Source organism: Amblyomma mixtum, chromosome 3, assembly GCF_055824585.1.
Source record: "Amblyomma mixtum isolate Tamu chromosome 3, ASM5582458v1, whole genome shotgun sequence".
In the NCBI taxonomy this organism is placed as follows: domain Eukaryota; kingdom Metazoa; phylum Arthropoda; class Arachnida; order Ixodida; family Ixodidae; genus Amblyomma; species Amblyomma mixtum.
The window spans coordinates 270,824,074-270,895,627 of record NC_143014.1 but is presented as its reverse complement, the minus strand read 5'-3'; the positions used below and the strand labels follow the sequence as shown (position 1 = coordinate 270,895,627).

The following is a 71,554-nucleotide window of genomic DNA, read 5'->3' as shown; positions in this document are numbered from 1 at the left end:
CGTAAAAGCCTCCGTCTCGCCGGGGCTATAATTCTTGGGCGCACTTATTACGATCATCGTTCCATCGACGCACCCGACTACGCCGGGGAGGCGACCACGGTCCAAAAACTCTACCTTGGCGCGGGACTCCTCCTCGGGAGTCAAAGGAAGTGACACCCAGTTTTTATTGCGAAAGCAATACTGCTCACAGTTTTTCTCCGTGCCGACACCAACGATTGCCTGAGCGACGGCCTAAATCGGCCGGATCGCAGACGACTGCGGGAGCCGTAGATTCGCCTCGCTGCCCACTGGCGCCTGGAAGCCTCCGGTAGCGAAGAACCGTAACGCGCAGAGTACTTTGCGCTCTGTTCTGTTGCGCTCTATGGAAGGCGTCCGTCAGGCAGGCGTCAAAGTCGGGCCACTTAGTCCCGACATTCGTGTAATTCTGTGCCAACCGTTTGGCGCAGAATGTTCCGAATGGCGTCATACGATTGAGTGCTCTTTGAAGCACAAACTTACTAGCTAAGTTAGAGCCTAACTCGCGGTATAGATTCGAACCGGCGACCTGTGTACCCCAATTCTACGTCTTTACAAATATTCATATATGAGCATTGCAGCTCAACCGTTTGTCGCATAGTTTTCGGGGTGGTGGCGTACGATTTCGCATTTCGTGCTGCATAAACTTACTGTTACTGTTTAGCTCCCGGCAGGGATTCGAACCGGCGACCTGTTCGGTGTGTTAATACTCGATATTCGATCGCTGCCCAGCGTAGACTCATATTTTGCCCCTAGCACCGGTGCCGTCGAACGCGATCGACGCACCTGTTAAGAACAGCTAAAGGGCAGACATTGCAGTCGACTGACTGATTGATATTGGGGCTCTTTGTCTTTTGACCACCGCGGAGGCTCAGTGGTTATGGCGCTTGGCTACTGACCTGAAAGACGCGGGTTCGATCGCGGCCGCGGCGGTTGAATTTCGATGGAGGTGAAATTCTAGAGGCCCATGTGCTGTGCGATGTCAGTGCATGTTAAAGGACCCCAGGTGTCCGAAATTTCCGGAGCCCTTCACTACGGCGCCCCTCATGGTCTAGGGCGCTTTGGAGCGTTAAACCCCCATAAACCTTTGTCTTTTGCTCTGTACACGTGCGTCCGCAGTTCCGATCTGACTGGTCGCCGAATGGTCTACTGCCTGAGTGTTCTTCAATAGGTATGAAGACCAAACTTTTGGACGCGTGGTTTCTTCTTTCAAATGGTTTCTTCTTTAAAATACATGGACCAGCACGTGGTGTTCCCCTACGGCGCTAAATAATTTATATTCTAATTTCTTTTTGACGCTGTTTCGGTTTCATCAACCGAATGATGGCTCTGACGGGCAGTTGAAACTAAGGTTCCGTTAGGCACAAAGAAAAAAAAAACCAATACAACCGCTGTTGCGTCGTTTATTGCCATTCGAACTCATGACGGAGGCTGGTTTAAGTGTTTAATGAATTAAAACTACGTAGCAGCGTTTGTAATGCAGGTTTGTTTCGTGCCTCTAAGGATATCATCATCATGCATTATCGAATGCTTGTGCGCATCGTTTGAAAGAAGAAAACACGCGACTCAAATTAGATGTCTGTATTCCGTTAACATGACACTAACTTGACTGAGAAATCCGTTTTGATGGCTATGTCTCTCACTTGCGCTGTTTAAAAATAATGTAGTTGGCCGGCGTGCGTAGGTGCCAACCGGAAATGCTTCGGACCATGGCAGCACATCGCAAAACGGCATACGTGATGTCATGTGTGTACTTTAAGCTGGCGCTAGCCTGCTTTCCTTCGGTGCTAACGACGTGTTCCGCCGTTTTCGTGTGAGGCTGAAGCAGGCATGCCATTTCCGATCGGTCAGGCGCTTCTTTGCTACGGTATCAAATCTACATTGCGTTTGAAACAGACGTTCTGGCTTTGGAAACCTGTGTTGCTTCCTGATAACCGGGTTGTTGGCTCTCGAATCACCTGGAGAATTATAAGGAAGGTAGTGGCTCTTCGTGAGTGTGGGTTCTAATCGAGCGTTGGAATATTTTCTTTTAGGCCCCAGCTTAAGGAGCTCATCGGCTCGCCAAGTTGACGTTGCCGTAGCTTGGCCTGGCAACACGGACAGCTGCGCGAGTTCCGCCGCTAAATTTAGCGGGCGCGCTGGCGCTCTGAAGGCATTGCGGGTGCTCCGCAAATTAGCGGTGCGCGCGCCAAGTTCAGACGAGGAAACATTAAGCATACGGATAATCAGTATCGATTCGTGTGTGGAACATATGTGGCCGTGCTAGGTCGTGCTTTTTGAGAGCGCCAAGACCTCTGCGCTATGGCCAAACCAGGCTGGCAATTGCCTAGTCATTCGTCAATTTTTTCCCGTAATGACAACCTTTTTGGTCCGACACTAACGTTCTGATCTTTGTTAGTTCCTACTCTGCTTTCAGCGTCAACATCATCAGGATTTTGGGAACAAACTTCTGAGAAAAAGACCGATGAGCGTTTCATGTTTGAAATGCCCAGGGAGGGCTGTCAGTCGCTTCCAATTTGTTCAGGAATTATTGTGGCCTCGCCAAGCTTCTGAACGCGTGCCAGAATGCGCGTCTTCAGGGGCTACAGAGGCGCGAGCAGCGTTCGTCCAGCCTGCGCCCATACGTCGCGCTCATAGTGCAGTGGTAGACCCATGAGACCGCTTCTACTTTCGCCCGCGCGAGCTTATACTTGGCCTTCTCTGAGCCCACCGGCGCGGGCTCTCTCTGCAGCCTCGTGCCCTTGCCCTTGCACCCGTGTCCGCCGGGGGCTTCTCCCAAATTCGCTGAGTGGTCTTCAGAAGCGCCATTAAGGCGTCCAGATTTCTGGGGACGAGGAAGCCAGTTCAGTAGCAATACTGTGGGAGCTTCTGATTCTTATGTCACAAAAGTGTGGGAAGTCTCTCCGAACGCTAACTTGGCAGAATATGTGCAACTGTACGACTTCCCACAGAAAAACTGTGGGAAGTCTTGCAGTTGCACACATCCTGCCGAGTTAACGTTTGCAGAGGCATTGTCAAAAGCGCACTGGACGTTACAGTGGAACCAACGGCTGTCGGGCGCTGCGGCACTCAGTCCCGGATGGGCCGACCCCGTTTTCATGCAGGCGAAACGCAAAAGGCAGCCGTGCGCTGTGCAGAGTCAGTGCGTGGTAAATAGCCGAAAGTAGTGTAAATTAATCCGGTGCCCTCCACAGCAGCTTCCCTCGTATCCCATCCCATCCCAACACGAGATACATACCCGACAATTCTGAACAAGAGCATTTTTGAGCGGGAAACCGTTTATGAACGCAATTTTTTCATATAATGTAAGATTTCACTTTAACAATCTTTATACCCGCAGATCACCCAACGGCAGTCTTGTATATTTTTTTATTAACGTTTTTGCTATCGTTAAAAGCGTTCTCCGTTGGCTTTCTATGGCAGTCTTAACTTTTCGATGCTATCGTTTGAAACACTTTAAAAGAAAGGTTTTACTACATATCAGAAAAATTGATCATTACCTTCAATATTTCCATAACAGTGTCTTACAGCTGTCCAATTTTCAAATTTTTTTCCCAAGAATGTTGGACATGAAATATTTTGTCGTTTCGTCGCAACAAATTACTTTCCAGTTGTGCTGTAGTTTTATGTGTAGTATTCTCCTGTTGTTCTATCGGTACAAGGCTAAGCACGATACTCCAGAAAGTGTTATGTTATTAATAGAAGCATATCTTTTGTTACTACAAAATCTGTTGTAACGAGAGGAAATTTTCTTTTGTGTTTTTTGATTCGAAGATATGTCACTTCGGTACGTTAAACCCCAATTTGTATCATGTGTTTCGGAAATTTGTAAATAAACCTTATTTCTGGTGATGATAGTAAGATCCAAGGGCTTCCTGCTGGCGGACTTCCGGTGCTGTCGGCGCTGCTTTTGAATGCGTGCCATTGCAGATGCGATCGCACTCGACGCGATTCTCTTTCCTGCGTTAATCATCTGCTGGAAATGTCGAGCAAATATTTTAAGCAGCTTCGTCGCCAAGACAGAGACGCTGCCCCCGGGTCCATGAGTGCGTCTGGAAGCTCCCACATCGCTATAACACTGCACTAAAACTTGATATAGAACAGTGCCTGTGTGAAGATTGCCGCCTGCGATGCGGAGAGTTTTATTGTTGTGGGTTTTGCGTGATTGCGTGAATAGCGGAATAACGGTTCGCAAGTGCACATGCGCTGAACTCCAAAGTAGAAATAGCGTTAGCGTACGCAGGCAAATTTCAGAAGTTGGCGTTGCGTCATTTGCGCACTTAGCGTTAAAGCATGGCGGTGTCTTTCCAAGCGATAGCCGCCCGCTTCATGCGAATAAGCAGTCGCTGCGGTTTTGGTCGCCACTCTTAACGACAATTGCTGTTGCTACTTCTCGCTCTGACTGACCGTGCTTCGACGGCAAAGTGCGAGGTGTAATTCAGCCCAGTTGTCGAGATACACTCCATTCTGGTGCTGCTCGGCCTAATGGGGCCTCAAGCTGAGCTGCAACCGTCTGTAACTGCCCGGTACCACCGCTTTTAGATAGGGGCAGTTTGAAAACAGCGCCGGCGCGCCAGGCAGCGGAGCGGACCCACGCGATCGCCGCCCAGGCAGTGGCGCTGCGGTCGCTTTAGGATGTGCGCGTCGTCTGCTACTCCCGCAACTTGAGGAGCGTCTGCAGTCGGTGGCTGGCGTGCCTACAAAAACGTACTTAAGGAACGCAAACACAGTTTTCGCTCGATATTTTTTGTTTTAATGAAACAAGACGGCTTATAACCCCAACTTTAGCCGGGCACATAAAAGACGCGTTGGCAAACAGCTGCTCGTCTCGTTGTGACTTCCTAGCTGTGCAAGCTTTCGGGGAACCGATATAGCGAGGGAATGCTACGTTCCGTAATGGAAGCTTAAAAGCTCGTTGTTCAGGATTCTTTATCCGTATCTGCATATATGCGGGGCGTGCTAGTTTCTTTAGCCTAAATTATTGTTTAACTTCGTGTTTAACGAGGCGATTTTACGAAGAAAATGAGAGTTTACACCCAGGCCGAGGCTGCGAGATACGGTAGGTGTTTCAGTCACGTCTGAGCGTTTCATTCGGTAAATCTCTTATTCGTTAACATAACTGGCAAAAAACAAGCCAAGGGAAAATCTCCTAATATGGTGCCATTCTGCTAAAGTCGTTGCTGCATGAAGGGGCCCGCACTTCGGGAAATTTAGTGCTGCTACTGCAACTTCGGCCGCAGTTTTAGAGGTGTTCTAAACGATCTGTAAGAGTTGTTACGCTTCATATCGGCAGAGTGGCGGATCGGGCTAGTCGGTGCATGTGTGACACTTTTCAAAGCGCTAAAACAACCAGAACGAAGAAGTCACACAGACGAGCGCTCGTATTTATTTGTTTTTTCTTTGTCCGTGCTGTTCTAGCGCTATGAAAAAAGTCACATCGCCAATAAGACAAGGAAAGTAAGCATTAATGGTCAGCAGTGATGCGACCTGCACACGGCTGACGAAACAGCCTTGCAAACTAGACTGTTCCGCCATTAAACGCGCACCGTATAGAATGTTTCTCTCGGCTAAACTGGTGAGTTTTTCGGGCTCAAATTTCGCACAGAAATAGCATTAGGTTGGCAGAATTGTTTTATGCTAGATTTCTTTTGAATACTTGTCTGAGTAAAAAAAAAGGGGGGGGGGGGGATATTCGCATCGTCTGCAGCGACGACGAAACGAAACTAGCCGTTGTCTCAGCGATTGCACCGGCGGCACCATCTCGTTTGTCAGCCGTGGAGATTCGGCAAAGGATGGTAGTGCGGGTGTTTTGCAGGAGGCTTGAAGACGCTTTTTCGCGAAAGACTTGAAATTTAGTAGAGTTTTGGCCAGACCACGCTTTTTTCTGATCACTGACAAAGCGTTCGAAAAATGCATTACTAGCAAGCTGTGTTATTCAATGCAACAGTAATTTGCCTAAAAGAAAGCAAACTCAGCAGCCACAATGAAGCGGATGGAGCCTGCACTCGTTCTAACCGTTGCACCAAGTCCGGCTCCTGCGTGCAAGAGTTGCGGCTTTCCCTCATCATTTGGATGCTTGAGGGGAGCAATATGGTGGACCTACGTACTTACACAGTGACTCTTGGTGGTGTCTTCGACTAGTTGCCTAGATCATCTGATCGAGAGCGCGCAGATCGGTTACAAACTGAGTGTGGGTCGGAGATGTACCTCCCAGCCGAATAGGCCAGGCGCTTTCGGAGCGGTCAGGTGAATGAAGTATAGAACCCGGGAGCCTTTTGGCTGGGACCGACTGATAGCAACGTTCGGCATTTTATTTACTCCTCATCATACCTTTTTGTCAATGCACATCCATATTCCATCCTCACTGCACTCGCTCCCAGCGAGGTGTCTGGTCAGTATACCAGTGCGACATTCGAGCTTGACTATTGTGGTCACCACCATCGCCCAAAATGCAGGCGCAAAAATACACCGCACAAGGCACCTCGTGATATGCCTTTTTTGTACTTGTAAACGATACTGGTGGCCTCATCGATGTTACCACTTCATACCCGTGCCACACGCTCACAAGAAATGGCATTAAATGCTTAAGGCCTTAAGTTCGTTAATGCCATTATTTTCGGACTTGGTGCTACACGTCCACATTTAATGCCATTATCGAAAGTGACGATGACGATAACGCTTGCAAGGTAGTCAAAAGTTTCATGTGAATATAAACATTGCTAATGAGCACAATATATGGGAAATGTTGTTCAAATGTAATATAAAAACGATTTTCCAGAAAATACGGCTGTTCCTGCTTTACAAGTCGAAAAAGTAGCCATAAACTCGCATGTCAGCACCCAAGTCGAGAGTACCTGTCAATGAGGCTGGTTAAAATGGCGCTATTCGCATCGAAAATGCGGTATAGTTGCCTCAGCTGACTGAAAGTTAAGAATTAACTATTTCCTACTGGTTAGGAAGTAGTTACTAACAAAGCTGCATGCTTTTCTGCGTGTCGAATGGGAACGAGAGTACGCATTGCACGGGCGAATGAGTTGTGGTGAACTCAGTAGGTCCTGAATGGCAGTAAGGCTAATGCCATTAAATTTATACATGTGTCACCGCACGAGTACCATCAATACTTAAGGCAGTAAGCACTTAATGGCATTAAATCTGTCCGTGTGGCATGGGTATTAGTCGCTGCCGCCATACACCGCGGAGAAAGCCTTCGAGACTGGACGTACTGATCATATTTGTTGGAATGAATTTAGTGCGATATTCTTGCGGGTTCGTTGGTTCATCGTCCTGGAAAGATTAAAACTACGCAAAAAGACGCGGACATAGGCGACGAGGAACACTCAAATCACCACGGGCGCAGACTGGCAACTGTTTATTCATGAAAAATACAACGCAGTATGTCAAGTAAAACCCAAGCACGTGACCGCCTCTTCACTCGCGCATGTACAAATGTGTTTTTCGTCGCCTATGCCCACGTCTTTTTGCGCAGTTCTAACCTTTCTGGTTGTATTGAAGCTAGAACAGAACATCAAAACACTGTCACGTAGCCTCTTCGGCGCCCAAAACAGCTCGAGCGGCGACTGCGCCGTCGTGGTGCGCCGGCGACGCGAGATTGGTAAGAAGCACTCACGTGACCCAGAGTGCCCGGCCGCTCTCACTTCTTTTGCGGAGCGTGTGTGACGCTCTGCGCTGGAGGGCGGCGCTCCGAAAGAACCAGCCGAATACAAAAAGAGCGCCTGTTATCGATCAGCCGAATAGGAGGACTCGTGTCAGAGCGCTCTAGAGCGCTCTAAAGCGACCAGTTGAAGACACCATCGGATTAAAGCGGCGACAGAACTGGCCGCTTCCCCGGAGCAAGTTTTCCAACTGTCCTTATCTATAAAGTTGCAAAAAACGGAGCTCAAATGGCCGGAGCGAAGCAAAAATAGATTTCGAGCTTTGTCACGGCCTTTTATGTGCTTAAATGAATGAATCCAAAAATTTATATTACATTTTAAAAGTTTGTTTCACCATTTAACGTCACGTGATGGAAGATATCCATGCTAACACGTATTGTAATTAGCATTGCCTTTACTAGAAGCCGCCACTGTTTTACGTTTCTTAATTCACTTTGTTTTGATTTCTGGGCCATTTTCCTGTCGAAAATTAGCTCTGCTGTATAAACTGGCTTAAAAGACACTGAAATATGATATTTAGAAAAATTAACGGCAGTGGGGACGATTTGAAAAGGTGTTTGGACTCACTGTGAAGCAGGTCGCGTTGAAAGTTTTCAGGCTCGCTATACTAAAACTGCCTCTATGGGTAAGGGGCTCGGGGCACGCTAAAGTACGTAATTGCCCTTAGGTGGGCCATCACGCTAACGCTATACTAAAACTCTCTATTGCCTGCTGGCTTTTATCGGTAACCGGTGGTCGTGCCGTGCTCGCTTAGTTCTATCTTCTTTGGTTCTGGAGCACATATGTAAATAAATGGGCGCCATTTCGTGCTTTGGTAATAAACACAAGAAAGGCACCCAGGTGGTCATAGCAGCGAATTAATGCGCGTTTGGTGCACTTTTCATGGCTGCTTGCCAGGAACGCTGCTTCGCTGCGCGCTTGCGTTCTAGCTTCGCCGCCTAGATGGACACAGAAGGTATATAGGCATGTACAGCAAGAGCATTCCATCTGCAGCCGTGGTTTAATGGGAAAGGACTACTTGGTTATGTTCGCGGAATCGTGTCAGATGAAAGTGGACGCAAAACATGTCCGCAGGTATTGCGTCGTTCGATAGAGTTAGGTGTAAAAGTATAGTTGATTTTTTTGGGGTTTATAGTCCCAAAGTGACTCAAGGGTATGAGGGATGCCGTAGTGAAGGGCTCCGGAAATTTTGAACACGCGGGGTTCTTTACCGTGCACTGACATCGCACAGCACACGGGCCTCCAGAATTTCGCCTCCATAGAAAATCGACCGCCGCGCCGGGATCGAGCCAGCGTCTTTCGGGCCAGCAGCCGAGCGCCATAACTACTGAGCCACCGCGGCGCCGTTCTGTAAAAAGCAAAATGTTTTTTACTTTATGTGCCACAACTCATTCTGTACAGAAACCTGACCTTCTTATTTGCTTTGGACTTATTTTTTTTTCGACTTTTCCAGAACATCATTGTCAGCTTTACAGTTGCACTTCTGCTCCACATCTTCATATTCATCTTGAACAGTATATAGAGGGTTTCTTTTTCTTGTTCTTCTGATGCGCTTCTTCAGCATCCTGTCTTACTCTTCTCGTCCTGTGTTCCCAGTGCCCATTGCCACCGCTTCTTCTTCTTCTTAGGGGATTCTTCACCGTTTTAACAGGAAAGCACAGCTCCAGACGAACCAACCTCGTGCAAGAATCTTGTCTTGTGTGATCGGAGTAACTCGGGTAAGCTTGGGCTAGTTTGGAGTGCCATCGCGCAAGTTGCAGCGAATGGGAAGAAGCTCGGGTAAGTTCGTAGGAGCGTCGCCTGAGCTGTAGCAAATGGGAGGAGAGCGTCGCGTCAGCTGCCGCCGAGTGGAGAAAGGAGGATGAGGAGCGAGAAGCACGGTTGCGTGTACATGCACACTCTGGAAATAAGAGGCGAGGAATTAAAACATGTTCTCGCATGTCTACTCTGTTTAATTACGGTAAAACCCTACCACTTTTCCTGCTCTTCTGCCTCTACTTTAGTGTCTTCTTTTTTTCCTATTTCTTATGCTTGCGCAAGGCAGCGGCTGCAGCTTGTGCCTCAGCCAGCGTATCAGTCAACACATCGACATTCTTGCTGCCTATGTCACCGGTCTCGTAAAACTTGAGCCTACCTTCTACCTCCTCTTTGACCTTTAGGGCAAATATATTGGTCCGCATGTGTTCCACGAGTTCCTTGCGGTATTCCACGAGGGAGATGACCTGGGAGGCAAACAGCTCACTGTCGATTATGTCCACTGTTATCTAGCCATGCGCTTGGATGCCTTGCTGCATCAGTGGTGGCCTAAGCCTTGACACTATCCATGGCCTCTTCCTCAAGCGCTTCGAAACTATTTTCAGGAAGATACTTTCAGTTTTTTGATCAGCATGAGTGTCTTGGCATAGGTGTAGTTGTCAGGAACAATCTTGACATGTTCTGGATAGTGATAGGTGTACCAACCCCTAACCTCATGGCAAAAGTGTCGATGTCTTGGTCAAGCTGATCCAAGAGATCTATGTTCTGATTAACATGTTGTCGAAGCGATTGACATTTAAGTTCACCTTTTAACGCGAGTAGCTGCGGCCCAATCTAAGCTGAGCCTTAGAAGAGGTCACGTCTGTCAGCCCTTTGACAAGCTGGAAAAAATGCCGTCGCAAACCTCTGATAACTTGAGCCGCAGCTCCAACGTGTTGGCAAGAGATTCCCATATATCTCTGGATAGTCAAGTCCAGTTTGCAGTCACCTAAGCCCAGTGGCGGTCCCAGAGCGTGGTTTTAGGGGGGGGGGGGGGGGGCGGAGGGGAGGGGGGACAGATTTCCGTGTATCAGAAAAGAAAAAATAGAAACAATGATTTTTTATTTATTTTATTTACACAAAAAATTTTGTGCGCTTTATTGTTGAAAAATAAATAGCGAACGGTATAGATATGTCATACCATTACTCAATCCTTGAATGTTAACGTTTACGCGAGCAATATTCATTCCGATACCAGAGGAAACAAGCCCACGGCTGAGATACCCCGCCATGGCATGTCCACGAAGGTCAAAACACCTGCCCGGACATTTCAATAGCGGCCTTCATTACTCAGTTCTAGGAAGTGGCTTTGTTCCGCCCTCAGTCCCCTCCTTCAAGGCGGGCCGCCGCAGTGGCTCAGTGGCTATGGTGCTCGGCTGCTGTCCTGAAAGACGCGGGTTCGATCCCGGCCGCGGCGGCTGAATTTCTTTGGAGGAGAAATTCGAGGCCCGTGTACTGTGCTATGTCAGTGCACGTTAAAGAACCCCAGGTGGTCGAAATTTCCGGAGCCCTCCACTACGGCGTCTCTCATAGCCTTAGTCGCTTTGGGACGTTAAACCCCATAAACCAAACCAAACCAAACCAAACCTTCAAGGCGGCTGGTCGGCGCTCCTTGTCAAGCCAAAAAGGGGTGATCCCCTCGCTGGCGTCGCTGTGTCCTATGGTGGGATACAGACATGAATGGGTGGCTGTCGCCCAGACGAGGTTGCTGGCCACCGCAACCGCAGGTGAATGGCACCGCCGTCGTCATCGCGCCGGCGGCATGGCAAGACAACGGTGGGGGCACGGCAGAACCGCGATACCTCGACAATCACTACGAATTATGCTCGTATAACTACCAACGTGTAGAACGTGAAATTGTGCGAAATAAAGCGGTCGCTAACACGGCGAACGTACAAAGTAGGGGGCTACTTGACGCATCACAGACGAAAAAGCTTTCCAGTTCTTGGTCAAAAATTACATCTCGCCCTGTGAGAGGCTGAAAAAGGACGTTCGGGAAAATGTGCAAAGGCTTTTTTTTTTTTTTTGGGGGGGGGGGGGGGGGGTGACCGCCCCCTCCGCAGCCCCCTTAGGACCACCACTGCCTCAGCCAAGAATCACCTGAATGTTCTTTGTCGAACCTAGCTGGGAGACTGCTTTCCAAGAAGGTTTGGAGATCATCACAAACTACAGCTTTGGTGACACATTTCTTGTTTCCAGGGCGTTCAGTGCCTGGCGGAAGGGAAAGAACGTTATCAGGTGCACGAGCGACTTGAACTTATTGCATTTTGTTTATTTATTTTTACAAGTATCTAAGGGGCTCCACTGAAAACCTTGGGGGGGGGGGGGGGGCGAGCAAATGAAGGAAGAAATAGGTAGAAGCATGGCAGCGAATATATGACACCGGTAAAAGCGGTACAGTAGTAGTCACTGGGGAAAAAAAATACAGTACAAAACTTGTCGCCGCAGAGCAAGAAAAGTGGTCTTGTAGGCGCTGGGTAGCTAAAAAAAGTCTAAAATTGCGAAGCGTCTCCAGTATACGCTCATTCTTTTCGCCGCTGTGCGCTTGACGTCCCATTTGTGAAGCGAGAAAAGGCAAATTTATTTTTCCGGAGCTGAACTTTGAGAACAGAATTATGGTGCTGAAACATATTCAAGGCATATAGTAATTCAGTATATGACGTGCAATAAATTAGGAGGTCGAAAATTTACAAAGCTATCGAGAAACCTTTACAGACAAATCGAGCGTTTTTCATACAACATATGCTGCAAACACACAAGCAGTTAGTGTAATAACAAAAAAGCGCAGCAACCCAATAGGATATAACGTTGCAAATAAGAAAAATGCGCATAATATTGTAAGTGCTTCAAATGGTAAAAAAAAAAAAATTCATGATGACCTGGAAACTAGGCACATATATATACACTACAACATTTAAAAACTTGTTAGCTCATGGTTACACGTCAAGCAGCGGCAAAATAGCGACGCTGCTCCTTGCTTAGCGCGATTTATTCCAGTTTGCATATTGTTGCTGTGGTTGTTGTAGCCTTTGACAGAATGGCACATACCCACACTGGGGGATCGCCATAGATAACACAATGCTGAATTGAAAAAAAAGCAATGAGCATCGACCAGGCATGTAATCAAAAGAAGAAACAGCCGACGTTGGTTAAGGGTAATGCAATGGATTTCAGGAGGAGTTAAATGGAGCAAGGAACGGCAGCGAGTCCGGTGTATAGAAGGCATCAGCCGTCGCTGGCGCAGGGCAGGGTTAAGTGCAGGTCAGTGGGATTGGCCTTTGTGGTGCAGTAGACATCACTGCGGTCTGATGATGATAACGATAGATGGTGGCAGTGCCACCTGGAGTCATTTCTAGGCGCTTAAGGAAGCGGTAAGGGTTGGTTAGTTTATGGGGCTCAACGGCCCGAAGTGGCGCATGTGCTATAATAGGCGCCGTAATGGAGGCCTACGAGATTATCTTGGTCACCTGAGGTTAGGACAGAGCTGCAGTGCGAATGGTAGGTATTAATTGTCAGCCAATGCAAAGCCAGCTGGTGCGAAGCATTCGCCAGCAGTACAATGGAAGCCTAGTCTTCCCAGTTCTGGCAACAACCTCTTTACCGCCACGCTTTAGTCCCATACACATATAGAACGTAGGAGAAAAACTCCAGGAGAAAAACTGATAATAAATACACTGTAATATCGAGAAAGAAAACGTCATAATTTAATGCCATACACTCTCATGCATTGCTCGAAAGGCTCGAGCTGAACGTGTTACTTTGAAAGAGGATGAAGATCTTCCGAAGGCCTTGGGTGGCTAAGGAGGCCGGGTAAGCATTGGGTGGTCCGCTGCCTTGTCGTTATGTATCCCTATAGTTAAGGTGCTCTTACTTGATCAGCGCACGCGGTTCAGTTCGTCAAGCCGGGGTCATGTCCACGAAGTGTGGCGGACTCGGTCGTCGTCCAGGCTGCCGCATAGCCGGCTGTCGCTAGTTTTTTCTTTTCCTCACCGTGGCGCCGGAAGCCTCCCTTTTGCATCCGTGCACACTAATATAAGTTCGGCCTAGAGGAGAGATTCCGATACCCTAGAAGCCAGGCTTTAGCTGACTGCTATTCACAGCCAGAGCGTGCTTGATGTGCTTTATTTTGGTCGCAGTGGTTTACTCTTCCGACCCGGTCTGTGTTAGGAAGGTGCTTCGCTTCACCTCTTCTCCGTCCCTTCTCGTGCATGCTTTTGCTCCACAGCATCTCGGCCGCACTAAATCGGCTTCGTTGACTCCCGGGTGAGCACCTACGAGACGCTCAAACAGCGAATTTCTCCCCGTCATGTCATCGCAGTCTATGGTTCCGACGGCATCGCCCGCTGCTGGCGACGAGCTTATTCACTCGCTGATTCCATTAGCGCACATGCGACTCCGGTGTTCCGGGTACTTAGCTGAGCAGTAAAAGCACCTTTCCCTGTTTCTAGGCATAGTAGTTCTACGCTATGGATGGATACATTTCTTGCACCGCCGTCATTTACATTTCCAGCGCTAAGGAGGGTGCAGTCCACGGCAGAGGTGGAAACATGTCCTGTCGAGAAGGTCTCGCAAGTGAAATGCTTGCGTCGTCACCAATTTTTTTTATGTGCGGATCACAGAGGCTACGCTATACCGCTATTCACTTCAAAGCGGTCGCAACCCTTCCTCTTCCGTAAGGACGCCACGAGTTGGAATCGGCTGGTGGGATCGACTGGCGGGTATATTTTTAAATCCAGTTTTGTCGGCGTTAAATGCGCCATTTGCTTCCGCACAAACGTCCACATAACCAGAAAGAGCCAAAGAATCAATTGTATTTTGTGCGCATATGAACGCCCACAGTGCGCAAACACTGTATGAGACTACTTTCCGGAGGAAACTAAAGCATCATCTTGCATTCTCTGGGCAAAAAGTCTTGTTTATTTTCAGTGAGAGACGCGTGCAAGATACTTAGCTCGCCTTATCGACACGAGCTTTTCAGTGTCATGATGTGCGCATCATGGCGCCAGGAATAAACTTAGTCCCTTAATCACCCTTCAACAGGCCTCGCGTTGAGCAGAGGTTGGGAGAAAATGCTGAGACTTAACGGTATTAAAAGGTGCTGATGTTACGGTTTTGGAGGTCTTATTGTGTCTTCATGTCTTTTCTTCCATTTCGCTTGCAGACAGACTAGGCTGTAATAGAGTAAACTAACTGAAGATCTGTTCGTGGACAGCATGCCGCCAACAAGTCGAAAACAGCTCCGCGAAAAAAGACGGCTGCTAGACGTTGCAGTAAAGGAAGAAGAGTTTGAAGAGACTGAGAATTTCCATCCGGTTACTGAGCTATATGAGTGAAAACAGCGCGAAAGAAGCCCGAAGGCGAAACAAAGAAGTGACAGGAAAGAGCGCTCAGCGCTCTTTCCTGTCCCTTCCTGTCCCTTCTTCGTTTCGCCTTCGGGCTTCTTTCGCGCTGTTTTCACTCATATCGCAATGAACCAACTAGCCCAGCAAAAAGTTCTGCTTGGTTACTGAGCCGTTGGCGCATAACGAGCGTGGAAGCTCGGTAAGTCTCAACACCCAACCGCCAAGACCGTGTTCGGATGTAATCTATCGAAAAAGCGCACTTGAAAGCCTTTCAGCGGCAGCTTCTCTTCAGAGTTCAGCGCCGCCACGCCGTCCAGCGGAAGAACCCGTAGAAGACCAGCCGCCGGGCCACCCGACATCTCTGAAGCGAAAAAGACTCGTTCGGCGTTCATCCTCCACTGAGTCGTTTAGCAGTACAGAGGAGAACGTGGCATTCTGCTCTAGGGCGCCACCTGTTTCCTCCCTGGCGACTGCGGTGAAGGAAGAAGATTCATTCACCGACTGGAAGAACTCTGGCCAGCGGTCATTTTCATGGGAGCAGTTCGCGGGCAGCGCGATGAAACGATCCCGCTCTGAATCGCGCGTCGGAAATGGGCGGGGAGCTTCAGTACTGCCCAAGCCGTTGGACAATCTCACTGGGGCGTAACCCGCGGATGCAAGAATCGGTACGTGAAGAATCCCGTAGATATTGAGAGACGCGCTTTCTGCCGTATTCTTTTATTAAGTGAGCAGTTTTGTAATTTTAAAGGTCTTCAAGTCAGATTCGGCACTGGATTACCGATTACCGACAACTTTTAATTCGCTGATAAATGTGTAGGTATGCAGTGTTTCAAATGTTACTATCGCCTAATTTATTGCTTGCATGATTTTCCAAAATTGAGATGAGTAATGCTAAATTGTGTTTTTTGTGTGTGAATAATTGAAATAATAGGCGGGGTTCTTTCTGCTATTGCGCGAGTGATGTAAATCCTGCGCCCAAGTGATAACAAAATCATGATTAAACGTGAAGCTTTCAAAGCGCGGGCCAGAGAAATATGCTGAAACGAACACGCTCAGATCTCGTCTGCACTCTGCAGTTTAGCAGATATTTTGTAGTTTATGCTCGACGCTGTACACGTCGCCACTAGAGTCGTTATATAGCCGCCTTAGTTTCGCGTTGTTGTCTTTCGAAACCGCCCTTAAAAATGTTCAGCACGTATAAATGGCCGCATGGTTTTAGCCCATAACATCTGCTAAACAGCTACATTTCAGTTTCCCATGTCTGCCCATGTCACAGATGCTGAGGTTAGTCTACCCATGCTGTGCTCCTCTGGCTATCGTGGGCACCTGTTCAAACGCTGGAACTGTTTGCACAGAGCAGCAAAAGAAAGAAAGAAAGAAAGAAAGAAAGGAAGGAAGAAAGTAACAAAAAAAGAAAGAGAAGGATAGAAAGAAGGAAAGAAACAAGGAAAGAAATAAAGAAAGAAGGAAAGGAAGAAAGAGCGAAGGAAAGAAAGAAATAAAGTAACAAAAAAAGGAACAGAGAAGGATAGAAAGAAGGAAAGAAATAAAGAAAGAAGGAAAGGAAGAAAGAGCGAAGGAAAGAAAGAAAGAAAGAAAGAAAGAAAGGAAGAGAAAGAAAGGAAGGAAGAAAGAAGGAAAGAAAAGAAGGGTCCTAGACGAGCTCAGCTCTCGTTTGCGGGCTGTTATTATGCCCATCCGTTGTTTTTTGCGGCGTCATATATAACATATACAAACTTGCCTGACTTTTAGCTTTAATCTAGTTTTACTGCTGGTGCATTAGGCTCTATTTTCGATCTGCGGCGGTCGTTTTGCTCACGTGCCGTCCTTTTTTTACGTCGTTGCTCATAATGAGTACCAACTTGTTTTTGTACAACCTATGAACGGTCCAACGTTTCTTATACAACTGGTGCTACAATGCAATCCTTTCAGGGGGAGGCCATCCCATGGATTCATGCGTAAGCTCAGCTGAATAAGAGGGCAGCACCTGTGTTTTACAAACGCAGATGTTGGCGTCCAAGGAAACATGGTCTTTCAATGGAGGTCCGTTCAGAGAAGCGCTGCGAGAAGGTGCTTGCTATACGTAAAGACGTACCGTATATTCCATTTCACCCTGTAGCGTTATCCAAGGGTTGCAAGGTTTCGCGTACAAGCTTTTTATAATGTTACCGGTTGCCCTGTGATAAATTTAAGGCATCTAGTGTTTTCAGAAGGCTCCGGCTTCGAGTATACAAGAACTTATGCAGGATATTCTTCCAAGGTATCGTGATGTGGCCACGCCAGAGCAAGAAATGTCCATATAGGTAGATCCATCAAAGTAATCGGTGGAGGCAAGGGCGTGGGTAAAGCCCCGGAACCGTTTCCTCTTGTGCAAAGCCTGATAATATCACGTATGCGCTTGCTGCGGGAGTGTAAATAGGGGCTGCATGCCGTTTTTAGGTCAGGATGCTAACTTTTGCCCTGTCAGCGCCCACCCTGGGTGAACGCCTACCTTGTCAGCGAAAGTTCTAAAATTATTCCGGCTCTACATTCTAATACTGGTAACCCACGGCGACATTTTCAAATGTTTGCTCATTGATATTTTCTAAAGGCAATATGTACACTCGGGGACAAAACTGTCTGGACCATGTGATATGCAAACGAAACCGATGGATTATGGATGGATGGAATATTAGCCACCGAATATTAGCCCGACTGCTCCTCATAGATTTACAGGCTAGGCTGGAGATTTCCTTTTTATCGTAGACTGTGAGCAATTTACAAACTAAGCTGCAACCTTCATGAAGAGAAAAATATAAGCACGATTGCAGAAGGGCATGAAGTTCCTTATCGCTGGAGACAACAGAAAAAGTAGAACAATCAACATTTGGAAAAATAGAAACGCAATAAAAGAAAAATAAACCGTTTCTCTTGCGTTGATTGTGCACAGCCAGTGTTTCGAGAGGTGTATTTTTCACACAGAACAGGTCTACAGGAGAAATTCTAGTTGTCCCGTAATCTGGTCGTTAGAGAGTTCTAGAATAGGGGGCTTCAAGGCTTGGGGGCCTCAAGGAAATAGCGGGCCCCAGCGCTACGTACGAGTGTGGCGGTGAGTTTCAGAATAGGGGTCTCCCCTACGCAGCGGAGCCAGGCTTGCGTTTATCGATTGCAGGGCCACTACGGCAAATCTAAAAGTGTACAAAGCTCTCCCCTGTTCTTCCTTGCTATCCCTCCCCTCTATACTCTCATCACTATCCTCTCCCTTTCGCTATCATTGCCGCCGGCTGCAGCTCGGGTGCTTAAGATATTAGATAGCAATTGCCGCAGCCGGCAACACTCTTTTCTTCACCTTTTTTATTCTTTAAAATAAACCACTACCACCACCACCACCACTCTTAAAAAAAAATTAAAATATGCGTTCATTTGTTCGCCAGAAACTGTTATTATTGCAGACACAGGATTTAAGAGTAAAAATTACAAGTGTGTGTTTTTACTGAGGCGGGAAAGTCCATTCGAACGTCCCACTAAGTCGTCTCTACGGGGACCAAACAATGCGTACTCGGTAAGCCTAGCAGCTTTGAAAACACATAAGCAATCTGAAAGTATGGCGCATTTCATCGCTAAAATTTTGTGGTGAGGGCACCATCAGACAAAGCGATAGCTTCGTGCGCGTTTCCTTTGCCGTGAGCTTAATACACAGAGTAGCAGCGACAACGAATCGGTGGTGAAGCGGGAGGCCCCGCTTCGACGGGCGCAGCCATGTTGCCTGTACGTAAAGCGGCGTTGGGGCGCCCGCCTGTTTGAGCCTCGCGCGCTCTCTGACGTCAAACGACGAAGCCTAGCAACACTAAACACAGAATCAATCTGAAAATCTGGGGTGTATTATCGCTAAGATTTTGTGGTTGAGGCAAGTTCAGGCAAAGCGAAAGCTTCGTGCGCTTTTAGTTTGCCGTGAACGTGGGTGGTGGTGGTGAAAACTTTTAATTGAGGTAGAGTTTGGGAGCCACAGAGTGGCCCCGGTACATGGTCGGCGTCCCTAGTCCGGGACACCGCATGACAAGGCGCCGTCTCTCGCCCGTTTCACCAGAGCCCTTTGGAACTCAAGCGAGGAGCAGTTGAGGAGGGCAGTCTCCCATGCCTCTCTGGAAGGGGTAGGGGAAGGGGGAAAGTGGGGATTTTGAGTACATGCCCGCACCATGTGGAAGATACCACAGGTCTCCCCACAGTGAGGGCATCGCTCATCCGTGCTAGGATTGTAATGTTTTATGATTGCAGGACAGAGTAGAGTACCTGTCTGCAGGCGCCTTAAAGTTCGCTCCTCCGTCTTACGGAGCCCCTTTGCAGGGGCCGGGAAAAGGCGGTGGTTGTCGCTATAATGCGTTATTATTTCCCTGAATCGCAGCAGCGGCCGGTTAGTCTCCGAGCCAGAAGAGCTGGGATGAGGAGCCCGGTGAATAAGCGCTCGGGCAGCCGCGTCAGCGGTCTCATTACCTCGTAAGCCCTGGTGGCCAGGAGCCCCTATGATTCTTTTCGGTGTTGGATCAGTGGCAGTCCGTCTTAGAATGCAAGCAGCTAAGGGGGAGATCTCCCCTGCCAAGTAATGATCGCATGCTGTTCGGGAGTCCGTAATGATGATTCTCGAATTGGCGTGGGCGGCAGCAAGCGCTATCGCTACTTCCTCGGCTCGTATTGAATTCGGGGCTCGAAAGGAGAGTCCATCAACGTGCATTTTCTGGTGAATGACAGCGGCCGTGTAAAATCCCGTGGGCGATGGCCCTGCTACGTCTACATAATATACACTGGGTCGGGAGCCGTGTTGTCTCTCAAGAGCTCGAGCCCGCGCTTGTCGTCTGTTTTCGTGCATGTCGGTGTCCATGTTACGGGGGAGCGGGGAGACCCAGAGCATATGGCGCCACAGTACTGGGATACGCTCCGCCTCCTCTGGAGTGCAGTCGTGTTGGATGTGTAAGCGGTTGAGCAGGCGGCGCCCAGGGGCCGTCTGCATGAGCCGCGTGTATTGGTTCACGAGGTGGTCCTCCCGCAGCTCCTGGTAGGAGTTTAGCACCCCCAATGCCTTGAGTTTGGCATTAGAGGTAGCCACCGGGAGATTCAGGGCCCGCTTAGTTGCCTTGCGGATGATGGCATCTATTCGCGCCTCGTCTTGCTTAGTAGTGCGGAGATGTGGCACGGCGTAGAGGATCCGGCTAGTCACGAAGGCATAGACCAGCCGAAGCGCGTCCCTGCCCCGCAGACCGCTCCGCTTGTTGGAAACGCGGCGGATCATGCGCCCTACCTGTTCGCCTACTGTCTTGAGTTTCACAGTGGTGGAGTCCGGTCTGAGTCTGTGGTGAATGAAAAGGCCCAGAATAAGGAGCTCCTCTACCTCTCTAATGGAACCTCCCGACAGAGAGCTGTGAATTGCTGTCCTATCCTTTGGGTTCGCTCTGACATGCAGAAGCTCTGATTTTTCTGGAGCACATTGGAGCCCACAGTCAATTGCCTACGCATCGACTATGGATGCGGCCTGCTGAAGGCGGGCCTCCATGTCCCCAAGGCTCCCCTCAGTGGTCCAAAGTGTAATGTCATCTGCATATAACGCGTGTTGAATGCCTTCCACCCGGACCAGTTGGCTTGGGAGGCGCATCATAGCTATGTTGAACAGGAGCGGTGATAACACCGCTCCCTGAGGGGTTCCCCGTGTTCCCATCATGTAAGAGCCGTATTCCTCGCCCTCAATCCGAATAAAGGCCTGGCGATTAGTCAAGAAACCTCTTACATACGTGTAGGCCCTAGCCCCACAATCGGTAGAACTCAAGTTGGCCAGGATGCTTCTGTGTTTAACATTGTCGAAAGCCCCTTTCAGATCAAGGGCGAGGATGGCTTTGTCATTGTGTTGCATAGTTGTGGGTCGTATTACATCCCTGTGCAGTTGGAGAAGGAAATCCTGTGCAGACATGTGGGGGCGAAACCCGAACATGGTGACTGCAAAGAAACCCTTACTCTCCAGGCATGGAGAGAGGCGATCCCGTACCATCGTCTCCATAAGCTTGCCCGCACATGATGTCAATGATATGGGCCTCAGGTTGTCCGTATTCACGGCCTTACCTGTTTCAGGGATAAACGTCACAAGTGACGTTTTCCACTCGGGAGGGGGTGAACGCCCGCCCCAGATCTGGTTGATGTATTCTAATAAATGGAGGTACGCTGAGTCCGGTAGGTTCGCCAACAGGTTCACTGTTATATGATCCCGACCCGGAGCCGTACCCCGGCGCATTTTTGCTACGGCCGCCTTAAGGTCATGCAACTCAAAAGGGGCATCAAGTGTTTCATTAGGCCTGCCAGAGTACATGTACTCAGGCCCAGGCGGGTCCTCCGTACGACAGAGATATCTGTCGCACAGAGTGTCCGGAAGTTGCGCCGTCGTACCTTGATACCCTTGCAGAGCCCGCCGGAGCTGCTTTTGCGTCTCCCCTCTAGATTGGGAGGGGTCGATTAGACTGCGAAAGAGACGCCACGTCCCCATCGAGCTCATCTGATGAGCTGCGGCGTCGCAGCGTGCTATCCAATTTGAATCTGAGAGTTCGGCAGCATACGCTGCAGCCTGCTCTGTGAGTTTGGCTATGCGGTCGCGTAATTTGCGATTAGTTTTCTGCTTTTTCCACCGTTTAGTTAAGCTCCGGCGCGCCTCCCACAAATGCAGGAGGTAGGTGTCCACGTGGACGACAGCGCAGCGACAACGAATCGGTGGTGTAGTGAGAGGCCCCGCTTCGACGGGCGCCGCCATGTTGCCTGAACGTAGAGCAGTGTTGGGACGCACGCTATTTTGGCGAAATAGCGTTCGCCGCTCACGTTAACCCAAGACGCAGGGCGGGCCTTGCGTTCTGCGCATGTGCACTTCAACGCCCGAAACTGCTTGGGGCCCCCAAAGCTTGAGGCCCCCTATTCTAAAACTCCCTATTAACGACGCGGCACGCTGGCACCAATCCCAGCGTCGAGAAGGTTGGTTCTTGGTTGATGATACGGAAGGGGTCCCTAAAAGACTCGCTGCATAGACCGCCAATAAAATGCATCGAGGCTTAAAACGGCGATATAGAGTGTTACAGGCTGTGCTCTGCTCGCGCAGGAGACACGGCAATGCGCCCGAGTGCCAGCGCCAGTACGTCAAAGAAGGCGGCCTCAGCTGGGACCAGCAGCTTGCGACCCCGCTCCGAGGCTCCGGAGTACAGGTGGGTCTGCCGTCACCCCATCCGTTCGTTATCTGGCTTGAATGTAGCGGTGGCCCCTGACCACACAGAATTAACTTGAACCGTGTAAGTCTGCGTAGTGTTAATGAGAACGGGTCGCATTTTCGGTGTTTCGAACGCGCCTTAGCACCAATGTGCATGGCCGCTATGGTACGAACGGGCTGCAGTGACGCTGCTCCCTGAATTGGCCGCAGTGCGTCTCCGATGTGATTATTTTAGATGAAAGGAAAGACGAAGTAACTGTCTCACATATCGGTGAACACTTCAACCACGCCGTGAGGGAAGGGAGGAATTTTGTAGTGGAAGAGAAAAAAAGAGAGGCCGTAATGGAAGTCGGCGTCTCCGTTGACGTCGCATTCTGGTTCAGAGCTCCTAAGAGTTTGGAGAGGAAAACAAAATCGCACAGTCCCCACTAGCGACGACTTAAAGTTGAACGTCTACCTCGAGGGGAAGTCGATACCGGAAAAAACACTCATCAGAATCTTGGGGATGTGGATACAGTCAAACCAACGCTGCACTCACACTCTCGCCCTACTCAAAGCATCCACTCTACAAGTGGCCCGCATGATCACGCGCATCTCACACAGACGTCATGGCATGCGAGAGGAGGACACACTCAAGTTGGTCAGAAGCCTGGTAGTCAGCCGAGTGACATACAGCCTCCCCTACTACAATCCCATCAAGAGTGAGGTACAACAGGCGGACGTGATTCTACGCAAAGCCTACAAAACCGCACTCCACCTTCCTCACAGCACTTCAACCGAAAAGCTCCTAGCCCTAAGACTACACAACACTTTCGATGAATTGAGAGAGGCACAACTAGTCTCCCAACTGCGCAGACTACAACAGACCCCATCTGGCAGGGAGCTCCTAAAGAAACTGGGCCGCGCCGATCAAATTCAAGAAATACAGAGGACAGAAACAATTCCGGACGAATATCGCAACACACTAAAAGTAACGCCAATACCCCGGAACATGGATCCCAACCTACACAAAGCACGCAGAGAGGCAAGGGCTGAATACCTACAAAAGACATTAGCACCCCAAGAAACGACGGTATACGTGGACGCAGCCACATACATGTGCACCAGAACAGCGGGGCAGCACAACAGCAATGCGGTAACAACGGTGATTGACTCAACCCTACGCGAGATCACCAGCGCATCACTACAAGACTGTACGATAGTCGAGGCTGAGGAAGCGGCCGTCGCTCTAGCGGCAGCGGAGGGCTATCGGTCTAAACGGTCTCTAAAAATCCTTACAGACTCACAAACAGCATGCCGCAACTACATACGCGGCAGAATAGGGCACAGAGCGCTCCGCATACTCCGCTCTGGGGGCCACATAACACAACGACAAACAAACTAAGAACCAATCAGGCATACGACAGTATGGACGCCGGGACATACGGGAGTAACAGGGAACCAAGAGGCGGACAGGATAGCTCGAGGGTACACTTATTACCGAGCATCCAACGTCGGCGACCTCGAGGGGAACGAACCTGTACCCCAAGATTATTCGGCGATACTAAATTATTACAAGGGCTGCAGAAAGCGGTATCCACCACCGGACAACTCCCTCAGCAGAGAGGACTCTGTCGCGTGGAGGCAGCTACAGACGGGCTCCTACCCGAACCTACACGTACTCAACAAAATATATCCAACACAATACAATGACAAATGCCCTTGGTGCCAAGAACCCCCCACGCTGTACCACATAACGTGGGCATGCCAGATGATAAGCGTGGTACCAGTGATAACAAACCAGAGTGCGGAGCAATGGGAGGGAGTGCTCTCCAGCGATCGCCGGGTCGACCAAGAAGGTCTGATTCGGCGAGCAAAACTGGCAGCAGCATCCAGCGGAGCCCTGGACTAAGGGCAACCGACCTTTGAGCAAGATGGACGAAGCCATCTCAAAACCGCCGAACACAATCCGAATCTAGAGCTAATAAAGTTTTCACTCACTCACTCACTCTTCTGGAAACAGGACTTAAGCAGGCACAATAAGAGAGCGCTGATTTTGATCTGAGTTCCGCAAATATTTTCTGGTGTTTCCGGTGGTTGCGAGTGTACCGAGGCAGGAGAGAGAAAGAAAGTGTTCATGAACGGAAAGGTGGAGAGGTCGGCCGGCGGTAAGGTGACCCTGGCCTGCTACTCCACGCTGGGGAAGGGGAAATAGAAAGTAAAAGGAGAGTGAGGGTCTGAATGGAGGGTGATGATGTAATACAATGAACTGCTTAAAGTGTTGTGGGTTAGAGGAGACTACGCACAGAGTGGGTGGCGCTCATCTCGCGAGACGGCATGTAGCACATGGAGTGCTCATGCACCATGTCTTGCGCACGCGCACGTGCGCACACGCGCACACACGCCCGCACACGCACGCACGCTCACACGCACATGAACAGGCACGCACACGCATGCACACGCACGCACTGCTCACGGTTGCAGAGAAGGGCTCTGCCCACTTTCACATACCGGCAGGAATGCGTGTGCGCCCACATAGCGCACTGTAGCTGAAAAAGGTGAAAGTTCATAGACAAATGTCGCGGTAGAAATGCGGTACACATGTGTGGTGCGCACTCTACACTGTGTACACGCGCACAGCAGCGCACATGCAAGGGTCACACACGGGAATGTATGCCCATTTCACTGCCAACACTTCAATACACATGCAATGAATCTAGAACTTAAGTTCAACGATGTTTCGCTAGCTGTGTTCTTTATACATGTCACATAAGCCGCCGCGGTGGCTGAGTGGTTATGGCACTCGGCTGCTGACTCGAAAGATGCGGTGCGATACCGGCTGCGGCGGTTGAATTTCGATGGGGGCAAAATTCTAGAGGCCCGTGCGCTGTGCGATGCAGTGCACGCTAAAGAAACCCAGGTGGTCGAAATTTCTGGGGCCCTTCATTACGGCGTCACTCATATTCTGAGTCGCTTCGGTACGTTAAACCCCCATAAACGGAACCAGCATGTCACAAGATTTTTATTTATTTTTTTCTTCTTACACTGTATAATTCTGCAAAGCCTTGTACTGTTTATCCGTTCATGCTCAATGCCGCCGGCACGCGGCTTGATCCCTTTGTTTACGACGAACAATATAACCAGATTTATTCCAATAATCGGAGCCACGCGGGACCAATTATAGCCTGTTGAGACTGTCCTGGTTAATTTCACGCCTTATCTCGAAATTTCGGTGTCAGCTTTAAAATGAGTCCGGTCGAGAGCGGCGAGCATTCTGTTTCTCGACGACCGCCGACCATACTTGTTGCTATCGCCGCCGCCGCCTCATTTAGTTCTTTGTGGACGCAGTTCAGTCCAATAAACAGTTTCTTTTGGGAGTTCTTTTCGCTTTCTTTCAAACTGACGGACTGCGTCACCACCAATTGATATCTGGTGTATGTGCTGTATCATCAACTCGCCATGCTTGCGAAGGTGTAGTCTGCCCCCCAGTTTTCAGGGCGCGTCTTCGACATCCCCGGGAGCCGACTACTTTCTACTGCTTACCTGCTGAAAATGGGAAGAATGTTTGGAATAGGTTGATCGGGTGGCAACGTTGAACAGGTGCGATGATCAGAGCAAACTGCAGCACGTCGTCTTTGCTCTAAATTACCCAACACGAAGATGGTTCGAGACCAATTAGAATTGCGTACCAATGTGGGAACAATTTAAAGAGGAATTATTGAAGACATTGGATAAAGTCCCTGCGAGTAAAGAGCCAAATCTATTCTTTAAATTCGCATCCGAAGCACAAATGGAAGTCTCCTTGCGCACGCCGAGGAGATGAAATGCCTTTGTCGGCGTGCCAACACTGACATGACTGAAGAAAAGAAGGTAACCTTTTGATGCGTGGCATAAAAGTGCAACCAAAAACCTTTGCCGAATTCGTGGAAGAAGCTTCTGACTTCGAGAGGGCCCTGACGCCCGGATCCGCCAATGCAAGTGGCCACTTCAAGTGCTGTCGGGAAGCTCCTGAGATGATTCACCAGCAAGTGGGGCTACCCTGGGGGATCTAATACGCGAGATTGTTCGGGAAAAGCTGCGCATAATGCTGCATTCTTCCTACCATCCCCAGGTAGCGACCCTCAGAGACATCGTCCGCGAAGAAGCGCCGCATGCGCTTGGCTCCCCGTCATCGATGGCCCCAATGGAAGCTTGAGCGATGACCTACGCCGCCGCACTACGCAGTCTTGCGCCCCGACGAAAGCCCCCAAATCCTCTTGGACGAGATCCAGCTCACCTAGAACGACGCCTTCTACCTTCCGCCCACCCGCAGGAAAAGCGATGTCTGTAGGACTTCGGACGACCGCGCACTGCGATTCCATTGAGGTTATGCCGGCCACATCCTTCGTCATTGTCCTGATCGACACGTAGGTCTGCGCGGCTTCGCTACGGACACCACGCCACGACAGGAAATTGACGACCACCTCTGCAAGGAATATCACGTGGTATCAAGCCATCTGTCCCGCTCCCGATCGCTTTCCACCACAACCTTTCCATTGCCAGGCAGCAGCCACGCAGCGGCTGCGCGAGGAAGGTCTTCTAGACCCCGCAGGGGAAACGAAGGCAGCAGCCTTTGGAGATGAGGTTCCTCGCCAGCGAAACGACGATCTTCCACCGAACACGCCGCACCCACTACGCCGACGCCGCACTTAAACACGAGCTCGGCCGTGACGCCACCAGACTTAATAATGGCCGCCACCCTGAAAAGCCGCGGCGAAACGCCCTGCCCATGAGCCACATACCCGACGGATCTGTGACTCGACGCCGAGGATGATCTGCACCTTAACAGACAGGACATACTACTTGGATGTGGCTATCGACGGACATAAAGTGAGCGCTCTGGTCGACAGAGGAGCCAGTTATTCGGTGACGAATGAAAAATTTGCCGCACAGCAGAGGAAAGTTACGACCGCTTCGGATGGCCTTCAAGTACGCGGCGCAGGGGCCACCTAATTACACCATTGGGGTGACGCGCGACGCGTGTTACCGTCAATAGTCATACATATACAGGGCGTCCCAGCTAACTTGGACCGAGATTTAAAAAAACAAAAAAAACCTAAGTGTTCTTCAGAACTGAAATCGCGTGATTGCTATTAGGGTTTATCTAAAGTTACAGTACCATTTTTTTCTCGTACTATTTGAATTAATTAATTGAGATAAATAAACTATCTTTTTAAATATAGCTTGAAAGGTATAGGCGTCAACGGGAAAGTTGTGGAGGTCCACAAGTACTTTCCAGCCCAGGCACCTCGAACGAGATAGACTTAGCGTTGCCGTTTTTATTCGGGAAAAACGAAAGCCCGCGGTGTTTGAAAAATATCACGTGACAGAGCGCTCCGTGCTCCCGGATGCGCCGCGATTACAGCGCAAAATCCGTGCTCTGGAAAAAACATCACTCGCGTCACGCATTTTGTGCTGCCCAAGACAGGGCTTCGCGTTGTGCTTGGTTCCAGGATAAGCGCCAGTGGGTTCGGGCGGCAGTTGACCACCCGACCATCACTTTACGAATCTGGCTCTTCACCAGACGTTGGCGCGGTGTATAGAATTCTCGTCTGTGAAAAACGTTACATTAGCCAAACTGGGCGGTTTATCAATGAATGTCTAAGAGCATAGCAGTGCATATGATTTCCTAACTGGTGTTGGTCATTTAGCCATTAAGCAAGGCGTTTTTCAAAACGCACACGCGTGTTGCGCAAGTTCCACACGCAAAACAGCCAGGAAAGTTTTTGGTTTGGTTTATTGGTTTATTGGGGTTTAACGTCCCAAAGCAACTCAGGCTATGAGGGACGCCGTAGTGAAGGGCTCCGGAAATTTGGACCACCTGGGGTTCTTTAACGTGCACTGACATCGCACAGCACACGGGCCTCTGGAATTTCGCCTTCATCGAAATTCAGCCGCCGTGGCCGGGATCGAACCCGCGTCTTTCGGGTCAGCAGCCAAACGCCGTAACCACTGAGCCACCGCGGCGGGGGAAAATATTTGAGTCTTCCGTGTTCAATTATTTTATTTCTTAGGTCCTCAAAAGCTCCATTTAAGGAGTATTACATGAGGGGTGGGTGGGGAGTACGGCAGTCATCACAGAAATGATTTTCGGTGGCAGTCTTGAATTCTTGACGATCTGTTAAGGAAGATATGTGACCGGGAAGGTCTTTCTAGTCTAGGGCCATACGTGGAAGAAATTATTTTTGGGATGTAGCATGGCCGCGCAGGTTAGTAGACGGCTTCGGGATGGCTACGACGGGATAAACGATGGGCTGGACGGATGAAATCGTTTTCGGGTGGCAAGCGGTGAATAAACTTATGATAAAGAGAAAGGCCAGCGAGTTTTCGGGAGGATGCTGGAGCACGAAGTTTAAGTTGGGATTTTAGTTGTGTTACACTAGTGCGATAAGGGTATTTCTAAAGAATGCATCGTGAAGCACGATACTCAATGGATTCCAGTAAATTCGATAGTGTAGTTTAGTCAAGATCGAATATATAATGTGCGTAATCTAGTTTAGGTCAGTCAAGTGATACATAAGCGATTATCTTTACTGAAGGGGGTGCTATGACAGTGTTACGCCGTAAGTAGCCAATTATGCGATTGGCAGAGTTAGCTATATGAGTAATATGACTGGACCAGGATTGTCTCTGGATATTTGAATACCTAAATAATTTATAGTGTCGCTTTGAGTTATAGGACAACCCTGAATGAGGTAGTTCGGAGATGGGTAGTTACGTCAGGGGCGGAAAGAGACCAATGAGGTTTTATTGACATGTAGTTACATGCACCACGTGTCGCACCACTCTTGCACTTTGACGAGATCGTTCTGTAGGGCAGTAACATGTGATAGGTTATCTGTGGAACGGTATTTCACACAATCGTTGGCAAACAGGTGTATGTTAGATGTTATTTGTTCGGTGGGTCGTTAATATAAATAAGAAAGCAGTACAGTACCTTGGGGAACACCTGACCGGACGTGGGAGCGAGTGGATGAATGGGAGTTTGCGACAACTGGAGACAATTGGGTAATAAATATCTGATCCACTTGAGCACACAAGGATCTAAGTTAAGACTCGATAGTTTGAGTAGCAGGTGACGACGAGGGACTTTGTCGAGGGTTTTCTCAAAATTTAAAAGAAAGGTGTCAGTGGGTATATTAAGGTCAAGGTTGGCGTGAATATCATGAAGGAAAGGAACAAGGTGGGATTCACAAGAGTCGCCTTGACGGAAGCCATGCTGGTTGGGTTGAAAAAAGCTGACGGAGGATATGAACGTTGCAACGTGAGAATAAATAATATACTCCATAACTTGTGAACAAACATTCGTTTTATATATCGTTATGTTAGCGGCGCGTGAGCGGTTACCTTTTTTTTTTGAAGAGGGAAACGATCGTCCCACTCCTCCACTCAGCGGGAATAGCACCACTAGTTTGCGACTGCTGAAATAAGAGCGACAAAACAAAGATATTGACATGCTTGTATTTTAAACACTTTAGCTTGAATGCCATCCGTTCTTGCCGAGGACGAGTTCTTTAGTTTATCAGTGACATTAGAGATACCATTCGTATCGAAGGTTATGGAATAGATTTGAGGATGAGCATATTTCGGTGGCAATGGGAAGTTTACAAAGGTCTCATTAGTGAAGACAGCGCCAAATGTATCATTTACTACATCAGCAACTTCGTGTTCAGGTACAATGCAGCCATCGGCACGAAACAAAGAGATATTGGTTGAAATGGAAGCAGTGAGCGTTTTCCAAAGCGTTTTTGGGTTGTTATTTTGCAATGAAAAGGATAGATGAATCAGTGATTCTTCTGTCGCAGTCGGGAAAAAAGAAATAGCTTACTTGAAGACAAACGTGTCCATCATGTCAGCCACGTCAAAAGACAGAAAAATGACGGACATGTGAAAGAATGAACGTGAGTTGTCGGAAACGTAAGCTTTTGTTTGTTTTAGCTTTTTGATTATCATTCTGTTCCCGAAATATATTCGTGCGCTGTGGGTCACCAGCGCCGCGTATTCTATATAAAGGCCTACTTTTTGTGGAACAAAATCCAGTTGCCGTCCGGCGTCCGTGGTGAATACTATTCATGTGCCCGTGTGTTTTATGCGGACTGGAAAGATCAGTCGTAGTGTTACAAACCACCACGTAGCTCAGCTGTCAAAGCGTGCTTCTGACAAACTTTGGCGAAAAACACCGACACCTCAACAAAGGGACGACGATTGCATATCTCGACGAAATCACCGACATGCGAGTCGCCTTCGCCCTCTCAGACTCATCTGGAAAAGACCCGCTGCCCCAAGACCACACACCTACCTTAGCATCAACGCGGCGCTGCTCTGGCGCAGACACGAGATCTGCAGTCTCCTTTAGAGTTGCAGTGATTGTTTTTCTGCCTCTTCAAATATCTATCTGTTGAAAAGCATCTCATTATCACCTGTGAAGGCACCTGCCCTCTGCGCCAAAGCCCCTACCGCGTCTCGACGCGCGAACACCAAGTCACCCGGAACCAAGTTGAAGAAATGCTGCGCGAAGGTGTAATCCAGCCATGGTAGAGCCCCTGGGCAGCCCCGGTCGACCTTGTGAAGAAGGGTGGTACTGTTCGGTTCTGTGCCGATTACCGACGATTGAACAACGGTACCAAGAAAGAGGCTATCCCCTACCCCTCATCGGCGACACCCTAGATCGCTTCTGCGACGGCAAATACTTCTCGTCCGTGGACTAAAAGTGCGGATATTGGCAGATCGAGGTCGATGAAAGGGACCGTGAGAGGGTCCCTTTATTTCTACTGTTTAATTTACTAAGTACTAATTATTTACGACCTCTTTACGAACTCTTTGTTGTCTTCTCCGTTCTCTTCATCATGTGATGTCGCCTGTCTGTGGTTTTGGCTTCTTCTTGGCTTCTTCTTCTTCCTGACTTGGCTTGTCTTAAATTTATACATCTATTAGAGGGGGCTTCAGTTACACGACGTCTCGGGGTAACGTCCCAGAGAAGACTCGCGCCGTAAAAAAATGCAATCTGATGTCTCCTGCTGAAGCCCTCTCATAAGGAATGTATTTGAGGACTAGTGTGGTCTTCTTCGCTGCTTGCTCTTCATGCAGCAACTAGCTTTCTATCACCGACTAGCACTTTTTGTTCATACACTTAATTCTTCTCGGTACTGGTTCAATGATGCTGAGTCACCCTGCTCGCCCAGCGTGCAGGTGCGACCAGTCCTTCACTGTAACCGGAGTTCTTTGCATAGCCATCGCACAGAGTTGTTCGACATTGTTCGTCAGATACCGCCACCGAGCTGCCTTCACCCGAGGTGATGAGATATTGATTGTCTAAAGGACTTGAAGCGTGAAGTTTCGCTATTTCCACTTCTTCTTAATTAGCTAGTTAAGGTCGCGACACACAAATTGCATCTTGACATATTGTTGAGGCTGAACTTCGCAGAGACATCATTTGCTACTCCATCACTGTTTTTTTTTTCCTTTTTATTGTGAGGTCTAAAAATTTGGTCACATCATTGGATTTCTGAGATTCGCTCAGAAATCTCCAGGGAGCAAACTTCAGGGAGCTATCATCAACTGCACACTTCTCGCCCATCACCGGTTCACGTAGCGAAGACGCCAGATGCGCCGGACGACCTGAGAGTGCAGGGGACGCATTGCAGGTCAGCAACCTGCTGGTCAGATACTCACGTCAAAACGAAACTTCGCAACACAATTAAAAAAGAAGCGAACATTTTTTCCTCACACTTCTTTCTGCAACAAGGCCATATTTGCCGCAGATACCAACCGCGTGTAAACTAGAGCTTCTATCCTCATTCCTCAGTTCGGTGAAAGTCAGTGAGGCGTCCGCATGACACTGGTGCTTTGAGAAGCGAACTCCGCTTATCTCCGCTCGAAATTGAGCATAGTTCAAAAGCACAAATTTTGATGTCAGCTGTATACTCGGCGGGGCATTTGAACATCCAGGCATAATACATCGCTTATACTCGCAGCTACACGATGTGACACACACACACACACACACACACGCACACACACACACACACACACCCACACACACACGCCACACACACACACACACACACACACACACACACACACACACACACACACACACACACACACACACACACACACACACGCACGCACGCACACACACACAGCTTTTCGACGAGTAGGTGCGCATAGAGCGCTTATTACTGTCTTCCTTCTACATCCCCTCTCCTCTTTGGGGGTGACTTTAATGCCCCTCACACACTCTGGGGCTCCGCCCAAATCCTCAAACCCGGCCTCCCCGTACACTGTCTGGCCCAGGAACGCCACCTCACCCTTCTTAATACTCCTGGCTCCCCTACTCGATCAGGCACTGCCTCACAGCGCCCCACACCACCCGGCCTCACTTTCTCTCTGAGTTCACTTTCACTGGCAGGTGACAGCCGAAACTCTTCTCAGTGACCACTTTCTCGTACACAATCACACCTCTCTTTCCCACATCCCTCGATGTGATCCGGTCATTGACATTGACTGGGACGCCTTTCGCACCTATCGCGGCTCCGACTCCTTTCAATCCTACAACGACTGGGCGTCGCACATCCCTGTAGCGCTTACGTCGAGTCGCCGTCACGTTCAATCTCGTCACCTGATCTCAGACCCAGATCCTCACCTTCTCCGGTTATGGCGTCGCCGTAAACGTCTTCAAAGCTCCTTTCGATCCCAACCCCACAATGCCCAACTTTCCTCCTGGATCACTGCTCTGCGGGCCGAGATCGTCGCCCACTGCGCCTCCCTCGAGCACTCTCGTTGGAGTGCTGTTTGTGACGGCATTTACTCTGCACTGCAGTCGTTATCCGCATGGTCTTTCTTTAAATCCCTCCTTGGCACTAAGGCTACCCTTGCTACAACTCTAGCTGAAGCCCTCGCTCAAAGGTCTCCCTCCGATGTTTTGGTGAGCTCGCCTCTGCGTACCTCCCACCCCCTATGGCACCCTCCTACACGGTGTACTCGGGCGTACCTAACCCCGATCTGGACCACTTCTTCACTCTCCAGGAGCTCAAATCGGCTCTGGTGCTAATGCTACACGCTCGGCTGCCGGTGAGGATGCCATTACATACACCCCACTTCGCAACCTTCCTCACTGCGCCCAGGAATTCCTTCTTCAAACCTACAATGAGGCCAGGGACAGCGGCTGCCTGCCAAGCTCCTGGACCTCCCTAATTTCTATGATTCCAAAGCCGGGCAAACCTCCCTCTCTCTCGAATATCCGCCCAATCTCCCTGACGTCATGCATTGGTAAGACCCTTGAGCGAATGACCCTGACTCGCCTCTGTAAATTTCTCCAGGCGAGGAAGTTCTTCCCCCATTCTCTCATCAGCTTCCGATGCCGCGTCCGTGCACAGTAGATGTTTCGGTTTCTCCAGCACACCTTTCTGTCACCTACCCCTACTCAAATTCACTCACTTGTGACCGTCAATGTTCGCAAGACCTTCGATGGTGTTTGCCATGACCACATCCTTTCTCAACTTGTACCCTGGACTGTGGGTCCTGCATATACTCTTACATCCGCTCATTCCTCTCTAAACGTGTGGCTCGCTTTCGAGTAGACACCGATCTGTTCGACCCCTACCACCTCACCCGTGGCACTCCTCAAGATGCTGTTCTTTCTCCTACTTTTTTTATCTCGCTATGGCCCCTCTCGCCTCCCAGAGATCTGAAATTCCCGACCTACATCATATATTTTGCTCCGATGACACCACTCTTTAATGTTCGTCTGGCTCTCCCGGTCACGTGGAGAACATTATGCAACGTGGCAAGATCTCATCGACTCCTTTCTCACCACCGCTGCCCTCTCTCCTGCTCCTGAGAAATCCGAGCTTTTCCTTCTCAACCATTCCTCATACCAGCGCTGACACAAACACTCCGTCTCTGTGCACCTTTCTGGCTCCCCCATTCCTGTCGTCACGCGGTGCAAAGTTATTGGCTTCCCTTTGCATGCGGCTAAGAATGTGCAAGCCCTCCACAAGGCTGTCACCACCTGCCACTCGGTAACTCACCTCCTGCGGCGCGTGGTCACGCGGCGCTCAGGTCTCCACGAGGCTCATGCGTGCCGAGTTGCCCACGCACTAGCCCTCAACAAGGTCTTGCACTTTGCACCCTACGTTTCCTTCACTTAGGCTCAACTTAACGCTCTTGAGACTGCCCTTATGGGCCTCTACAAGGCAGCTCTCAACCTGCCTATCACTACCTCTACCGCTAAACTCTTTGCCACAAGCCTCTTCCATCCTATTCGTTCTCCTCTCACTCTTAATCGTGACTCCCTTACCCGTCAGGATCAGTGGTTATTGACTCAAGCAGTTATCTCGCCCATTCCCATCTCCCCGTGTGCCCCTCCTATTCCCACCCCGGCTCCCAATCTTCGTATCCTCCCTCTCCCGACCGACATGTTCCCCTTCCTGCACGCCGGCCGTTGTCATGGGGCCGTGCAGCACAATTCCCCTCTCATTGATACCCAGGGTGTAGCCTGCACGAATGCCTTCGTTGTGGCTCCTCGAGGTTCCTGCGGGTACTCCCTGTACCATCCCCACCTCCCCGCTCCCGAAACCCACACCAGCGGGTCGTATCTACGCCCTCCGGACGCATTGTCCCTCGAGGTCCTCGCTATTGCGCATGCCCTCCAGTCATTGGCCGTTCTTTCCTCTCTCGAAGAGTACACACTGGGCGTTTACATGAGCCCGACAAAAGTCGGGTTAAGCAGGCTGTCGGGCCGAGAACCGGTTGTCGGGCTCATGTATACGCTAGGGGGTCGAGCAAAGGGACCGTCGAGTCGAGCTGGGCCAGCCCGACTGCAGGGGGTGGGTTGGCTCTGCCCGACCCGGCTGGAAGGAGCATGTATACGCTGCCGCATCGGCTTAGCGCCTCCTCTCCTGCCTCCTCTCCGGTCTGGCTGGCGCTGTGCAGGAACTCGGAGCACTCGGCGCGCGCGCTCTTTCTTAACGGCCTGTGCATGAGGGGCAGTTGCTATCTACCGCCGCAACTCTCCGGGGGCTGGTTCGGTTACTTTGCACATATTGCTGAACGGCTGCTCCGAGTACTGAAGAAGAACTTGACGACCATTTCTTATGCAGCCACTGCTATCGGCACGCAAAGCAGGGAACTAGTAGATGGATCTCAAAACATTGAAGTCGGCATGCAATGATGGCGCATAGTATTAGCGAATAGGGCTGTATCATTTGCGTCTAGCAGGAATAAAAGTGAGGCAAGATATTACAGGGCGAAGCCACGGTTAGGGAAACATTTATTTTCATCTTCAGGGCTGGCACAATTCTGTTGATACTTGGAAATGTATGATTGAAGATGAGCTGGAAAGGGAATCACATTGCGTTACCACTGGGTGAAGAAATAAAAACTCGATAGGTGATTTAAAGGCGGTCTGAAGGCCTGAGGGTGGAGGAATTAGGGATGAGGTTAGTTAAATAAAATCGGATCGGAATTGGCCGGTTGATCCGATCGTACGTTGGTCAGCGGTACTTCGTCCGCTCGTCCGGCAAGTATCTCTGTTGATACTTGCCGTTTGAAAACATTCGAAGTATTTGTGCCATCTGTTCTCACTGCGTGAAACACACCAGATCAGAAAGATCCTTTGCTCTTTGGAACTCCGATATCGTTTCACATACTTAGAAGGACTGAAAACAATAACAGGCGGTGCTGTAATGACCTATACAACATTGTTGTGCGGCTCGCAGTTCAAGGGATGTCAGTTACAGCCTTAAATGCTTTCGCGTTGGCTTGTGGATGAAACCAGACGGCTTGTCATTTTGGTTTGTCAATTTCTTTGTGTAGTTGACGAGAAGAATTCGGAGAAACTTCTCAGAAATGAGGTGTGTTAAGCATTTGGTGTGGCTTCTGTCAACCCATTCCGGGCAGCATAGGACGGGTGAATCTTCTAGATGTGGTTCAATGATTAGTTACAAGACTTCGAGAATTTCGATCGTGGGAGATACTTGACCGCCTTTTCAAAAAAAAAAACGCCGGAATCACTAGGAACCCCGGCTTTGGATAGTGGTTTTCACCATGATTTGTTTTCTCGGCACCTGCTCAGGCCGTAAGAAGAGAGCGAGAAAGCGCGCGCGTCGAGACCGGCCGTGCTGGGAGATTTTTTTTTCGGGCAGCGGAGACACCCATTAGAAATCAAAGCGAGCCGCTGCCGGCCTCGAAGACAGCGCGCACGTGAACGGGCGAACCAACCGGCCGGAAAGAGCAGCAGCGGGAAAGGGAACTTTTCGTCTGGGCGTCTTTCCTCCTCTAGCATGCGTGTAGTTTGCGTGCTCGACGCTAGGGGTAGCGACGGTCTCTGCCCGACAGAAAACCGGTTCATGTATACGCGGTAGGGTCGGGCTGGTCAGCCCGACATCTGGCGCACCCCGACCCGACCCGCAACGTCGGGCTCCATGTATACGAGGCTACAGTCTATTCAGACTCACAAGCCGCTATACACCACATACAGAACCGCACCCTAACCCCTTCTCTCCAACAGGAGGTCGAATGAGCGGTCTCCTCAGTGCAGCGTTCCATCGTTTTCTTCCGCTGGGTTCTGGGCATTCAGGGATTGACGGCAATGAGCTGGCCCATCATCTCGCCCGCGACACACTTTTCCGGGCACCGTTGATCCTCTCGGCCCAAGCCCTCGGAGGACGGCGGTAGGCTCATCCTTCTCTGCACCATAAAAGAGGTCTACCCCGAGCTCCGCCTGGACAAACGCCTTTACCCTCCCCCTCATCCATTACTCACGGTGCCGGAGGCTCGTATTATTCGGCACATCCAAATGAATGGAGTCACTATCCCGTCCCGCCTCTTTGTCTATCGCTATCGATCGGACCCTTCCGGTCCCAACTGCCCCTGCATTTATGTGGACCTGGCCCATTGCCTCTTCTAGTTCCCAGTAGCTCAGTAGTCCGGTTCTTACCTCCCATATTCTTTATCCATCACCACCTGGCTCTACAGGCTTGGCACTCAAGGCGAGGAAGAATAGCGACTTCTGGTAGCCCAGGCGGTCGATATGCTTGGCCTGTAAATTATGGCCGAAAAAAGATCACTACTACTACTATTTGCAAGGAACAAACGAAAAGAAAGGTACTCTAAAAGTGAACTGCGAGTGAAGCACCAGCACTTTCAGCAAGAAGACGCATGTGCGGCAGTTTTGTGATGCAGTTTCCGCGTCGTGTTCGCGGTGTGTCTGCAGTGTGATCGTTGCTACGGAAGGCAGGCGGGGCGTTCACAAGGCCCTTCTACATAATCTCCGACTTGGAATTTTACTATTTTCTACTCATTGCACTATACGCCACTCATGCAACTTGAGAAACCGAAACTGCGCGACACTAGGTGGCAAGCGGTTCGATAACCGTTCGTGATTTCGTCACCTCGGCACGCCGCTCCTCCGTTAGCACAGCTGCCGCCGATGCAGCTTAGCCACGAGCGTGAGAGAGATTATAGTGAGTGTTCTGCGCTTTGGTGCTTGTTTTTTGAATAGCGTGTTTGGCATAGTTGAGTTTTCGACGGCACACCGTCTGGTCAGGAATCATGGTTTGATGAGATTCACTAGTCACTGACCATGGTCAAACACAACTGACGTTTCGGGAGCACTACGGCTCCCTTGTCCACAATGTGAACAAGGGAGCCGTAGCGCTCCCGAAACGTCATTTGTATTTGACCATGGTCAGTGACCAGTGAATCTCATCAAGCGTGATTGGCAGGCAGCTCATGCCAGCAAAGGCACAGAAATGCAGGAAATACTGTTGTTCGAATACTCAGCGGTTGTCACTTAGAAAACTAAGGGACAGAACTATGCTGGTGAGGGACTGCGTTTCCTTTTGTGCGAAAGCACTCATGCGATCGTCAAAGCCGAGAAAAAATCTGGTTGATCAATCTTGTGCCTTGCTTGTGCATGTTACGCCTGGCTTATGCATCCTGGTTGACCTCGCTCGCTGCCGTAGCAACTGTGACGCTAATGGCAAGAATTTGGCTCTGGTCAACCCCGAAATTTGACCTTGGCCGATTTGTACGAAAATCAATATCCAATCATAACTGACCATGCCCGACATGATGCCGACCTCCAAATTTGGCCCTGACCAGTGCCAACATTTGGTCCGAGCCAAATCAGAAAATTTTCACCTTGGCTGATTTCGAACAAAATCGATGTCCAACCGTATTAAGCGTGCCCTACACAATGGCGACTTCCAAATTAGGCCCGGAGAATTGCCAAAATTTGGCCCAGGTCACCGCCGAAATTTCCCCTCTGCCGATTTTGAACAAAATTTATAACCAACCATAACTGACCGTGCTCGACATAATGGCGACCTCCAAATTTTACCCGGGTCATTGTCAAAAATTTGATCCAGGCCACCTCCGAAAAAGTAGTTCATAGCTTGCCATGATAGCCATGATAATGCCATGATAACCAAAATGAGCCACAAAACTTGTTTTACTGAGAACAAAAGTTGGATGGACTTTTCCTCCATGCGTGTTTAACAATGGGCACCCAGTCCCTATCAGCCTTTCCCGGTTTAACTATGCACAGGAAGAGATTTAGAAATCGGAACGATTCAGTGCGGTTGTTTTTGTACTTGCCTTCCGTGAGCATTCACGAGATGTTTTATCTAGTGAAGAAACGAAACACGCTGGACTTTTTAGAGCGCAGCTCTTAGGCGCCCGTTTCTGCGTTTCGCGGCGTCGCCGTCGCCGTTGTCTGTTGTAACCAGCAGTGGACACCCTTTAAGCTGCGAAAGCAATAGAGTGGGAGCTTGGAAAGGAGAAAGTAAAAGCGCAACCTCCTCCCCTCCTTAACGAACGGCGCGCCAGTGGGAGGCGCAGCTGTGCACAGCAACCGTGACGTCACAAAGTAGCGGTAGACCGAGCGCGCGCGCGTCGGCGGTGGCAGCTACCCCACCGCTCCTTCGCAAGACGTCTCGTTGGACTCGAGTGAGTGAGACGTATGGCTCCGAAGCGGCCCAGTGATTCCTCGTCAAGCGGTTCGGGGAGGCGGCAGTGGGTTGACCTCAAGGCATTCGCCAAGCACACTTTAGAATTTCCAAAATGTCTTCGGTATTTTTTTGAGGAAAGGAAATGCGCAGTATCTGTCTCCCACAGCTACGAAACCAATAGGTGTTGGTGTATGGGGTTTAACGTCCCAAAGCGACTAAGGCTATGAGAGACGCCGTAATGGAGGGCTCCGGAAATTTCGACCACCTGGGGTTCTTTAACGTGCACTGACATCGCACAGTACACGGGCCTCGAATTTCTCCTCCAAAGAAATTCAGCCGCCGCGACCGGGATCGAACCCGCGTCTTTCGGGCCAGCAGCCGAGGACCATAGCCACTGAGCCACCGAAACCAATAGAGCGGTGGCTTGGAAAGCAGAGGGTAAAATTTGTAAAATGGGTTTTGAGGAAAGGAAATGCGCAGTATCTCCCACATCTCGTTAGACGCTGGAACAGGGGACACCTCAATCGTGCTTTAAGCTGCGCGGCGATAGTGACATTTGTGCGCTGCAAGCTTTGGCATTAACAACGTTGTGCCAGAAACGCTGCCACCTGCCAGGGTGGCAGCGTGGGTGGAGACTTTAATGTAGATGTAAAGACAAGCGGGAATTTCTTACCACTCATGCGGGAGCGTAACGGCTCCCACAGCTGTGGCAACCTTGCGAAATTCTTGCGCAGACCTTGTCTTTGAGAACCGGGCGTTGGCGCAGCAAGTCGCAATCTATTCCTCCGTCCACAAAGCTTCCTTCATGACAATCAAGAACTGTTGGTAGAGTGTTTCTTGAAGAAGGAATATGTGTGAAAAACAGCAAGTTGTCTGTAATTGTACATACATGTCTTGCTCGAATTCTTTGCCTCAATTTATCGAAAAGCTGAAACAGCTGATGAGCAGCGCTCAAATTTCGCATAAGGAAGTAACGTAATCGTCGGCAATTCTTTTTTGTTTTCAACGGGAAATTGACGTTATGGCAGTTGATTCCTTCCCCATGAGACTTAATGCACCAACTTTTTCGCATCCAGGAACTTTTGGGGAATTCCCAGACGCCGCCATGACGACAAATCATCAACTGCGAGCATGAAGCAGCCGAAAGAGAACTCGGCACCTGAAGCTTGCAAATGGAGGTCCCTTATTGTGTGGTATGTCCGGAAAGCGGGGCCTGTGAGCCCCAATGCGCCGCAGCTGATTAGGCCGCCTGGCAGTAGAGATGCAACTCCTAGGCGCTCACCTCGTCTCAAAGACATCACACGGCACCCTGAAAGCAAAACGGAGCTTGTGAGCCCCAATGTTCCGCAGTTGATTAGCCCGCCTGGCAGTGGTTCACCTCGTCTCAAATACGTCGCACTGGGTCCTGAAAGTGGCTGCAACAAGGCGGCTGAGTCTCCTGGCTCGCAGAATGGAAAAATTATGACAAGCAAGGCTCAAGAGCAGCGGCCGCTGTTCACTCCTGAACAGGCTGCTCCTGTACATCGTGAGTTGAGCCCAGCATCCGCAGTGCAGAACGCGACCAGCGGTGGTGCCACCAAGCCTTCTGGCACTGGTGGGCTCAAGGGCGTCCGCACTTCGGCTTCTAAAGCACCAGGAAGACGCCAACAAAAACTGGCAAGTGTGCATGTTTATTGTTCGAAAGATTGGCTAGTAACTAGTTTTTGAGTAAAACGAAAATTAAAAACTACCGTAACAGGATTTTAAAATTTTCAAGCTGCAAATCAAGAGAGGAAAAAAAGAATCCTTTTTTTTTGTGGTTATATTGTACAGTGAAGTTATCATCCTAATTTCAGTGAATGGTCGCTGGTATCCATAGTGTGGTGTACTGAAAACTAGGCTGCAGTTCAAAGTTTATAAAGGGAAGCAACTATAAATTGCGAAGGGGATCCACTTCTTTTTCCTTTGTCGCTTAACTGTTTCCTTTAAAAATGTTGTACCAACTAGATAAGTTTTTTTTTATTCTACTGTATTTACAGGAGCAGCATAGGATGCCGCTTTCCAGATGCGCAGCTCCATAGCTAATTCGCCTTTTGTGGGAACAAAATGGCCTGCGTGCCCGTGGGTTGGGAAGAAGCAGGATACACGGTTCTTTACGATGCTGCCATAAACGTGTCCCTACTGGGAGCTACTATGCTGCAAAAGCTACCGAAGAAAAGCAGTTACTGAAAAATTACACCGCCATTAGACCCTGCTCAGCTATGAATTTCACTGCGGCCACTTTTTTTTTCAATTTCGGGTACCTGGAGAACTTCCGAATGCTTCTACTTGTTTAGTAGTATACGGGGATCCACAACTCTGCTTGGGTGTCATCGTACGATGCAGTATTACAGAGATCTGCTGTGGTAGCCGCGATTTCATCACTGGTAAATTCCTTGACGTTTGTAACAACTTCAGAATGATCAAGATGAAGTATCATTCCTCAAAGTGCTGGGTGCCTGAGAGTCTTTGCGAAGTCCGGCCTTCCAAAACCACCTCCTGGATACAGCGCTGTTCCACTGTGGCCAAGAGGCTGAGAAGGCTTCGATAGTGAATCGAACGTCGATAGCACGGCACATCGAAAATCTGGTCCTTAGCAGCCTTTCTTCTCTAGGCATCTAACTTGGTCAATGGGCTAGAATGTCGAGGGTGCATTAAGTAGAATTCACGGCGCTCCGTTTGTGTTGAAGGGCCCCACTACCCTCCAGTCGAATACGCTGCCGGTGGTCAGGCATCGCAGCAGGAACCCACAGCCGCAGAAGTTTTTACAGACAAAGCTGTAATAGCGTTTGTTATAAGCCACTTAGGTGGTACAATGAGAGCCGTAACGCTGTCTTACGCGGACTGGTTTTGGATTTTGTCACTGCGTGGTTCAAGTGTCAACCTACGAAGTGAGCCCGGAACGCGGCTTTCATATCAAGTCAAATCAAATCAGTTTATTTTGCCACCTAGAAATTTCCAGATGGAGAGTAGCTGCAAGAAAAAGCTGCCCATTGACAGCTTGACTGGCCCGCAGCGCCCAGTGAGGCACAGCGGCAGCATGCGTTACCAGCACACAGACTTGTAAATAGAAAAATACCTCATGTACAGTACAGCATTGCAATCCAATAGGGTAAGTCATCATTGGAAGCTTCAAGCGATAGCAATCATACTAAAATAAATTTGCAAACAGATCAAAAGACGAAAAAAAGGAAAGAAACGCAGGCACACGCGCTCACCAGAAAAACATTCAAGTGTCACAAATAAAATTGAAAAAAATTGTATAAATAAAAATTGTATGTATTCATGCATATGTTACAGCACTCATGAAGTGCACAGGTAGGTAGCAATGCTCATATTATTATTTATGCTACAATGTGTTCGTAGAGAGTACGAAGCTCCTTATACGTGCAGGAAAATAAATCAAAGCCATTCAATTCATACTCGTTCAGTGAAGCCAGAAGTAGATAAAAGAGCCCTTCTTTTGACAAATTTAGGCGAGCAATGGGCACGAGCCAGGTCTCTTTACACCTTGTTTTATAAGCGCGGTCTCTTGTTTTCATTTTGGCGATCCTATGCAAGTTTTCGATATTGTCTCTTGTTTGTCTTTTAACTCTCTAGCTTAACCGACATTTATAAACGTTGAGCATTTTAATTGTTCTTGAAGCACGGAAAAGGTTCGCACTGGGCGCTGCATATGGGGCATTGTATATAGGATCGTGTATATTTGTTTTGCAGTAGGTGAATGGTCTGTAGCGTAGAACGTAGTGCCGTTCCGCAGACCAAATGGCAGTAGTTAAGATGAGAGCAAAACAGTGCGTTGTATAATTCCTTTGTTCCTGGCGCGTTGTTCCTCAAAATCACGAAAGTGTATTGGCCGCGAATAAGATTGCCAGTCTAGCCTTTTTCGCAGTCTAAACGCTCCGCTGGATTTCAGGACAGGAAACATGCATAACTTGCTCACTTTGCCGATATGCGCCTAAACCGCGCCCTGAAAGTGAAACACGAACGCCGATTAAAAGCTTGTTTCCAGCTAGCGTTCGTGCTCTCTCACGGCGTGGTTGAGGTGACGACTGGCAAAGTGAACCAGCTATGCGCCTTTTCCATCCTCAAATCGATCGGAGAGTGTTATGATCGACGCTTACCGCGACGTCCCCTGAAGGCCGGAAATGAGCGGTTTCCTCAGACCATCCTGGGTGCAGTGGAAGAATTCTTGCGAGGAACTGGCCTTCGCAAGCGAAATTCACTTTTATCCTGGGTTCCCAGAGGGAGGCGCGAAGTGCGCCAGGTGTCTCCTTCATAGGCCTCGCCTTGCCATCTATAATTTTGCTTCCCGGCAGTGTGGTCGGTGTTAACACGTTAAGCAGTATCGCAGGGCGGGGGACCTGCAACGCCTGAGTGACCTGTCAAATTGCAAAATCACTTTGCCTTTCTATTGTGGCATCCCTCTTGCAAACTTCAGTTTTCGGACGTTGAAGATTTCCTTCGTCGTCCAAGGCCTTGTAGCGAGGGATAAAAAGAGAAGTGCTGACAACGTGGAGATTCCGAGCAGACTGATTTTATTCTTCACAAAACCGAAACGAATATGAAAGGACAGCGCGGGAGCAACGAGAGAGAGATGGTACAGAGCGACTAGGTTCTTTAATGGTGACGCGCCGCGCAAGTGTATGGCATCTCAAGTTATCGGCGAGCGGCGCGGTTACGCGATACCTCTCGTGTGTACGACCCACGGCGGCGCCGGCGCGTCCCGTCGCCTCTTCTCCTCGTCCTCTGCAGCCTCATTCTTATTCTCATTCAGCGGACATGGTCCACGCGTGGCGCTAATCATGCGGTTGTAGTCATTTCCAAAGCAATAGCAGCTTTGCCTGTCTGCAGTTCATTTTTATCAAAGAAACGAAGGGAAATGCGGGGCTCGCTGCGACGCGCGCATTGAATGTTCAACGCGCTACTACTGGGAGACTACGCGCAGGACACAGATGAAGACCACAAGGCAAACGCTCACTGACAACTGTGGTTCAATCGAAGTAAAAATAAAACCGGCTTCATCGCTACAGTCCATGCCGCGGCCAATGCGCTCAAGCAACTTTTGTTACAAAGAGCCCTGCCAAGCAGGCATGTTGTTATTATGTGCTCCTTATTGGTTTGACCATTTCGCTGTTAGCAGGGCAGAGGGAGTGCTTACGCATTTGTCTTCGAAATATTACTCTGGCCCTTGAGCAAAGACTGCCATTTCTTCGAATCAAGTTGCGAATATGTGCCTTGCGCAGTGGAAGGCAATGTGGACAGAATTCGTTATTTGGTCCAGGTTATTGTCATGCTCTCTTAACCCGGTAATCCGGCACCTGCCAGATCGGTCTATGTAAGACTATGTACGATCACCGAGTCGCAATCCGCAAACTTTTCTTCCGGTGCTCATTACTAAGAATCTCGGGACAAGCGCTTCTAGTTTATTTGGCTGCTACAACGTGGCACATCAGTTTAAACACTAAAATGAAGCGCGTTGACATAATCCGAGATGTAAGAAGGAAAAGTAAGTCGCTCAGAATAGAACGTAATCGGCCGCGATGCCTAGCCGCACTGGCTGGGCGCTGTACCAAGTTTCTCGTAAAGATTTCACGTGTGTGTGAAATCCGTTAATGCAACAGCGCACACTGCTCGTTCGGTCGAAATGCCGTCGCCGTCGTAGTGTAGTTTTCGGCACCGCGCGCCGGAAATATTCGGGGGCTGCGTAAAAATCACAGGGAAAGCACACTCAATGAATAAAGAGAAACGAGGTTTAAGACAGGAATCGAACCAGGACCTTTGGCGTCTTAGAGAGGAAGGCTTCCATTCTACCACGACGGCTCGACTTTTGAACGTCAGCAAAGGCGCGTCTAGTAAATGCGCGGGGTTCTAGGCACGTATCTTCGAGATCTGCACTGCGGCGTGCATAACTAATTGTGTACATGTAAATTACAGATGTCGGAATTAAGCGCGTACCATGCGTTTCCGGTGAATTTCCTCCGAGATTGGCCTTAGAGGCAGTCCTAGCGCCATCACGTGGCAAGAACTGAAACCCCCCTTCGCCATGCACGCCGCTAGCCCGGCAGATGGCGCGCGCGTAGTCGAGCTTTTTGTGCGTCGTAGTGGTGTTCGTTTCTGAGGAGGTGTGATGGAACCGCAGCCATAGAGAAAGATATCTTTATCTATGCCGCAGCCGCCAACGAGTGCTAGTTTGGAGCAGCGTCTTTGGTGCAGACTCCGAACGATTTGTCCAACGGGCCAGGCGTCGCGCCGAGCGGGCGATGGCGTTCCGTGGACTCCCGGAAGCGCTACAACACGCTGTCGAGCTTTAGCGTCTTCCAATTTTTTGTTGCCCCCCTTTTTTTAATGCGAAAGCATTTCTAGGCAATGTAGGCGGGGTCGTGTCGCCAAAAAGTGCAGTTGTGACGTTCTCAGAAGAGGTAGCATCAAACGAGGGGTTGTAATCAAAAGTGGATGATGCTAGGATGCTGCGCAAACAAATTATGTTGATAGGATGATTAGTTATTTGATTAGAGCCAAAAATGCTGAAAAAAGGTCGAAATAGCGCGGACGTCGACAAATGGAGTGGACGGGAAAAGAGCCGTGGCGGCAAAATAGTGGAATAATGGACAAAAGAGGGAAAATGAATTTTGAATTGAATTAAAATGTATTTGATGAGTGATAACTAATCGAACAAAAAGTTTTATTGGCATAGATTAATTAATTATTCGCAAAAACCACTGTACGGTGAAATAGGCTGGATGGGGATATAGTAAGTGGGCGGGAAAGCAACAACGGCGCCACATTTGAAAAAAGCGAAATGGTCGATTGAGATAAAAGTAGGTTTAATCACAGTAAATAATTCTATCTTTCATTAAAGCTTAAGATAATTACGGTAATTCAGTATTCAAATTAACAAACAAAAAAAGATGATAAAGCAAGGCAAAGAGAGGCGACGAGTGCCGAGGAGGCTTCAATGCTTTCGCATTCTGCCATTGCGGGTCGCCGCAGTGATCTCTAATTTTTCATCTGTTGGCAGAGGCTCACCAATTTCAGGGAGGCCGTAACGTCCAGGGGAAGTTCATACCTGCTTGCTACTTTCTTTAAAGCATGAGATACTTTGTGTTTACACATGCGCCTGTGCTAAGGGGAGGACCAAGGCTTTCCACTTAAAGTGGCTGTAATACGCATGCAAAAATGGAATTTTGATATACCTGCGATCATTTTCCGCTATTGTGACAGCGAAGCATACTCTCTTTGTGTTCAACTAAGAACTCCGTAGTCGCAGACTGGGAGCGACAACCGAGCAAAGGGATTGACGCGGAATGCAAGGGACAAAAGTTCCAAACAGCGAGCACGCCCCGACGCCAAAGCGAGGAGAAGTGAACCGCGCCTTTCGTCCCACAACCGCTTCGTAACCTCTGTAAAACATAACCTGTTCCTAACGCTAATCGCAACCGTGGTCGAGCGCGCAGTCTGCGCTTAGTGCGGCGTTCGCATTTGTTGGGTCATAGTTTTCTCCTCTATTCGTTAGGCGCGCCTCAGCACGAGTGTGCAGACGAGATCAGAAGACCAACATGGCACAGTTGCCGACCACGGTGTGACAAAACCGACGTAAAATCGAGTTTTCAAACACAGGGTGCCGCTACACAGCATCCTACATAGCATCCTCCACTTTTTCAGATATGTGCGCATAGTCCCGATTTTACCAGTGTTTCTTTGTAGGCAGGCATTTGTATCAGAACATTTTCCGTGGAAAACGAGTGTCAAGAGAGTAGATGGTGCCCTAATATGCCAAAAAGGTGTTTCAGTTTCTTGACCAAACATACCTAACTATAGAAATCATACGGGCCGGATAAGAACCACTCCGTCACGGAAACTTTTTTCCTCGAGCGGTCGCATGGAGTCCTCAGATGAGTTCACCCTATGCTTCAGAGGAATCACAGTTGCCAGAATCATGTGGTTTGCTTGTTCCTCCTATTCCAGATTGCACTAAAATCCTCCTTGTTTGCTCGTCACACCAATTATCATTTGGTTTTAACAGTTATATTTGAATTCTTCTTATTGGCCCGCATGTTCTTCGCGAAGCCTTGAACGCCATCGTTTACGCGTTTTGTTCTTCACTTGGTCCTTTGCAGGTTGCCAACCAGAAGGTAACCACAAGGCCTTTGGGAACCAGGGCAGTTGGAGGGAAAATGCAGCGTCGTACCTCCAAGAGGACCGTCATTCCGCGGCTGGCCTTCCGCCGGATTGTCCGCGAGATACTGCTCGAGAAGGCAGGGGAAGATTTCACAGTGGAAAAGCTCGCCGTTCAGGCTTTGCACGAGGCCAGCGAAAAAATGGTTGTGGCCCTTTTTAAAGCATCTGGCCCGTTGGCGCACCACGCTGGCCGAGATAAGATCACTAATGCTGACCTAACTACACTGTTTGCTGTCTTCAAAATTTGCAACAACTTGGAGAGGGCTCTTGGCTCAAACATGTGACTGTTTTTTGTTTGAGTTCATTTTGTGCATTCTGGCTCACTTTTTTTTTCTGTAGCAAGCATGCTGCCACTCACAGGTGATGGATTTATGTGCAACTGAAAATAAAAAAGGACCGCGGCTGGATGACTCAACAACGAGTGTTGCTCTCTCCCTCGAATGGCAGGTATCGGTGATGACAACTATGTTGTGCACCAACGAATAAATGCATGCCTACTCTCTTTGGCTATTGAGAGATCGGCAATGACGGCAACTGTTTTCTATTCTATCTTTGCCGAAATGCAGGCGCCTCGGCTGCCCTTCGGCCGTGCTATCATGAGCTCAGTAGCCGAACACCAGAAGCAGCGAGCTTCCGCGGAGAGGCAAAGTGTGAATACCAAGATCATGAACTTAATATACTTTTATATTGCATTAAAGTGTTTTGCGATGTATGGCCAACATTTCATAATTCTCATTTTCACACTCATTTTGTATTTCATAATTGTCATTCTCACATTCTTTTTGTCTGATTCCCACATCATGAAATGTAATCAGCCGTGTTAGTACTCTAACAAACCGCACAAATCACACGTATAGCGAAGTGTTACTTTCCTTTATGCCACTGCGATGTTTCATGCAAATCAAGCTAATTGCATGATATGCTGCGTCCACGTGCAAACAATGGCTTCTAGCCGCTTACCTACATGCCACGATCGACACTGAACAAGACGGGTATTACGCAGAAAGTTGGTTTGTATATTCAGTTCAGGTAATATGTTTTCTTATTAGTGATGTGCATATCCTAGTAATAAATTTTGTTTCTATTCCTTGTTCATATTCTTTTCTAAACGTTCCAATAAGATTTGTATTATTGCAGTGTTGCCTCATTTTACGTTTCGCTGTAATGGCGTGTATTGCTCTTTATTATTCTCTACCACCGTGCCAATTCGATCCCATAATACAACTAATTACCTGCGATTATGTCACATCTTCAACAAGTTTGTAACCGGTCTTAGACATCGGCCAGTCGTGTGGGATTAAACCAGATGATAGTGACTTGAAGAAAAGAGCGGACAGTAAACACTTTCAGATAATATTTGCAGTGTTTCGTTATTGAGGCCGGCATGAGGAGACGCGGATATATGGTTCTATGTTTTTGGAGCAAGATGCGGCACCGGCTCCGCTAATTTTTCCGACACTGAGCTATTAGACGAGTTGATTACATTGGCGGATGAAGAAGCCTGTGCATAAAAACAGACGAAAAGGCGTTATACAGTACATTTGCCCATTCAGCCACATGAACCCTACCACCGTCATCAGTAGCAAGATATACATTAGGATTGTTAGAGGGGTATCAACCACCAGAAGTTTCGGGGGCTGTTCGTGAGCATCGCTTACAAGCGGTTTGTGAAGAATTTGCAACGAGTAGATTTTAGACCGCATGATATTATTTCTTAACGCCTGTTTTGCACCGATGCCAGGAACCAGAATCCCTCTTCTTGCCTGCCGGTCGGTAGAGGCGTTTTTTTTCTGTTATTTATGCTACCAAGGCGCCTATTGAACGAAGGTGCAGTGTTAGTGCATGACATCGTGATGACGGGCATGAGTGTATCGTGTATAAAAGTGGGAAGCTTGGTTGTGATCAGCTTCCAGATCACTTTCAGTGAACATCCTGAAAATTCGCGAAGAAACTGCTCAACAAACGAGGATAACAAGGAAATAATTCCATCAATGCTTCCTCGGTTTTATGACTGTTTTTTATTGATCATTTTTATGCATAAAGTTCAGTTTTACGGTGGCCATGGAATGATTGATAAGTCCATCCAAATATACATAGTTCTCGAGAGGGTTTCACAGAATCCTGTCTGGCGAGAGAGGAAGCATAGGGATTAAAGGTTACATAATCTCGCGGAAGGACAAACATCAAACGATGCCTTTATAACTATCGTTTGTGTTTTTTGCACAATGTGTGGTTTTTGTTCAGTCGTTATCCCCAAGTCTACAATAGTAAAACAAAGGTACGGATGATTTTACTGATATACGAGCAGATTCTAAAATCTGTTTCGTTAATTTTATTCAACGAGCGGAAAGGGTGGTATTGAAATAATTTTGTCTATGCAGAGGGGGCAGCATCGCCGTGCAGCTGTGATCTTTTGGCCAAACACTTGCCATACCAAACACACAGTCTCCAATTCCCGACATTCGCGCGGTAAATGCAGCCCTGTTCGATAAACTGGCATAGAATATGGTTCTTCGCTTACCTCAATGTTTTGAAAAACTGTCCGAAGGACCCTGCATGAACGTGTCCTGGCGTGACATGACCACCGCTGAGCTGACGCAGCCGCCGTCGTCGCTTCAGCTGACGCAGCTGCAGCCAAGCGCATCGTTTATTTTCGTTTTTATTTTCAGACCAATTCCTCTTCCAACTCCGTTCTACCTGCGCAGGCCAGTAATAGATGTCCATTTCGTGAGAGTTGAAAAGCTTGTGTAATTTACTCTTCTCCATTCAGTGACAGCAGCAACATAAGTGTAGAAGGTGAGAATGGGAAAAGAGAAATGCGTTGCTGATATGAGATAATGGGTGAGAAGGCTACAGGAGCACAAAAGCACGCCTATTCCAACTTTCTAGGGGGCGGGGTTATGATAACAAATGTGAGTTTATTCCGATCACGACTGGTAATCTTAATGTACATGAATTAAAATTTCCGTGTTGTCAAGAGGGCGGGCACTGGCTGACCAGCGGCGTAGAGTGTGTCCGACGACGTATTTGACAGATATGGTTTTTGGCGCTTTCAGTGTACTTCCGTGAAACTGAAAGCGTTAAAGCTGTACTGACAGCGTGCCATTCAGGATGAGTTATATGCGCCCCAACGAACTTGAGCATAATTACCGACCACAACAGAACGGCGCACTGTCACTATCAGTTTTTCCGGCCCCGTATTGTGTGCGTGTGATGCTCCCTTCGAGGGTGAGATTCGAGATCAGCAGCTGTAATAACAAACGTTGCTAGCTTGAAGTTCAAAAACAAGTTTGCTTTCCATTTCGCATTGCGTATAATTTTCTCAGTGCCAATTTGTTTTTTGTTTTTCTAGAAATGGCTCCTTGCTTCCCCTTTCGTTTGTGTGGAGGTGTACAGCCGAAGAGGAAAATGATTGTATTGTTTGTTAAACATAGTTATTTTCGGACACAGCAGAATATATAACCTTCTATCGAACGGCTGTTTGTGTTTAGAGCGCTCCAACATTCATATCGTCGCATGATTGGAATCATCAGCTATTCTTCTAGACAGCCAAAGCTATACAGAGCCGAGGCAACGCCTTGTTCTCTCCAATTACATTGCGGAATGCAGGCCTTGGTTGAAGTTTTATCTTAAAACAAAGAATTGTAACATCCGCTTGTAGGGGCATATTGATTACAGTTTGAGAGTCACTGGAAAGATATTCGTTGTTTTCTTTCAATTTGCTATGTTTGCATCCATCGCGGAGTTTTAAAGTTCCCTGGCCCGGCGGATGGCGTCTAGTCTCCGCAACGAGTGCGCAGGGTCGTAAGAAAAGATGATTTTTTTTTCATGAAACGGAACAAAAGTAAGGCGAGTAAGGCAAGACCGTTGTAGCAATAGCAATAGGTGTCCTACAAGATGAGGCGATGCGATTGTACGTATATATGATCGTCCTCGCTTTGTGTAAGCAAGTGCCCTCTTATTTTTGTACGTTCTTTTGTTTTGGGGATGTCCTTATATGAACTTAATGCGCTGTGAATGAAGGTCTTGTTAAGTTTTGAAAACGGAGAAGCGCACATCTCCTTGCAGCGCGCATTCCGCATTCAGGCTAGGGTTCGAGCACTTCGGTCTCAAGTTGTAAAACAGTGCATGAGCGATTCAGCTCCCGTTCGAGACGTTCAAGCAAAACAGTGTGCAGGAGCGTGTGCTTTTTGTTCTCTGTGCGCTTATGGAAGGAAAGGACTAGGGAATAACCCATCGAGTGTGCTGCGCGACATGAATAGTGCGAAGAAGTGCGCGTTGAGGAGGAAATGTGTGCCGACGCGCGGCAAGCATTGCAACGTCGTGTTAATAAATTTGGCCGTGTCTGCCCGAGGCGGCGCGCTTAAGCAAGAAGTTGATGATTGGATGGCTGTCTCGAGTTCAACCCATCACGGCCCGGATGGAACGTCTCGCATTGTATCCATGTTTTCGCCACGTTGGCACCGTCGCTGGTTATGCAATACTTCTCGCCATTCGGTCTCTTGACTAGGAGCTGTGTGTGCTGCGAATACAAACGCTAGTATCAGTGATATTGGAAGCAGTTCTTGTTCGACAAAATTCGCCGTAACATGTAGTGAGGTTAGATGATGCAACAATGTTACGTTTCTTCATTGACGGTGTTCCCGCTTGTTTGCTAACCTGACGACAGTTTGCGACGGGCGGAGAGGTACCACTTTCTTCAACAGTACCCGTTTATTTACAGTTCTGTTACAAAGTGGTCGTCAGGTACTCCTAGTAAAACCTACAACTCAAACTCTCAAGCAGGCCGGAGTCCACAGCAAGTAGGATCCCAGCCAGCCTCCACTACTCAAGGGGCTAACCCACAGACAACAAGTTGAACACTGCGGAATCAGGCCTGAAACCGCCACCAACCGAGATATCTGCCTGCCGCTCTCAAAGAGGCCGGATTCTGCACCAAGTCAGATCTCCGTCAGCCTCTGAGTCACGACCGGATCGGACCGTCTCGTTCTGTTTGCAGGCGGTCGGTTCAAACACGCCCCTCGGATGAACAGTCACTTGGCAGAAATCTTAACAGCCTGCCTGTTCGAAATCCGTAGCAAATCCTGTAAAAACAAAAAAGAAGGTGGTTACAATACTAGTAACTTGAAGAATCAGCCGTTCTTTGCTATTATGAAGAGTGAAACGCGTGCGGTTCTCTTCCCACAATACGTTTTCGTACAGCTCATTGCTGGAGGCTTGGAGTGATGACTTTTCAGACTGGCACGTTCAATATAGGCAGCCAGTGTTCACTTATGGTTCGAACTGTCCAAGCGTCCTGGCGGCCAGATTGGCTAGGTTTCTTTACCGAAGGCCAATTGCACCCACGGTCTTTTAAGTGCGTGGCTAATCCTGCAAAAGAAAAAGTCAGCTGTTTCCAGTACAAACAACATAAGGAATCAGCCGTTGTGTGCAATATTTAAGAGTGAAACAAATGCAGTTCTCTTCGCGCAGTACGTTTTCATACAGCTAACTGCTGGAGGCCAATACGCACAACTTTTCAATGGCACCTACCTTTTTAGAGGCTATAGAAAGCCAGTGTCCGCTGAATGTTCCAACCTCCCGAGCATCCTGGCGGGCAGTTTGGCTGGATTTCCTTGGCGAAGAGCAATGAGCTTACAGTCCCCTTCACCATCGTTATCAACGGTCGACTAAATTTATAGCAACGACTGTAAAAGCAAAATAATAAGCTGGTTACAATACTAGGAACACGAGGAATCAGCGGTGCTTTGCTATTGTGAAGAGTGAAACGCGTGCGGTTCTCTCCCCACAATACGTTTTTGTACAGCTGACTGCTGGAGGCTTGGAGTGATGACTTTTCAGACGGGCACATACGTTCAATATAGGTAGCCAGTGTTCACTTACGGTTCGAACTGTCCAAGCGTCCTGGCCGGCAGCTTGGCTAGGTTTCTTTAGCGAAGGCCAATGGGTATGCAGTACTCTTCTGGTTAGGCACCAACGGTCTGCTAACTCTGTGGCTAATCCTGCAAAAGAAAAAGTCAGCTGTTTCCAATACAAACACCAGGAATCAGCCGTTGTGTGCAATTTTTAAGAGTGAAACGAATGCAATTCTCTTCGCGCAGTACGTTTTCATACAGCTAACTGCTGGAGGCTCATAGTGACGACTTTTCAGACCGGCACCTACGTTCAGTACAGGGAGCCAGTGTCCACTGCCTGTTCGAAGCGTCCAAGCGTCCTGGCGGGCAGCTTGGCTAGATTTTCTTGGCGAAGAGCAATGGCCTTCCAGTCCCCTTGAGGATCGTCATGATCAGTAGACGAACTCCATAGCGAATGCTGTAAAAGCAAAAAATAATCTGGCTACAATACTAAGAACTTGAGGAATCAGCTGTTCTTTGCTATTGTGAAGAGTGAAACGCATGCAGTTCTCTTCACGCAGTATGCTTTCGTACAGCTGACTGCTGGAGGCTTATAATGATGACTTTTCAGACTGGCACCCACGTTCAGTATAGGCAGCCAGTGTTCACTTACGGTTTGAACCACCCGAGCGTCCTGGCGGCCAACTTGCCTAGGTGTATTTTGCGAACGCCAATGGGCTTCCAGTCCTGTTTAGGATAGACAAGAATGGTCGACTAAGTCCGTAGCGAATCCTGTACAAGCAATGGGTAAGCTGGTTACAATACAAGGAACATGAGAAAGCAGCCTGTCTTTGCTATCAACAAGAGTGAAACTCGAGGTAGTAAGGCACTTTGTTTACAGGGTGGCCAGTTTTTTAGCACGATCTCCCTTCCCTCCTTCAACAGATCTGCTGTTAACTGATCCTTATCAGCTGCTTTCTACCTTTCCATTGCTCCTAAGGCTTTCTTTACTTTCTTTTTCGTTAATGGTGGGATGTCAAATTGCTGTGCGCTACTACCTATCTCATTATCGTTCTGATTACATTCGCTACTAGATAGATTTGTGTCGAACTCCTGGGTACTTTGTCTTATCAATATTACTGAAGACATTGCGATTCTCTCCATACTAAACTTCCTTATGTTGGCTACCTCGAACGTATTTATTATCTCTGATAGCTGTGACATTCTCTCTTCTGTCTGTAAAGTTAACGCTTTCATGATTTGGCATTTCTTAATCAGATTTTTTGTCTCCTGAGATAGCTTGCCGATATCCTGTACAACCATCCTGCCGCTTACTTCTACTGTGCATTCCGTAACGATAGCTGTGAAGTTATCGTTCATTTTTTTAACATTAAGACAGTCTTCCTTGGTTAAAGCCGAACGTCTGCTCTGCAGCGATATCCTGAATTCCTCTACTCACCCTCTTACCGCTAACTCATGAATGGGCTTCCACTTCAATAGTTTCTTCCTTCCCTCTTCAAACCTGAGCTAATCTGAGACCTTACCATACTGTGGTCATTAGAACACACCGTTCCAACGACCTCCATATCCGGCACAATGCCAGGATGAGAGCATACCATGGTGTCTGCATCGTTTTTTGTCTCGCAATTGGGGCTCTTCCACGACCACTTCCCGTTCTTTCATTTGCGGAAGGAGGTATTCATGACCAGTGAATTATTTCGCTCCGCGAAATGTACTAACTCCCCTCTGCTATTCCTGCAGCCTATGCCATAGTCAGCTACCGCCTGGTCTCCGGCCTGCTTCTTGCCTGCCTTCGCATTGGAGTCAGCCATCAGTACAGTGTACTGTGATTTGTCTTCGTGTAATGCGTTCTGTTCGCCATCGAGAAATCTTTATGAAAAAAGATTTGTGGTTTCTTGATGCAGCTCACTGTAAGCCTTGTGTTTTGCTCTAGTAGTTTATATTCGAGATTCTACACCAAGTGACCTCTCAATTTGGAGCCTCTGTAAAAAGTTCAGACCCCAAGAAGCTTTGCTTCTTGGCCACGCCTTGCTGCTCGTTATGCAGCCCTCGCTACCCAAATTTCTTGATGGTAAAATGACCACCGGTCCTCACCCACCTAAGCTTATGACTTCCACGGATGCTACGAGAGCCTCACTTCACGGCTTAGATGCAAACCCCATCGGGCCCTATACTTCTGACAAATTTAAGCTGTACGTAGCTGAGTAAGCGCCTATACAGGGTGCCCCAGCTAACTTTGCCCAGAGATTATAAATATTCCGCGGCAGTCTAAGGCGACACCATTAAATGAATGTTGCTGGCTAGTGTATGAAGAAAGACGCATTATTTTTTGTATTGTGGTTAATTTGCATATTTACTTTAGATTAATTAACTAACTTCACAAGCAACGAAGATAGGCAAAAAATCAAAATGAGAAAGTTGTAGAACGGTCCGCCAACCGTCTAATTAAACAGTTTCTAACTTTCTGTTTATTACGTATTAGCTGCTTTCCGCTCACTGCAGATGCTCGCGAAATAAAAAAAAACACGTGACAAGACCGCTTGCGCGCCGCGATTGCAGTGCTCTCAAACGTTTCGCGTAGGAACCAACAGCACATTTAGACCAGTGTGCTGCCACTTTAAAAGATAACAGGGCAGCGGCGCAGCAGTTGACTGTGCGATTTATGCCAGCGGTATGCTTCCCTCGCGGCGATTCATGATAGGGATAAGCTGACGCGGCCCGTATCGATTGCGCTGGCATAAATCGCACAGCCAGTTCATTTGTCGCAGCTTTGTCACCTTTTCATCGGCAGCACACCCGTAAAGATGAGCTGTTCCTTTGTAGGCGGAACATTTGAGAGCACTGCAATCGCGTTGCGAAAGTGGACATGAAAAGTGGTATTTTTTTTTGTACTTCGACGCCATCTGCAGTGAGCGAAAAAAAAGAAGCTATTATGTAATAGACGGATATTCTGAAAATCTTCACTCGAACGTTTTGCGGACCGTGCTACGTCTTTCTCATCGGAAAAATTACGAGGAACTTTAGCGGCTAAAGTGCTGAAAGGCGAAAGCCTGAGTGCTGCATTCTGCGACGGGATTGTTCACTGCACATTTTGTTGGTGCATTAATTAACTGCCAATTAATGACGCTTAAGCTTCGCCTTTAGGAGTGGAACGCGACAGCGTGTTGTAGCACTGCCACGGAGTCCAAGGAACGCCACCACCCGTTCGGCGCGATGCGTTGCCCTTTGAACGCAACGCTTTTTGAGGAAAGGAAATGGGGCTGTAATTCTCTGTCATCTCGGTGGACACCTGAGCCGCACCGTACAGGAAGGGAAGAAGTGTGAGTGAAAGAAGAAAGAGGGACCGTAGTGAAGAAAATGAAAATTGTATTTGAAGAAAGGAAATTACGCATTAACTGTCTCACATATCTCAGTAGACACTAGTCGAAAATTGTATTTGAGGAAAGGAAGTTGAGCAGTAACTGTCTCACGTATTTCGGTGGACACCCGCCAAAATTCGCGCGCGGTGACGTCACGACAATTTGGACAATCTGAAACGCGGACAATTACGCCTTGCTCGTGGGTAAATTGGTTTCTGAGGAAAGGAAATGTATCTGTCTCTCATATCTCAGTGGACACCTAAACCTCACCGTAACGGGAAGGGAGGAAGATGGGAGTGAGCGAAGACACCGTATTCACTAGACGCACCTTTGTTCATTCCAAACCATCGTGCTGGCATGGCGGTGTCATTCTGCCTCCGGCAGCCGAGCTGAACGGATCGCAGGGTCATGGGCTCCAGCGGAGCGGCGATAGCGGCCTTTGACGGCCGCGGAAACAGGATCGATTACGGCGAAGATAAGGATTACCAGATCATTTTGCCGACACTGCCAACAGGACGTGTTGTTTTCAACACCGTTTTTCTTCACGGCGACGTGCGAGCGAGGCCGTTCCGGGTCGAGGACTTCCGTGACGCCCTGGCCGAGACCGGTACGCTCCCCGACGTGGTCGCGTTGGGGGGTACCAAATCAACCATGTGTGGGCGGTTACCCTGCGGAACACGGAGGCAGCAAAGAAGTTGCTCGCCTTCAATGAGCTGCAAGTTAAGGGACGTGGCTGCCTCATTATCGACCCGGAAGACCAGTAGGTGAAGCTGCGGCTACACTGGATGCTTCACGGTGTGGCCGACGACGACATCCGGACGGCATTCGCGGCATTTGGCAAAGTGACCGACGTTACGCGTGAGCGGTGGCGGATACAAGGCGTCAATGACAAGAGCTCAACGACAAGAACTGTCCTATTGAAGTTGAAGCCCGGCTTGAAAGTGGAAGACCTGCCACACCAGGTACGTGTCGCCAGAGAGTTGGCTCTTGTCGTGGTGCCTGGGCGTCCAATGCAGTGCTTGCGCTGCCATGGTACGGGCCACGTGCGGCGTGAATGCAAGGTTCCCCGCTGTACGAAATGTAGGCGGTACGGCCACGCGGATAACGAGTGTGTCCGCACTTACGCGGTGGCTACGGGCGGTGCATCCAAATACTACTCCGCGGAACTTCTCATGGATGTAGTCGAGGTCGAAGAATCTGCGAAAGGCATAGAGGAACCCGAAAAGCAAGCAGGCTCGACGGGCTCTTCGGGACCCTCCAGCCGCGATGCCGGACGGAAACCTGAAGGGGCGGAACCTTCTAGAAAGGAGACGGAGGCGTCGAGTGATGAAGCAAGCGTGCCGGCGCGCCCAGAAACCGAGCCAGCGACTCTGACCGAGGAGAACCTTGACCAGAGCGGCGCCCGCACGACCAGCGTCCCTGCCCCAGCGAAGCGGCCACACGCCCAGACCGGAACCGAAGGAGACAAGGCGGAAGCCCCCAGCGTCGAGGAGCCGCCGGCAAAAACCACCCAAGGACGGCGGTCCTCCATCCGGCCACGACCAAATGTGTCAACGGAGAGGAGAGCCATCGACAAACCGCCCCCGCAGCCAGGCCTGGCACCAGCACCGGATGGCTCCGGTGTCAATGATGTCGTCTTGCCAAGCGCTAGACGCGAAGGGTAAGCACCAAGTTCCCGGCCTTTTTCTTCTGCATGAAAATGGCTCATGCGTTCCCCATAAAAGTCGGTACAATTAATGTCAGGGGACTGGCAAGCAAGAAGAAACAGAGCCAGGTGTACCGCCTTTTAACTGAGCACGACATTGACGTCCTGGCAGTGCAGGAAACGAAAATTGACGGGAAAGAAGAGACCGGGAGCATGGTGCGACGTTTCACGTCTAGGTTTTTTGCAGTAGCAGCCCACGGTGTAGGCACGTCTGCGGGTTGTCGCATTTTTGTAAAGAATGTACCGGGACTTGAGGTTCAGGCATATACGGCGTGTCCTTCGGGTCGATTTGTTTTGATTGACTTCCTGTACAACAAAACATATTGGCACATCATCTGTGTGTACGCCCCAAATGCGGTGGATGAGAGGACAGCCTTTTTTCAAAACGTTACAAAGGTACCGTACTTCAGTTGTGAGAAATCCCTGATCGTCATGGGTGACTTCAATTGCGTCCTCGGAGGCTGTGACAAAACCAGTGCACGGGAATTTAGGGACAGAAGCACTGAGGTACTCTAAGAAATTATAGACACGTGCAACCTCGATGATGTGGCGGAATGTTTAGAAGGCACGCGTTGTGTGAGGTTCACACATTTTCAGCGCTCAAGCCATGCGCGGATAGATCGCATTTATGTGTCGCCGGACGTTATTACAAGATGCAGTAGCGACAGTGTAGTACCGGTATCATTTTCTGATCATTGTTTAGTGTTGTGTGGGATAGGGACAAAGAAACGAGGAAATCAGTTTTCTTGAGAGATGTGGAAATTAAATAATAAGCTCATTACAGACGACATCTTTAGCAGGAAAGTAAACGAAGAAATCAGCAAATTAAAGCCGAGCGGGGAACTGAAAGTATGGCAGCAGTGGGAACTTTGCAAACAACAAATAAAGATAGCAGCAATCGAAAGGTCAAGCTGTATACGACAAGAAGAGAGGCGTGAGGAGGGCAATTTAAGATCGTTACTGGCTAAACTTATCGAAAAAGAAAGCGAACAGCCAGGCAAATGGATGGACGACATTAGGAAAATAAAACACAAAATTGAACTCTTCGAGGAAGAACGCTATCGCGGTGCACTTGTGCGGGCTAGGGTGCAAGATTTAGCTGTTGGGGAGACACCTTCGAAACGAGCTCTAGGAATCGAAAAAAACGCACGCTCAGCGAAACCACATTGAAAAGATTGAATGGGGCGGGGCGTTATCTGGGGACGGCGGGCATATCCATCAGGCATTTCTTGAATATTATCAGGGGTTGTTTGCGAAGCAAGAAATGGATGTGTGCGCATTCAAGGAAAAGTTTCTTGGTGCTTTACCGCGATTAGATGACCAACAGAAAGAAAGGCTCGAGCTGTCGATAACTGCGTCAAAGGTCGAGCACGCGATAGAAAATTTGAACCTGGGAAGATCTCCTGGACCTGATGGGTTAAGCGCCGCTTTTTACAAAGCATACAAACACGAAATAGTGCCAGTACTGACAGCAGTCTATAATGAAGCCTACAAAGTAAATGAATTGCCCCCGTCTTATGGTAAATCCCATACAGTGCTAATCCCTAAATCCGATGAAGCAGAAAAGTTAAAGCAGGTCACAGCATATCGTCCTATCGCCCTCAGAAATGTAGATTATAAAGTTTTCATGAAGATTTTAGCCCGTAGACTACAGTCAGTAATTCAAGATATAGTCGGTCCCCACCAGACGTGTGGGATCAAGGGACGCTCTATTGTTTCCAATATTCATAGAGCGAGGTGTGTGCTGGAATGTTGTGATAACACAAATAGCTGTGTAGCCATCCTTCAGCTAGATCTTGAGAAGGCATTTGATTGTGTTTCGCACGATATCTTGTTTGCATACTCGACCATGTGAATGTAGGGTCCATTTTTTGCGAGGGAGTGGCCTTGGCGTACCGGAGCTGCACGACAAGATTAATTGTAAATAAGAGTTTGGGGGCCCCATTAGCCTGCAGCGTTCGGTGCGCCAGGGTTGTCCCCTCAGCCCTCTTCTATTCTGCATTTACATTGAAGCGTTATGTTTGAATATCATGGAGAGAGAAAAAATTCGAGGCTTCCAGCTACAGGCGGCAGAAATTAAGCTGCTGGCTTATGCGGATGATGTCGCGGTATTCACAGTGAACCGGGAAGGTGTAACCGAGGCCGTGGCATGCGTAAAAGAATTCACCAAGGTCACCGGTAGTAAAGTGAAATGGTCAAAGTCCCTGGGGCTTTGGCACGGAGAATGGCCAACGAAGCCCGGAAATTTTGCAAACGTGTCCTGGGTGACAACCCCAGTAAAGTACTTAGGCGTCCCACTGGATGGTTATCGCGGTAGCGATTCGTACTGGAAAGCCCAGACGCAAGCCACGCGTGAAAAGGTGGAGAGGTGAAAAGGGCGACATCGTTCAATTTTCGCAAGGGCCACAGTGTGTAATCTGTTTTTTATGTCTAGGCTGTGGTACGTGATGCAAGTGTTGCATTGTGCAAGGATGAAAGTACAGAGACTGCACCGGATATTTGCCGTTTTTGTGTGGGCTGCGGACTGGGAACGCTGCAGCCGGACCAATTTGTTTAGGCGGGTGAAGGACGGTGGCCTGAGTCTGGGACACTTATTTCTGCGGCAGATTGTAAGCAGATTTTGTTTTGTGCGCGATGTAAGTGATCCGTTTTTGCGCACTGTGTGCCAATTAAGGCTCGGAAATGCACTGCCGGACTTTGTTGTCTCAACCGAAAGTTTCTCGGGACGTATTTTTGGTTACTTTAGAGAGGTTGTCGCGAGTGTTCGATTCCTGTCTGTTCGATTTTTGTATGAATATTTATCTTCTGTTAACAGGAAGAAGTTGTACAAGGATTTGTGTGATGTAGTTCTTCCACAACCTATGTACAGGGCCTTATACAATGGAGGCCTGGGACGCGACGTACTTAAGCGTGTGAAGGCGATGCAGGTGCCACCAAGTGCAAAAACATTTTTCTTTAAATTACATACCGGAACACTACCAGTAAAGAAATTTTTGGAAGGGAAGCATTTATTTCTACCTTGGGGATCCCATTGTTTAATTTGTAAACAACCAGAAACAATAGACCACGTTTTTTTGCACTGTTGGGAGGGGGTATACTTTTGGGACATCTTACAAAGGACTTTAAAAAAGGAATTACCGCTGGACTCTCATGGTATTCGGTACTTGCCTGTAGAGAGTGATGATGGGACACCATTCGACCTTATTATACTAATGGGCCTCCATTGTATTTGGCGCTCCAGAATGGCAGGATATCATCGCGATCCTGATGCACGGCCAGCACGCATCTATTTTCGGGAGTGCATGCATAGGTATATTGAAGGTCAGAAACTTGCTCCTGAAGCTCCCGAGTGGCTCGAAAGAGTCGAGCCTTTGGTGACGCTTAAAGAGTTTTAACGTGACGAAGCCACGCCCCGTCAGACGGATAGTGTTGTTAATTATTGCTCATTGTGCTCTGTAAATGTATTTGTGTATTGTGGTTCTTGCCGAAGTCAGGCAATAAAGAAAAGAAAAAAAGCTGGCATGGCGGTGTCCTAGCGTGCTCGACTCGCACTCCGGTGTTCGATTCCCAAGCTCGGCCAAATTCTTACTTGGTTTTATTATGCGAAGCATATTAACGTAGGTTTCGGGCCTTCGCGCGACGCCCGGCGGTGGCCACCATTGACCTTCAAGTAGGTCACGTGACATGACGTCACGTGATGACGTCACACCGGCTGCAGATGGGGCCTCATATCGCGCCCTCGGTCGCCTCCCGGCGGTGGCCACCATTGACCTTGAAGTGAGATCACATGTTGTGACGTCACATGATGACGTCACACCGGCTGCAGATGGGGCCTCATATCGCGCCGTCGGACTACAGTGAACTAGTAGTCGGACGTCGCCCGGCGGAGGCCTCCACGCTTCGGCTCGCGCCGTCGCGCGCGACGCGGCGGCGGCGCCACCATCGCTGCATCACGTGATATGTGACGTCACGCCAGGGATGAGGCGGCGCGCGCCCGCCGTCGCGTCAGTCTCTGTGCCCGCAACCGCGCCAGCGTCTTTGCGCAGGGCGTGTATGCGGTCAAGATGCCTCCAAACGCTAAGGACATGCTTCGCATCCACTGGGCTTAACCTTGATAAGCCTCCAATTTTTTATTTATCTGGTCGGACTAGAAAGGTTAATTATACTAATTGGTTAAGTAAGCAATTAACTAAACTCAGTCAAACTACTTGGAGCATCACTATACGACCCCTTTAATTGGTTGCATGGTTAGTAGCCAAAGTACAATTGGCCCCGATTGAAATTCGCGCACTGTGACGTGACGACCGTTTCGACCAATTGAAAAGCGTGACATTTTTGTCGACAGCTCCTGCTTACAACGATGAGGCATTAAAGGCTTACGCCTTAATATTTTGCCTATCTTCTTTTCTTGCGAAGCTGGTTAATTAATCTCGACTAATTGCGAAATTACGCACAATACAAGAAAAGTGTGACCTGCTCCATACGATAGCCAGCAACATGCATTTGGTTGCGTCATCTTAGAATGCCGCGGCATATATTTAAGCCCTACTACGGCTAAAGTTAGTTTGTACACCCTGTATATCAGATGTGATGAACTGCGGCGCCCACACATGTCAAAGGGGCGCTCTTCCCGCTGGATGTCGTTCTTGTCGCGTTGCGAAATTGTGACGCCATACGACGCAGGCGTACGATCGCAGGGACGCCGCTGCAGCCGCCATCCGAGACTTCCTGTTTTCGCACTGGCCGGCTCTTTCTCATCTAGCCGCGGGGACCGGCTTCGGACGGCTTCCGTGGCACCGTGGAAAACGAGAGCGCGCTGTTGTCAAGCTGCCGCCTACATTTCATCATCCCCGCCGCCGGAATTCTCGCAGCCTGAACCTGATATGCCGAGCAGGGATAAATAATTTTTTCTAGCAAATCTCTCATCGCCTTCCTTTCTCGCCAGAATTTAAGCGTCCATAAAAATGTGCTCGAATCTGTCGACAGCTAACTACACGGCCACTAAGAAAACACGGAGGTCCCACGACGCTTAACGGACGGCGTATCATTTGTCCTTGAGAAATTGCGTTGCAGAGCACTTCGAGAAAATTAGCCAGCTATTTACGTTATGTCTGTCTGCATTCATGCCCTTTGATCAAGAGAGTGGACCAGTTTTTCAGTGACATACGATTTCTTTCGGGGAAGCCGCGTAGCGGCCGCGCTTGGGAAAGCAAATTGCCAACGTTAACCCCGTTGTCACTGGCCAGGCTATCCGGCCAGGCTTCGGCGGAATGCTCTTGGGATCGGAACGCTCTCGAAAAGATGCTGTCTGTTCTCATGCTCTCCAGGAAAAGTGGCGATTCCAGAGGATGACGTTGCGATGCAACTAAAGTCGCAAATCCTCCACCCCGGCGACTGCAGACCCTGGGAGGTTTGGATTTACTTATATGAGCATCATGCAGGGAATTCCCTAACTACGGGCTCACCATCAAGATTCTTCCAGGCCGTCGCTGCTTTCTTCCCAAGTATTACTTTCGTAAATTCTTGATTCCAAACCCGAATTTGCCCCAGCAACAGTGTACCAAAATTTGCCGCGTACCATTTTCAGTATTACTGCTACTTTGTCGAACCTTCATGAACAAGACGAGTTCACAACTTTAATTGAAATTGTGGAACCCTACATTCCAGTGAGCGCCGAATTTTCTTTACAGGTATGGCAACAAACGCAGATGTTTACCCGCCTGGCTTTACTTCGAGTCGAAACGGAAAGAATACGAGTGGCGGTGGTGTATTTACGCAGATCTTCGAGTGTGAAATCCGTGGCATACTCGAAACACTTGGACGCACCGCGTGGCACCTCTCACTGGTCCCTGACCGTCTACTTCGCGTCAACATCCTGCCTATATACACCGCAACATGGACACGGAGAGGTATTCGGCACAGAATCAAGTGCATGTCACCTTAAGAGCCCATCCCATGACACTTATATACTACACAGAAGCAGCCTTCGCTGACTGCAACGCTGCAGCTTCGTCTGTAGGCCCGAGTCATCAGGAAGTCCGTCACCACACCGGCGTTCCTCATCCGACCTCAGCTGAAACACAAGCAATCGCAGAAGCTATCCTTCTCTACCCTCACCAAACTAACACCATAACAGTGCGCACAGACAGCCAGAACGCCCTCCGCGTCTTCGCCACCAACATGCTCACCGGGACATATCCATGCCCCGCTAAACACCTACCTCCACTAGCACCTAAACATGCACGGCCTTCTTGAATGGGTCTCCGGTCACAAGGTGATATAAGGGAACCAAAGGGCACATGCCTTTCCTCGCGACGCGTCTCCGAACAACCCCTCTTCTTGGCCGGATGATTGCTACACCAAGGATGAGCGGACTATGCACCGAAAACGCCGAAGAGAAAGAGTAAATAAACTGCGGCACAGCAGCGGCCTCCTTCCTATTCTTTCTCCACATCTTATTCGCCACGAAGCTACTTTCATTAGGCAAGCGCCAAAAAATTCTCTACCATGTAACCTGCACGGCCACAGCATAGTCGAGCGCTCTGGCCACCCCCGCTCTCAGGTGTGTGGCGCCTATGCTTACTACAAATACGCAAATTGGACCTGCCCACGTGCCACACAGTCACCGCACTACCTCCAACGCACAGTCCTACTCACACAGGTGCCCTATTCTTGCGAGAGCTGGGCCACTCCTCCTGTTGCATTCCGCCCAACCTGTGGCCGCTGCTCGTTGTCCATGTAACCCATGTGTTGGTCGATATAGGATCCGGCTTTCCGACTTGTGACAGCGACCCGGACCAAGGTCGGGAAATAAACGCTTTTTTCTCTCTCTCTCTTCAGCCACCTACTTAGCCATGAGGTTATTTTTCAAGTCTGTATTCAATCAACAACTACGGCTTTCGTCAGCCAAAGAGCCAAAATCTGTTGGTCAGGAATTTATTGTCCAACCCCTGACAACAGCGAAAACCCAATTCGACAGCTTAGCCATGCCTTATCGCTTCTCCCTGGGAATGTATTACATTATCTCACTTTTTCAGATCGACAGATTTCAAGCGAATTCACAAGAATAGAGCCGATGTCTCATCTCATGTCTCATATTTGAACGCAAATATGTTTCACATTCTACAATAGTGGGCGCAATGCTGTGGATCTCACCAAAATCTCAGGTACCTCATCAAAAGTTGCAGCCTGCCTTAACATACGAAATCACAACGCAGCAATCAGTGAATTTTCATGCCATCAGTAAGGGATTAAAATTGTTCTTCCTGATATTCAGTTGTTCAACGAAAAATTGTGATCTAGAGGGGTCTTAGAACATATTTTGCGTTATACTAATGCCGCTTATACACATTTTTGTGGCATACTAATGCAGCTTGCGTACATTTTTGTGCATTTGCGAACGATGCAGAAAAATAATAAGCACAAAAATTGGATTAACGAAGGTCTAAGAAGGCGCATAGGAAATGTGAAAAATATTTCTAATTTATTTCTTTAAGATATGCGCTTCAACGTCCGCATTCTTATTCCAGAAACAACTCGGGCGTTCCATTTTTCTTTATCAAGCCTTCCGCTGAGGACGGAGATTTGTGATCAGCCTTTTAGACCTTACTGTCACTCTAAATCCAAACTACTATATATTTGCAGGAAATATGCCCATTTTTCAGAAATGAGCCGTCGATAACTCCGCTTAAATGCAGCTTCATATTTCTGGTCGACAGTTTCGAATAAGCAGGGTAGCCACAGTTTTTCATCCCTGCAGTCTCTGAGACTGTCTGAAGGAAATTCATATAAGGCCGCGAGATCACGCAGAGCTCAAAGGAAACCGCGAATGTTACGGCCGACCAGTTTGTTCAATAATCTGGCTGAAATTTCGCATATAGGTGCCTAAAATGAACGCGTCGTTTGCACTAACATGCCGCAGTAAAAAGCGGAGAAGGTATTCTTGGGAAGCGACTTGTTCTTTGCAGCAGTTTATATAATCATCCACACCAAGTGAAGCTGTAATTCTTCACGCGTTTTAATTCTTCCCCAGAGTTGTTTCGCTGGTAGATGACATGAGCAATTAGGAGGTTACTCAAGTTTTATGCGTTAATTTTCATCCTCAAATTCTTTCAATCCAACCATCTGAGTACTGCATGTAAATAAGTGATTAAAAAATAGTACCGATATTCTGTCGCCATACTTGACTTTCTTTCTGGTTTGCATTTTACAACTTTTTTTTTTATGCAGGACGACGATAGCTGGACAGTATTTATTGGGGCCGTGCAGCACTTAAAGAGGACGCAGCCCAGCGTGGCCGTGAAATTATAAACAAATGGGGTGGAAAGCTTACAGCTGTAATTCGTACTTTCAGCCCGTATTTTCTGCGCAATCCAACAAGACAGTCTCATCAGTATCTGCAAAGGCCGTGCTAACAGTCACATGGACGACATATGTACAATAATATTACCGGCATTGCTAGCCTTTGTGCACACACAGTGATGGTTACCAGTCACAATGTAATATCACCTATCTGTACTACTGAAGAGCCCTCATGTAATAACAGCACATCATATTTAAAGGAAAAAGAACAATTTCATTGAGACTTAACGTGCTGTTATACGTACATCAGATTGTGCCGGATCAGTAGTGATCTGCGACTACTGCCAGAAGCGTCTGAGCGTAACGATATCAGATCGCCTCTTTTTAAAGTGCCCCAAGCTTGTGCATAACGACTACGCTGGTGGCGCGCCACTGCGACTGAACTATTGATCCTTTTCTCTTTTAGACTCTCACTTCTGAGACCTTTACCATTTGACACCTTTGTACTGACCACAAACTACCGCTCGTCACTGGGTAAATTTCCAAGGACGTTTTGCAGTTCTCATAAACATTATTCATACTAGTTATCCTTTCGTGGCACCGCCACGGTGGATCATAGGCTATGGCCCTCGGCTGCTGACCCGAAAAACGCGGGTTCGATCCCGGCCGCGGTGGTCGAATTTCGAAGGAGGCGAAATTCCAGAGGCCCGTGTACTGTGCGATGTAAGTGCACGTTAAAGAACCCTAGGTGGTCGAAATTTGTGGCGCCCTTCACAACGGCGTGCCTCATAGCCTGAGTTGCTTTGGAACGTTAAACCTCTATAAACTATAAACTATCCTTTGGTAGCGATTCTGACGCGCCTCTTACAAGCACTTCGTAGATGTGCGGTAAAACTGATCGGAACGAGAATATAAAATAAAAATGCTGCGAGGAGCGTTTTTGAGATTTTTATCGGCACTTGTGGATACGTATGTGAGGGCGTTTCATTGCAGTCACCATTTTGGCAACATACTACTCAGTGAATGTATGCAAAACCGCCGTGCTTCATTTTCTTCAGGAGGACTCCTCCAAACTGTTCTATGTGGCTAATCACATATGTCCTTTTTTGCAATAATTGTTACCTCTCTCACTGCCGTTGCCAAACGGACATTATGATCTGAACTGGAGCCCTCGTCAGGCTATGGTGGTGACCCCAGTATTCTGTGCCGAACTGGGATACCGGTTTGTATCTACGAAGGAGAAAAAAACTAACTTGGTTCTGCTCGCCACCTCCTACCATATTCAGCGTCAGTGAGGAAACAAAAGAGAATGACAAAGCTACAGCCCGCATGTTCCTTACCTCCGGAAGCGTCCCAGACGCGATCGCTGCACAAGGCGGCGGGCCATATTTCCGTGAGACTAGACGCGCACTCCCTCAGAGGGGCTTCCTCTACGCATGCGCCGACATGGTTACATGAGCCGCGAGAAATGGAGCGGGTGCGCGGTGCGTTGGCTAGGAGCGGAAAAAACCAGCAGAAAGACGAGCTAATGAGAAAAAACAAATCATTGACGATGCGTAGATGATCACGTGATCGCGCCTGGGTCCGAAAGAAGAGGACGTCAGTGTACGGCACTCCTCCTTCCAAGTCAGACGTAGTGCTGCGCGAAGGAACTCATTCGTGTCGAATCCCTTCTGCAGAAAGACTGGGCAGGTTGCTGTGGACGCAAAATCACTTCACGAGACAATAGCCGGCCCCAACCGGTAAGTTTCATCGCTTTACTGGCTTTACCATGGTGCTGCATGTATTAAGAGAGCACACCCCTGACAGCACGCAGTTGTCTTCCCGACGCTCATGGCGGAGTGATGTGGAGCAGTGATTAGCACGCCTGCATTCGCTTTGGCTAACCAGCAACGCTCAACGCTAAAGAAGGTTCTGTACGTCTTAAGCCAGCTCCGACAGCGAAACGGTGAGGCGGGCAGTGAGATTTCGTTCGTTGTTGCGATGGGGGTGGTTGGTGAGGCAACCGCAGTTCAATAATAGCAAAAAGCGCGCACTGTTCCTGTAGATGGAATTAAATGTCTAAAATGTGCGTCACATGGATAGCCGTGAGCAACGTCTGTGAACACGAACTGTTTATGAGAATTATTTTTCTCACCAGGAAACCGAAAGCTTTAATTTGTAACCCTCTGTTACAGCAGCAAAGTAAAGAACAAAAAATCAGAAAAAATAAAAATAGACTTCAATGAAGGCGTGCTAAATGACGGTTCCAGTGAAATATTTGATGAGTTAAGAATGGAAAGAATCTAGATTAGACGCGGAAGCGATGTTGTCTGGTAAGTCATTCCATAATTTGATGGCTCGTGGTAGTGCAGATGAAATGAAAGCGAATGTGTCACCATGTATCCTTGCGAAACTGAACTGATTATATAATTTTTTCGACGTGCGGGATGAGACATCGAGTTTAAATGAACTAGTTCTATTGAAGTGCGCATATTTGTAAAATAGTGTTAGGAGAGCGATGTCACGGCGCGCGCTTAGTGATTGTAGTGAAAGATCGGTTTTAATCTGAGTGACGCTTGAACGGTAGTTATAGTTTCGTGAACTGAATCGTGCTGCCCTCTGTTGGATAGGTTGTAACGCGATGATCATGTTCATATGTTAGGGAGACGAAATTGGAGAAGCAAATTCAAGTTGTGGACGAACAAAAGTGAGGTATGCTAGTCTTCAAATATTACATGGCGGATTCCGTAGATTACGGCGTAGGTATCCTAATGACTTTGAGGCGACGGCGCATATGAGGGAGATATGAAATGACCAAGAAAGATCTGAAGAAAGGTTAACGCCAAGATATTTGTAATGTGATACGTGAGAGAGTAGGTCATTTTGAATACGGTATGTATAGCTAGACTTGCTATTTTTACGGGTGAAATAGATGACTTAGCACTTTGATACATTAAAGGGCAACTGCAGCACTTTTTTGAGAATTTCGCGGCATTCAATAATTCAAATCTTATAGGGTGTAGTTAAAGCATGCCAAGTATTTTTGTACTAGCATTTAAATGGTGACTTGATCGACGATTGAATTTTGTGCTTCTTCTCAATGCACTGGAGGAGTGCAGAGAAGTTTAGAGTGACGTCACGGAAGGTATCAATTCAAATTACCGCTGTCGTCTGCCACACCCATACCTGACTCGTTAGACGCTGCAAACAACTCTCGGCAGGGTTTGCCTTCGGTGGCGTTGGTTTTTCCCTTCAAAGCAGGCGTTTGCTCGTAGGAAACGAACCGACACCTTCGATGACGTCATCATGCCCCCCCCCCCCCGCCCCCCCAACTAGTTGGCGTTGTGCGCTGCGGAGAAGCTTGAAGGGCGTCCGGATTTTAACCGGCGATTACTTCACTATTTCAAGTGGTAGCCCAAAAAGACTTCGCATGCTTTACCACCAAGTTTCACACATTCGACCATTTTAATGATTTCTAAAACCTATGCAATTTCCCTTTAAGAGTCATTAACCATGAGTTGCACCAGTCGTTAATAATAAGAAGGTCTGATTGGAGCGCCAGGTGGTCATTAGTAGACATAATAGGGCGGTGTATAATGCAATCATCCGCGAAAATTCGCATACTGGAAGTTATATTATTAGGTAAATCATTGATATAAATAAGAAATAATAAGGGAACAAGCACACTGCCCTGCAGCACACCGGAGTTAACCCGGGAAAGGTTAGAGGAGAGCTTATTAACAAATACAAACTGTTGGCGATGTTAGAGGAAGTTACGACGCCATGTTATAGTTAGCGAGTCTAGACGGAGTGATGATAATTTCGAAATCATGCGGCAGTGAGCTACGCGGTCGAATGCTTTGCAAAGTCAAGGAATATACAATCACTTTGAAGGTTATCGTTCATATTAAAATGCAAATTAGTAGTTAGTTCGAATAACTGTATTTCGCAGTAGTGACCCTTCCTAAACCCGTGTTAATTAGCGTAAAAAAAAATTATTCTGCTCAAGATGACTGAACACATGCGATGAAATTATATGTTCCAGCATTTTGCAGAGGATGTACGTGAGAGATATGGGACGGTAATTTTCAGCTGAGTGTTTGTTTCCAGATTTGAAAATTGGCACTATTTTAGCTATCTTCCAGTCTGAGGATAGTATTCCTGCAGTTAATGATTGACATATGGAATAAAATCTTGCTTGCCACTGGAACTGTATATTTAAAAATTTTAGAATTAATACCACCAACACCAGGCGAAGTAGATACAATAGGAGAATTCATGAGACACGTGACGCCTTCTTCAGTTATCTGAATAGGTGTCATGTAGCGGTAATTAAGATTGGGAACTTCCAGAAAAGTAGAATGATCTTCAGAAGAGAACACAGATGAAAAGAAGGTGTTAAATATTGAGGGGCACTCGTTGTCTGGGAGGGGGGTGTTGTTATTTTGAAGAGAGATGAAACTATCATCACGCTCAGGGCATACTTGTTTCTAAAACTTGTTGGGGTTAGTTTTCAAAAGGGCTGGAAGATCATATGAAAAATACTTGTCTTTTGCAGCAGATAAGACGGAGCAATAGAATTTTAGTTTGTCACTGTACTTATTCCAAGCAGAAATGGTACAGGCACGCTAAGCAGTCAGGTACAGCCGCTTTTTCTTGTTCCTTAGTTGTTTAAGCCTTCTAGTAAACCAGGGATTAGATTTATCTTTAGTTATTTTGATCACAGGGGCATACCGGCTAGTCAAATATGAAATCTTATCTCTAAAAAGTATCCAGTTTTCTTCAACGCATTGGTTGTTAATTGAAATTACAAATGTATGATCAAAGAAGGTTTCTAGTTCTGTGTTGATAGCTGTGAAATTAGCCTTATTGCAATCGTTAATCTCTTTTGTCACACAGCCCATATACTGAACTGGGATGCCCATACTTAGCTGAAGTAAATGATGATCGCTGATTCCTTTTAAATGAGAATATACGCAATATTGCTTCAGGAAGGGTTTCTTTCACAACGCATAGGTCGTGCCAACATGGCGCATTGAGATGCAGCGTCACAGCGCCGCGCAACGCCACCCGTGTGCACAGCTTGAGGCAGGGCACTCCACTCCGCAGACGAAAGCGGCCAGTATTTTTCTCCTGACGCCGTTGAAGG

At 48.4% G+C, this 71,554-nt stretch overlaps 3 protein-coding genes and 2 pseudogenes across 3 annotated transcripts in view; 3 read left to right on the top strand and 2 right to left on the bottom strand.

Moving 5' to 3' along the window:
* Positions 1-9,706: 9,706 nt before the first annotated feature.
* LOC149354735 (nucleolar protein 56 pseudogene) lies at positions 9,707-15,183 on the bottom strand (annotated as a pseudogene).
* Positions 15,184-18,839: 3,656 nt separating this feature from the next.
* Positions 18,840-21,587, bottom strand: LOC149354734 (uncharacterized; annotated as a pseudogene).
* LOC149354733 (uncharacterized) lies at positions 21,586-47,610 on the top strand. Its single transcript, XM_089576030.1, has 3 exons — positions 21,586-21,608; positions 21,927-22,029; positions 47,143-47,610. Exons 1-3 carry the CDS (start codon positions 21,586-21,588, stop codon positions 47,485-47,487), a joined length of 471 nt encoding a protein of 156 aa, XP_089432156.1. The 3' UTR covers positions 47,488-47,610.
* Positions 47,611-57,427: 9,817 nt separating this feature from the next.
* On the top strand, positions 57,428-58,081 carry LOC149354732 (uncharacterized). Its single transcript, XM_089576029.1, has one exon. It carries the CDS (start codon positions 57,428-57,430, stop codon positions 58,079-58,081), a length of 654 nt encoding a protein of 217 aa, XP_089432155.1.
* Positions 58,082-68,021: 9,940 nt separating this feature from the next.
* LOC149354730 (uncharacterized) overlaps positions 68,022-71,554 on the top strand; it is a 105,247-nt gene continuing 101,714 nt past the window's right edge. The window contains exon 1 of the mRNA XM_089583497.1: positions 68,022-68,165. The gene's annotated coding sequence lies outside the window, so the exon portion shown is untranslated. The remainder of the gene's footprint in view (positions 68,166-71,554) is intronic.

Coding starts and splice junctions, on each gene's coding strand:
- LOC149354733 (XM_089576030.1), top strand. CDS start 21,586: ATGTTGCCTGAACGTAGAGCAGT. Junction 21,609..21,926: donor TTGCCTGAACGTAGAGCAGT/GTTGGGACGCAC, acceptor CTGCTCGCGCAG/GAGACACGGCAATGCGCCCG. Junction 22,030..47,142: donor TCCGAGGCTCCGGAGTACAG/GTGGGTCTGCCG, acceptor GGTCCTTTGCAG/GTTGCCAACCAGAAGGTAAC.
- LOC149354732 (XM_089576029.1), top strand. CDS start 57,428: ATGCAGTGCTTGCGCTGCCATGGTACGGGCCACGTGCGGCGTGAATGC.